The sequence below is a fragment of the Apium graveolens genome, chromosome 6 (assembly GCF_009905375.1).
Source record: "Apium graveolens cultivar Ventura chromosome 6, ASM990537v1, whole genome shotgun sequence".
NCBI classification, from domain to species: Eukaryota; Viridiplantae; Streptophyta; class Magnoliopsida; order Apiales; family Apiaceae; genus Apium; species Apium graveolens.
The window spans coordinates 81,869,602-81,941,690 of record NC_133652.1 but is presented as its reverse complement, the minus strand read 5'-3'; the positions used below and the strand labels follow the sequence as shown (position 1 = coordinate 81,941,690).

General features: G+C 35.2%; 4 protein-coding genes, 2 long non-coding RNA genes and 1 other non-coding gene across 8 annotated transcripts; 5 read left to right on the top strand and 2 right to left on the bottom strand.

The window, feature by feature from the left end:
- Positions 1–20,308: 20,308 nt before the first annotated feature.
- On the top strand, positions 20,309–20,415 carry LOC141669419 (small nucleolar RNA R71). The gene has a single exon (XR_012553705.1). It is a non-coding gene; the product is annotated as a small nucleolar RNA R71 (small nucleolar RNA).
- Positions 20,416–37,604: 17,189 nt separating this feature from the next.
- Positions 37,605–38,564, top strand: LOC141665269 (uncharacterized). Its single transcript, XM_074471251.1, has one exon. The coding sequence runs from the start codon at positions 37,605–37,607 to the stop codon at positions 38,562–38,564; it is 960 nt and encodes a 319-aa protein (XP_074327352.1).
- Positions 38,565–39,232: 668 nt separating this feature from the next.
- On the top strand, positions 39,233–41,777 carry LOC141665268 (uncharacterized). Its single transcript, XM_074471250.1, has 3 exons — positions 39,233–39,739; positions 39,851–40,282; positions 41,154–41,777. The coding sequence occupies exons 1-3, from the start codon at positions 39,233–39,235 to the stop codon at positions 41,775–41,777; spliced, it is 1,563 nt and encodes a 520-aa protein (XP_074327351.1).
- A 5,437-nt stretch (positions 41,778–47,214) lies between these two features.
- On the bottom strand, positions 47,215–48,075 carry LOC141665267 (zinc finger BED domain-containing protein RICESLEEPER 2-like). The gene has a single exon (XM_074471249.1). It carries the CDS (start codon positions 48,073–48,075, stop codon positions 47,215–47,217), a length of 861 nt encoding a protein of 286 aa, XP_074327350.1.
- Positions 48,076–51,642: 3,567 nt separating this feature from the next.
- LOC141668057 (uncharacterized) lies at positions 51,643–52,986 on the bottom strand. Its single transcript, XR_012552873.1, has 2 exons — positions 52,145–52,986; positions 51,643–51,962 (listed from the first exon to the last, which is right to left on the bottom strand). It is a non-coding gene; the product is annotated as an uncharacterized LOC141668057 (long non-coding RNA).
- Positions 52,987–53,427: 441 nt separating this feature from the next.
- LOC141668056 (protein TILLER ANGLE CONTROL 1-like) lies at positions 53,428–55,744 on the top strand. Of its 2 annotated transcripts, none has more exons than XM_074474743.1 (5): positions 53,428–53,579; positions 53,718–53,751; positions 53,873–54,558; positions 54,790–54,913; positions 55,100–55,438. In XM_074474743.1, the coding sequence occupies exons 1-4, from the start codon at positions 53,574–53,576 to the stop codon at positions 54,904–54,906; spliced, it is 843 nt and encodes a 280-aa protein (XP_074330844.1). In that variant the 5' UTR covers positions 53,428–53,573; the 3' UTR covers positions 54,907–54,913; positions 55,100–55,438. The 2 variants fall into 2 exon arrangements, with proteins under 2 accessions (XP_074330844.1, XP_074330843.1); XM_074474742.1 differs by lacking the exon at positions 55,100–55,438 and adding an exon at positions 55,587–55,744 and having other exon boundaries at positions 53,432–53,579.
- Positions 55,745–57,251: 1,507 nt separating this feature from the next.
- Positions 57,252–62,189, top strand: LOC141663747 (uncharacterized). The gene is made up of 3 exons (XR_012551622.1): positions 57,252–58,540; positions 61,066–61,616; positions 61,830–62,189. It is a non-coding gene; the product is annotated as an uncharacterized LOC141663747 (long non-coding RNA).
- Positions 62,190–72,089: the final 9,900 nt, after the last annotated feature.

Sequence of the window (72,089 nt, the reverse complement as noted above, 5' to 3'; positions counted from 1 at the left end):
TACTACTTTTAGTGGTAAAAGAGTGTTGGTTGGTTCTGTTTTTGTGTTTGTCTTTACAGTCTGGGATAGACGTTGTGGGTTTTCAACCTCATGACTGTCAATGAAAGAAAGTCATTGGAGACTGAACCTGTATCATAGAACATATGGTAATAGAGAGAAAATGATTTACAATAGTGATTTCAAAAGATTTACATGAAATAAGAAATCACTAATGTAGAAAGAAGTTTAATTTTTGTTTTTCAAAATGAATGAGTTTTTGATAAAACATTGATCACTTAGGGTAAAGTCTAAGTAATTCTCATTCATGTCAAAAGCTTACAAATATCTGCAACATAATGTTAACAACATATCATTGACCGATACTTGTCAAGTACTTTAGATACTAATTGTTATGTTGCATAAACAATATACCACTGCACATATAAAACAATATGATTGTGCTTAGTGATAAGATAGTTATAAATATGATGACTCTACTTATTCATATAAAACTGTAACTGCAGTTAGAGTGCCATACCATGTCCTTGACGATTGCTTGAGCAGTATACTAGTTCATACCAACCTGAAGTGAGATTGTGAAGAAGAGATTGCATAGTCCAATAGATCTGCAGCTGCAAAGTCCATGAACTGTGGTGCACTGACTTCCTCTTTTAACTCACCAATCAGGAGTACACTTGTACACATCTTACTAGAGTACAATTCCAAGTGTAATGTACAGCAGGTGCCTGATATGTCGTAATATTCTCAAGTCTCGTCACGGGTGCTATATGTTGGATACTGCTTCCTGATAATAACCTAGCACAATATACAAAATTACAATGATAACATTCCCAGCTTGCAAACAGCCATATCCCTCGGATACACCTTTGCTGTTATCTCCAAAGGTAATCAGGGGGCCAGCTTTCCCAATCCACATTTGATAGCAGGGCTCTATCTCCGGTCATATGTCTTGATGATCCACTGTCAAGAATCCACACTACCGGTTACACCTGTATACTGCCCTGCACTTCAAATGGATTAGACCTTCTTCGGAACCCAAACTTGGTTGGGCCCGGCATACTTGTAGAACTGTCCTTTGTCAGACAAAACAACATTTTTAATTTTAACGATCTCAACATTCTCAATGACTGAACATTTGACCTTGTAAACAGCCTTAACAAATTTCTGTTTAAGCTTAGGCACAAATGTCTCCTTTCTAGCCTTAGAAGGACTAGCAGTCTTAGACCTATCATGCTTCATGTTATTCACATGCTGACGAGGAGTAGTCTTATCATTAGACACATGCTTACCATTAAAATAAGCATACATCATATTAAAAGCACAAGACATACAATTAGCAACACTACATGCTTTATGAGAGTGATTAATAGCAGGCAATTTATGCATGGCAGACATGTCATTATTGTTATCCAACTCATGTGTGTTTGAGTTAGTCTCAGTTGCTTTCACAACTTTGACTGGAACTTTTGACTCACTTGACTTGGAAACAATCTTCTCATTAGCATGATCTTCAGCACGTATTTCTTCTTGAATAACAGAAGAGGTCGTATCAAATGGTTCAGCAATTGATGCTTTATAGAGGGGTTCATCAACACCCTTAAGCACATGTGGTACTTCCCTCCCTTTAGCACAGACATGGGGAGGGGAGTTTATGCCTAATTCTCCAATAGCAGCATTGTAATCATAACCTATTCCAGATGTTTGATTAACAGCTTGCTTACTGTAGAACTCTTTAGCCTTCGAACAAGAATTGAAGTAGGCTCTAACCTTAGTCTCAAGACCGGTGATCTTGTCTTTGAGAATAGTTTCGAGTTTTCTATAACAGTCAACTCTATTCTCTAGAAAAGATACCTGTTCTTTTAATTTGTCTTGATTAATGTGCACAAGTCTTAATTCATTGACCTCTTTCTCAAGGTCTGTGATCTGTAAACCTAACAGTTCATTATCACGATGTGCACAATCTAAGTTACCTCTTAGATGATAAACCATTTCAGCATCAGAAAGTTTTACCTCTATTCTTGACGATGAAGCTTTTCCATCAATAGCCATAAGAGCAAGATTTCCTTCATCTTCATCTTCACTGTCAGTATCATCCCAGCTTCTTCCCTTTGCCAGATAAGCCCTTTTAGAGTTCTTTCTTACTTGCTTTGGCTTCCTACATTCTATGGCAAAGTGTCCCAACTCATTGCAGTTATAGCATCTAATGGTGCTCCGATCAACCATCCCTGTTTTGTATCCACCACTGCTGGTGTTAGAGGATGAAGATCCACCTTTCTGGAATTTGTTGTAGTTGGACTTGTACTTAAGCTTGGGATTCCTCTTGAATCTGACATGGGAGAATCTCTTGACAATTTGGGCCATTGACTCGTCTTCCAATTGCTCCAGCTCTTCCAAGGAATAAAAATCATCACTTGATTGATTTGTAGTAGGAGGATCATATTCTGCTACTAACTCATTTTCCTCACCCTTGGAAAACTGTACCATTCTTTCTAACTGTTGAGATTGTTGTTGTTGTTGACCTTCAGCTACAAGTGCATTAGATGTGCTGACCATTCTATCCTTCCCGTAGACTTCCTTCTGTTGAATCTGCTCCAACTCATAGGTTTTTAACACTCCATAGAGCCTGTCCAAAGAAATCTCACTCAGATCTCTAGCTTCTCTAATGGCAGTGATTCTATGTTCAAGATGAGCTGGCAGTGTTAAAAGGAACTTTTTGTTGACCTCCCTGATTGAATAATACTTTCCATTGATGTTCAGGTTGTTGATCAACGCATTGTACCTCTCAAACACTTCAGTAATTCCTTCTCCTGGATTTGATTTAAAATGTTCATATTCAGAGGTTAGGATTTCCAACTTGTTCTCCCTAACTTCCTCTGTGCCTTCATTAATCACCTCAATAGTTTCCCACATGTGTTTGGAATTTTTACAGTTCATCACATGTCTGTTCATCAAGGGATCAAGGGAATCAATTAATATTAATTGAAGGCTGGCATCCAAGGAGGCTTCTTCCTTCTCAGCAGGAGTAAAATCTTCAGGCTCTTTTGGATAGGTTCTAGCTTCAGTAGTCACCACATCATCTATTATTACCTCCGGTTCAATAACCATCGGAGTTTTTATACCCTTCTTTAACAAGTTTGAATATTTGGGATTTGCAACTTGTAAAAATAATAGCATCTTCTTCTTCCACATGATATAATTTTCTTTATCAAATTGTGGAATTTTAACGGTTCCAACTTTATGTGAAGTCATTATGAATTTTTGAATAAATAAAAATTCAAGGAGTTGAAAAATCACAAAAGTCTAGGATCTTGATTTGTTCGTTAATCAGAAGGCTCTGATACCAATTGTTGGGTCCCAATGTGTTTGTAGAAGGGGGGGATGAATACAAACATTACCAAATAATCGAATAAAATGCGGAATAAAAAATGTGAAACAAAATTCAAGTTAAATAAAAATATTATTAAACTTGAAAGGTGTTACAACAACTGTATCGATTACAAGGTATTAATCTCAAATCAATTATCACAAATCTAGAATAAATTCGACATGAACTTTTTCTATTTTTGTAATAAAAAGATTCAAATGCTAAACGCAATTTGAGATTAAGTTCTAGGGATTTTGATCCGCTAGATTGTTACACAAGAACAAGAGAATGATTTCTAGTTGATTGGATTTAACTTTGCAATCTAGAAATTGATCTTGAATTAAGCAGATAAAAATTGAATGTTTCAGAGGCGGCTGCTTTTTCTTTCTGTTTGTTCTTGGCTTCTATTTTTCTGTGTGTTGGATGGATTTGGTCTTCTGCTTCTTTTTAATCAACAACCGAATAGAATTGAATTGGCATGACAATCCTATAGCTGGCAAGACTTTCGGTAGGACAATGGATTGAACTAGCAAGACAATCTGAATGAACTAGCATGACAATCAGAATGAACTAGCATGACAATCAGAATGAACTAGCAAGACAATCCTTCTCCTAGTATAACTTTCGGTGAGACTATAGAAAATGGCCTAGCATGACAATCGGTATGACAATCCTGATTGTCATGCTAGTTCATTTTCAATTGTCTTGTTGATTTAATGCAGATTTTAATCCAATTTAAATTTCTGAAAATTCCTAAAATTAATTCAGAATTAATTAATCAATTAATTCAATTAATAAATAAATTATTCTTCGCAGATATAATTTATTTTCTTAATTAAATTAGATGAATTAATTAATTAATAGAGAATTAATTCTAGTCTTGAGCAGCAACCATTCTTCTGACAATCTTCTGAAAATCACTGAAAATTATGAATCAATTCCACCACTTCAACGTTGACACTCGATGTACTGTCTGGTTCATGAGTGACTAACTTCCGTGACGTTTCTTCATGTCTTGACTCTGACACTTTGATTTTCTTCAGATTAAATCCTTGTAATTTATTGATACCCTGACGAGATCTCTGTCACTTGATTAAATCCACAATCTTGACTTGTATCACTGAGGCATGATCAAGTTCTTGAACTTCTTCCAGTGAATTAATTCCTCAAGTCTGTAGATGAACCTTGTCTCTGAATCCTTTGACAGATATTACTTTGCGAGATCTCTCTGACGGTCGATCCACTATTTACTTATTACATTCTTATTTGAGTTGAGTTGAATCCTCAAATATACAAATAGGTCTATGACATATGACTTACAGAGAAAGAACCTGAAACCATTCCAAGTTCATTTACCAATCTTATAAAAGTAGCTTCACATAGTGGTTTTGTGAAGATATCTGCTAGTTGTTGATCTGTTGGAACAAAATGCAATTCCACTGTACCTTCATCCACATGTTCCCTTATGAAATGGTACCTAATGCTGATGTGCTTTGTCATTGAGTGTTGAACTGGATTACATGTCATAGCAATAGCACTTTGATTATCACAGTAAATAGGAATTTTAGAAAATTCTAACCCATAATCCAGTAATTGATTCTTCATCCAAAAAATCTGTGCACAACAGCTTCTTGCAGCAATATATTCCGCTTCTGCAGTTGATGTGGAAATTGACTTTTGTTTCTTGTTAAACCAAGAAACCAATCTGCCTCCAAGAAATTGGAAGCTTCCACTAGTGCTTTTCCTGTCTATTTTGCATCCTGCAAAATCTGCATCTGAGTAACCAATTAGCTTAAAATCTGATTCCCTAGGATACCACAATCCTAGATCAGCTGTACCCTTAAGGTACTTGAAAATTCTTTTCACATCTAATAAGTGAGGTTCTCTTGGATCAGCCTGAAATCTTGCACAAAGACAGGTAGCATACATGATATCAGGTCTACTTGCAGTTAGATAGAGTAAGGAGCCAATCATACCTCTGTAGTTAGTAATATCTACTGATTTACCAGTATCCTTATCTAACTTGGTTGCAGTGGCCATGGGAGTGGATGTAGTTGAAAAATCTTGCATTCCAAATTTCTTCAGTAAATTTTTGATATACTTGGGTTGATAGATAAAAGTGCCTTCTGCAGTTTGCTTGACTTGAAGGCCCAGAAAATAGCTGAGTTCTCCCATCATACTCATTTGATATCTTGACTGCATTATATTTTCAAACTTCTCACACAGTTTGGCATTAGTAGAACCAAATATGATATCATCAACATATATATGTACCAAAAGTAAGTCCTTTCTATGGTTGAGGTAGAATAAAGTCTTATCAATTGTGCCTCTGTGAAATCCACTTTCCAGAAGGAATTGAGATAAAGTCTCATACCATGCTCTTGGAGCTTGCTTAAGGCCATAAAGTGCTTTGTCAAGCCTGTAGACATGATTGGGAAATCTAGGAAACAAAGCCTGGAGGTTGTTCAACATATACCTCTTCATCCAATTCTCCATTGAGAAAAGCACCTTTTACATCCATTTGAAAGACTTTAAATTTCTTATGAGCAGCATAAGCCAAAAAGATCCTTATGGCTTCTAATCTAGCAACTGGTGCAAATGTTTCATCATAATCAATACCCTCATGTTGAGAGTAGCCTTTAGCAACCAGTCTTGCTTTATTCCTTATAATTATGCCATCACTGTCAGTTTTGTTTCTGAACACCCATTTTGTACCAACAACTGATATGTTCTTTGGTCTTGGCTCTAGAGCCCAGACTTTATTTCTTTCAAATTCATTTAACTCTTCCTGTGTTGCTTGCACCCAATCAGCATCTTGAAGAGCTTCTTCCACTTTCTTTGGTTCAGTCTGAGATAGAAAAGAATGATAGAGACATTTATTTGAAGTTGCAATTCTAGTTTTGACACCTGCTTCAGGATCTCCAATGATTAAATCAGGTGTATGTTCTTTAGTCCACTTTCTTGCAGATGGAAGTTGATCTATAGAACTGGATCCTCCCTCATGATCCATGCTGTCTCCATCAACATTTTCTGATGCTCCCCCTGTAGTTATGCTCTCTGAGACTTCAGAAATTGAATTTGATTTTTCAGGAGTTGAAGAATCAGAGCTTCCAGAATTATCAGAATTTGGCTCATCAGAACTAGATGAATCAGAACTTGAAGAGCCAGTGACAAGTTCTGATGCTTCTCGAGAGTCTTGAGATGTGGTAGGTTCTTCAGCTTGCTCCCCCTGGACAGGTGCATTTTCCTTTGGAGTTATTACCACAGTTTCAACGACATCAGAACTTAATCCATCAGAACTTACATGATCAGGATTTAAGTCATTAGAATTTCCAGAATCGGAATTTAAATCTTCATTCTCAAATCTCAGCTGATCATGATCATCGAAATCTTCATGTCCAGTAATCTTTTTATCATCAAAAGAGACATTGATAGATTCCATGACAACTCTTGTTCTCAAATTGTAGACTCTGAAGGCTTTTGTGGAAAGTGGATATCCAACAAAAATTTCTTCATCAGTTTTCAGATCAAATTTTGACAGCTGTTCAGGATGAGTCTTAAGAACAAAACACTTGCAACCAAATACATGAAAGTATTTCAGATTTGGCTTCTTCTTCTTCACCATCTCATATGGTATTTTTCCATGCTTGTTTATAAGTGTAGCATTTTGTGTAAAATAAGCACTCTACACAGCTTCAGCCCAAAAATAGGTTGGTAGCTTTGCTTCATCATGCATTGTTCGTGCAGCTTCAATGAGAGTCATGTTCTTTCTTTCTACAACTCCATTTTGCTGTGGAGTTCCAGGTGCAGAAAATTCCTGTATGATTCCATGATCTTTGCAGAACTCTTCCATGACTGAATTCTTGAACTCAGTGCCATTATCACTCCTTATGATTTTAATAGAATCTTTGATCAATTTATCCAGTTGTCTGACATGATCAGTTAGGGTAGATGCAGTTTCAGTCTTCTTGTGCAAGAAGTACACCCAAGTGTACCTTGTGAACTCATCCACTATAACCATGGCATATTTCTTCTTTGCAATAGACATGACATTGACTGGACCAAATAGATCAACATGCAGTACTTGTTGAAAGTCTGGCTTCATAAATGTTACTATGCCTGTATTCTTTCAGAACCACTTTGCCTGTTGAATTACTTATAACATCATAGTGTTCTTCAAAGAAATCCACATGATAACCTCTGTCACAGATTTGACTTATACTCAACATATTGTGTTTAAGTCCTGAGACAAGAGCTACTTTTTCAATGATGACATTTCCAAGATTGATCTTGCCATATCCCAGAGTTTTTCCAATATTGCCATCTCCATAAGAAACTTCTGGGCCAGCTTTCTCCACAAAATCTGATAGCAGGGCTTTATTTCCAGTCATATGTCCTGAACATCCACTGTCTAGAACTAGGATGTTCTTCCTGTTGCCCTACAATCACAAAGACCACTAATTGTTAGTTTTAAGGACCCAGACTTGCTTGGATCCTTTGGCCTTTTTAAGTTTGTTAACATTTGCAGCGGATTTAACATCAAAGTTTATGCTAACAATTTTCTTATCAGTATTAACAGTATCAGACTTTGCATCATACTTTACACTAGAAGGAATTAAAGCAACTTTCTTCAAAGAAGGTTTTATCTGATAATAATCATAGTACAAACTATGATATTCCTTAAAAGTATAAATGGAATGCCATATACTACCACAATGAAAACAAGGATTTTGTGGCTTAAATTTAACAGACTGACTCTTAACTCCTGACTTAGAAGGTAAGGAGTTTATATTCTTATTCTTCCTGCAAAAAGAAGCCAGATGGTTAGAGTTTCCACAATTATAACATTTCTTTCTAGGAGCATTAGGAACAGGCATATAATTGTTACTTTTATTCACACCTTCCTTTCCATTCCTATTTTTCCTAGCTACCTTTACCATGTTTACACTGGTAATCTCTTTCAGCTTATGTTTAAGCTGCTTCTTTGTCATTAAGCCTATGTTAACTTCAGTTGGTTTATCCTGTTCTAATTTGTCAGAAGTTGACTCTGCTATCACTTTTGTCTCAATATCTTTCATCTTTTCAAAATCAGACTTTACATTTTTAGCTACAAATTTAACAGGATTTACCTTTGTCTTAGTAGTCTGTTTAACAATAATTGGCTTAACTTGTTCAGTTCCTTTTTCACTTTTCTCATCTCCATAACCTAAGCCCTCTTTCCAGTTTACACTACTTAGTATATCCTGAGTTGCTCTGCCAGAGTTAGTCCAAGTCCTGATAATCTCTCTCTCCTTTTCTAACTCAGTTTTTAGAGATTTATTCATTTTTAGCACTTCATCTCTAACATAGAAAGCATCATCTCTATCCTTCTGAGTTTGATGGAACATAACTAACTCTTTTTCTAAATAATCATTCCTCTTTTTAAATGTAAGATTTTTAGAAGTTAATCTTTCACATGTTAAAGTTTGATCTCTATAGCTAATAAACATGGTTTTAAGATATAATCTCAACTCAGTAATATCATCAGTATGAAAGGCATAAGTTGTTTGAGGTACCTTTAACTCAGCAACATCAGAACTGCTATCAGCATTTGTCATCAAGGCATAGTTCTCCTCATCTTCAGAATCTGAGATGTCTGTCCAGCTTTTCTTCTTTGTGACAAGAGCCTTGCATTTATCACTCTTTCCTCTCTTGCAGTTAGGAGATATGTGGCATTTCTCACCACAGTTGTAGCATTTGACATTTGAGTAATCTCCTCTGTCAGACTTTCCTCCTTTGCCTTCAGATTTTCTGAAGCCCTTCTTATCAGAACTTCTACCTTTCCTGGAAAACTTCTTTCCTCTTCTGAATTTCCTGTAGGCTATCTTTGTGATACCCTTCACCATAAGAGCACACAGCTTCATCATCTCTTCATCAGCATCTACTTCAGGTAGACTTTCAGTTTCCGAATCATCATCATCGGAACTTGATGATCCTGAATCAGACTTTATAATGAGAGCCTTTCCTTTTCCTTTCTTTGAGACAGCCACTTTGGGGGATTCCTCCTCAGCATTAAGAGGAACTATTCTTGACTTTCTCCCATGTCTCTTGCTTCTTTGATCCATCTCAAGTTCATAAGTCTTGAGCATTCCATAAATTTCATCAAGAGTAGTTTCATCAAGAACATAGTTAACTCTTATAATAGTAGCTTTCAAATCCCAACTTTCAGGAAGAGCTAAAAAGAATTTTAGATTTGAATCTTCAATGTCATATTCCTTGTCCACCAGTGACAGATCATTCAAGAGTTTGACAAACCTGTCATATAAGTCCGTTAATGACTCATCACTTTTTGAGTCAAAGTGCTCATACTCTTGAGTGAGTATAGTCCTCCTATTTTTCTTGATTGCATCAGTTCCCTGACACCTTGTTTCCAAAGCATCACATATCTCCTTTGCAGTCTTGCATTGAATTACCCTATTTGACATGATATTATCAATGGCACTATGCAGCAAATGTCTTAACTATGAAATATCTTCAGCTGTGTATTCATTTTTCTCCTTTGGTATGGTCTTTGCTGGCTGATCTGCAACTACAACAGAGAGCTTGGTTGGCTTATGCGGTCCTTCATAAATTCTGTCAAGGTATTCTGGATCTGTAGCTTCCAAAAACATAGTCATCTTCACTTTCCATATGGGATACTCAGAAGGTCTCAACATGGGAACCCTGATAGTCTCATATCGACTATGGGTTTGAGTCTTTGGAGTTTCTTCAGTTTTGGCGGGCTTGGTTGGATTTTCTGCTTCTTCATACATGATTGTTTTGGATCTTTACTGTATGTGTGTTAACAGAGAGGCTCTGATACCACTTGTTAGGTCACACAACACTGTAGAACGGGGTTGAATACAGTGTAGAATATAATCAAATCGATTTAAAACACATGTAACATAAAATATATGTATTCGATATAATAAACTCTGTTACAATGGAACTGTTCTCTCTCAGTGATGAACAAATATCACGAGAGCTGCTAGGTTACAATATATGATCTTCTCGATGATCGTGACTCTTATAGAGTAAACCTATGTCTGTGTTTATATAGACACACAGTTACAAGATAACTTCTAGTTGATATGGAATATAATTATGTCTCCTAAAATATATCAACCAGATATCTTATATAATTTTTCTAGTCCTCTAACTCTTTCCATGCATATCTTATTCTTATATTATTCTCGATCTTCTTTCCTGTGAATCAGCTTCCTTCCTTAACTGTAAGTCCTCCAGTACTTAAGTTCTGATATCCATCTTCTGATATTATCTTCTGATAATCTAAGTCCTGATATCCTTAAGTCCTGACTTCCAGTAAGTCCTGATTCCAGTAAGTACTGATATTTCCTGTTAGTTAAGATCTGAAAACTAAACATGAAACATATTAGACATGACATCTCAAATGTATCCAACAATGTTGCTGCGACTTCATGCGTGTGTCATTGTCTTTGGCTGAGAGGAATTTTAAATGAATTAGGGGTTATAAGTTATAGATGCATTGACATTATGTGTTATAACAGTTCAACAATCAAGTTATCTTAGAATCCAGTTATGCATCGAATGATAAAACACATCGATGTTAGATATCATTATCTCCGCAATTTGTCAAGTGAAGGTACTGTGAAGTTGGTCTTCTGTGGAACTAATGATCAAGTAGCAGACATCATGACTAAACCTATCAAGTTGGATCAGTTTGTGAAACTTAGAAGTTTGCTTGGTGTTCAACGACTCCATACATAAACTGATGCTGATAGCATGTTTGAGTTTAAGGGGAGGATTTGTTGGAGAATACTGTCTACCTAGTCTTTGTTGGTCAAGTTGAAGCATAATAATAGGTTAAAGTAGTGCTTCCACTACTAGAATAAGCTAGCTTTTAGGAGTTGAAATGTTCTAGTTTGTTAGGATTTATTTCCTAGTTTTTCTCGGCAGTTGTTTGTTAGGGCGAAATCACGCACTAATATTCACACAAGTATACGCGTTCGCAAGTAATATAGAATACTTTCTAGTTCATTCCCTCAGAGACTCAGACTAATTTATTGTCTAATTAAACTCACTCACCAATGTATGATTACTTCTCAATGTTAAGATAACACTTAAAATTGTTGATCAAATATTAACTATAATTAACTACTTAATTAACCACTTAACTAACACTTCAATTTATCAATAATAAAACACTCATGAGATCACAACTTCATTATTACTTCCTTCTATAGCCATAGTTATTACCTTTAGCATGTGACAGTGATGATATTAATCGAATAACACGAAACTGATAAAAGCCAACTTTCATTGTACTAATACCATTCTACCAAACATCCACAATTAAGATAGAAGTTGAATAGTCATCAATTATGTTGAGTTCCTATATGTCTACAGAAATTGACAACACAACGATTTAAGCACAAGTCATTCCTTTTGATTACATAGGGCAAATAAAACTGTTAGAGTTACCCACTAATCATGCACAACGTACATGAACCTATGCTAGCATGGCAAGTTCTAAATCTCAAGATCCACCGTCGCTTCACAAGAGATTAACATCCTATCTTATATGTTCGCGACGCACATAAGACGAATACGCACAACCAATACTAGATATCATGCAATCATCACACACTAAAGTATTAAACAATTAACTAGAGAATTTCATAATAAATCCGTTGCAACCCCATGATCACGATTAGCCCATAATAGAACTTATCGCCATCATGGGTTCATATGAAATCATGATAAACAAACACAAGAAAATATCAACTAAACTGATTATATTAAAACAGAGTACGTCACAAGAGTAAATAAGTCAAAGCAAGAAAACTAGCATCCAACGTTACAATGAAACAAGAATCACAAGAATATATGCTTCCTCTTCGTTGCTGTGTGCTAAATCGGTCTTCTTCCCTATCTCCTTCGCTTCTTGCAAAACACAATCTAAAACATAATCTCCTCTTAATACTCTGTGAAAAACGTCTCAAATCTACTTATATAATAGTCCCATAAAACTCAGATTACATAGAAGTTGGAAGCTAAACAGAAGTAGAAGTCTAAAATAATTCAACTTTTTCCCCGACCCTGCGCGGCCGCTCAGCATTTCTGCGCGGGCGCGCAAGGCTGTTGCGCGGCCGCTCAGCATTGCTGCGCGGGCGCGCAGGACCCTACTGGAAAATTTCCAGGTTTGCTCCGTTTCTTCGCCGTAATCTGCCCGTTCTTTTCCTCTCGCAATGGTGAACACATGTCAAGGCTTATTCTTGATGATTCCTTCTCCGAAATACAACGAATACCCTGAAATGCATAAACACTAGAAAAACGCATCAAATACACAAAATACTTGATTTCAAGACACCAATTTAAGCCATTTTAAGACGTTCTAAGTGGTATAAAATGCCACTTATCACACCCCCAAACTTAAATCGATGCTTGTCCTCAAGCGTCACAGACTCAAAAACAAATAAAAAATATGCATGAATGCAATCTATATGAAAATGCAACGATCCCCCTTACTACAATTAACCAACCAATTTGTCACGTCTCAACGAATGCAGTTAGGCATTAAAGATCAATAAACTCATGCAAACGGACATACAGCCAGAAACGTGGTGTGTGCAAATGCTTAACAGATATGCTTCGGAACTAGACCAATTACTATGACTAGACTATCCTCAAGGCAATCCTACGATTATACAAAGAATAAAAATTCTAGGCACAAAGTGATATACAACACTACAAGAACTTTGGAGCTTACTACGGAATCGTGCTTTTTATTTACAACTCAAATGCTTATTTGACAGTGCAATGAGTGAGGTCCACAAAAGACTTATACAATGGTACCCATGTAACGAGCGTTAGGTTAGCGGATCCCAGACTCTAAAAGCCTTAGGTCACTAGGCACAAAGTCCCCTAAGAACTTAATAACTCGAATACCAAAGAGCCCACTCTTGATCAATTATGCATAAATATTTTTTTTTAATAACTCTGAGCAAGTGCGTTTCGCTCCATCTTGCTCAACCCTAGACTACTCGCATAACATACGAGCCGGCTACTAGCCATTTGACGCCTAGCCACAACTAGCAACACAATTCCATTTTTACTCCATTTTTTTTCTTTTTCATGCCTTTACCACTAAGACCCTATTATTAAATTCTAAGCATAATAAATAGATTATCCTTGAAAATAATCAGATCATAACAACAATCTAGTCCTTAAACATTCTCTAAGACTTAGTGAAAATACAAGTGCTTCTAGAATGCATATCAACCTACACAACTTAATATCACTTTAATGCTATCACTACACTCGCCTCAATATCACAATTCAGTCGATAAATCATTGCAAAAGGGATCATGGTATATGCATGAGCTATATGATATGACAAACAAATAAATCTATATAAAAAAAACTATATGGCAAAAATTATGCAACTATATGAACTAACTATCATGAATATGCAGCTATATGACACACACAAAATATTCCTTAACTACCACCCCCAAACTTAAAGTCTTCACTGTCCCCAGTGAAGGTAGTAGAAAGGAACACAGGGTATACCTACTCGGAGTCATCATCATCATCACCCTCAGTGGGTGGAGTATCAGGCGGCGGGTATGCAGAGTCCTCACCAAAAACTGGCCACTGGATATCAGCTCCAAGGCCTCGAAAAGCAGTCCCTAACGCAAGGGTGAGCTCCTGAGCAAACCTGCTCTGCGTCTCATACATGGCATCCATCCGCCGTGAAAGCCTCCTATACTGGGCATCACCCATCCCAGCACCCTCCTGAGCTCTCGAAGAACTAGCCTCACCACGCCCTGGCCTGGCCATAGTAGCACCTCGTGCTGGACGCCCTCCTGGAAGATGATAACCCAGCCCATGCTCCTCAGGCTCACCACCGGTCCACTCCTGCATCCCATTCAGAGTGCCAGAATCTATAGGAGCTGCTGGCAACTGCAACTGCTCATGAGCCGGCCAGTTCACTCCTACTGTTCGGCATAGCTTCGTAACCGTGGATGCATAAGGGATGTTCATATGCTTTGCTCCCCTCAAAAACTTCAGAATTCCTTGGTAGATAAACTCACCAAGGTCCACATAGTATTCCTCATTCAGAATTCCCCACAACAACTGTGCTCTCTCAACTGTGACCTCATGTGCATGTGAAGAAGGCAAAATATTAGCACATATAAATGCATTCCATGCACGGGCATACCTGTTCATGGCGATCGCCGGAAAGTGACGATACTCATTATTGGCTGGACTGCGGTTCCAAACTGTGCCCGGTCGACAGAGAGTCGCACAAATCAAATCCAAGTCAAAGTCCTCAGCAGTCTTTTCATTCCAGTTCTCCTCCTCGGGCTTCCTCTCTCGCTGTCCAATCACACGGCGAATCGCCGCAGGATGATAATCAACCGTCAGCCCACGAACTACAGAAAACCCATTCTTTTCAGCCTTCGCGTTCGCGTAGAACTCGCGAACAACACTCATCGGTACTGCTTCGGGTGACTCACAAAAAGCTATCCACCCCTTCTCTGCAATCATGGGCAACAACTCACCATCCCTCCCTGATGGTAAAAACCCCCTCTCCTTCAGAATCGGCTTCCCCAACAGCCTAGTGTACTCCTCCTCCGCGGCTCTGTCAGTTAACCGAGGCCTTGCAGCAGTACCCCTTGATGAATCAGTAGTAGGAACTGTGCTGTTGCTGTCAATAGTGCGTGCTCTCTTGGGTGCCATTGATTTGTGAATAAAAGTGTGTAAGAACTGATTTTTGATGTTTATGAGAGGGTTTAAGTGTAGGAAGTTGTGGGAGATATGTAGGATAGGTGTATGTATATATAGGGTGTGGAGTAGGTTAAATTAGATTAGGAGTGGGGTTGAGGGATAAAATCATGGGGTAATGGGAAAAGAATTCGCGGGTTTATGGGCTGTAATGGGTTTTTGTGTTTTTTGTTTTTTTTTTTTTTTTCTGAACTGTAAAAAAAAAAATTTTCTGGAACTCGACCCCTGCGCGGCCGCTCAGCATTTCTGCGCGGGCGCGCAGAGGGTCTCTGGAATTTTTTTTTTCAGCCCCTGTTTTCTGATTTTTATGTGTTTTTGGATAGGTTATTAACTTCTAAGGGTTCCTGTAACAATAATTCATGGGTTGCCTCCCACGCAGCGCTTCTTTTTCGTCATTAGCTTGACGTTCCGTACCTTTCTCACGTAGTCAACAACATGGCACTAACCACCTCTCGGTTTGCCATGTCCCCATAGTAGTGCTTCAACCGCTGACCGTTAACCTTGAATGCTTGGTCCGAATCATTCTCAAAAATTTCCACCGCTCCATGTGGAAACACAGTTTTGACAATAAAAGGTCCAGACCACCTTGATTTCAACTTCCCAGGAAAAAGTCGGAGCCGAGAGTTGAATAACAGAACTTGTTGCCCTGGCACAAATAACTTAGGATGTAGCTTCCTATCGTGCCACCTCTTCACCTTTTCCTTATACATTTTGTTATTCTCGTACGCTTGAAGTCGAAATTCATCAAGTTCATTAAGCTGAAGCATTCTTTTCTTACCAGCTGCATCTAAATCCAGGTTCAATTTCTTCAATGCCCAGTAGGCCTTATGCTCAAGCTCCGCCGGTAGATGACATCCCTTACCGTACACCAACTGAAACGGTGACATCCCAAGTGGAGTTTTGTATGCTGTTCTGTAAGCCCAAACTGCTTCATCGAGCTTTAAAGACCAATCCTTCCTTGACGGACAAACAACCTTCTCTAGAATGCGCTTTATCTCTCTGTTAGACACTTCCGCTTGACCATTTGTTTGCGGATGATAGGCAGTAGCTACTCGATGATTCACATTATAACGCTGCATCATAGAAGTGAACTTACGGTTGCAAAAATGCGATCCTTCATCACTTATAATTACCCGAGGTGTTCCAAACCTTGTGAAAATTTGCTTATGAAGAAAATTTAGCACTGCCTTTGCATCATTTGTCGGTAAAGCTTTAACTTCGACCCATTTTGAGACATAATCGACTGCCAGCAAGACGTACTGATTATTGCAAGACGAGATAAAAGGCCCCATGAAATCGATTCCCCATACATCAAAGACCTCGACTTCAAGCATCACATTTAATGGCATCTCATCCTTCCTTGACAAATTTCCCACTCTTTGGCAACGATCACACCTTAAAACAAACTGATGAGCATCCTTGAACAAGGTGGGCCAGAAAAAACCTGCTTGCAGAATACGAGCTGCCGTCTTCTCACCTCCATAGTGTCCACCATAAACCGTGGAATGGCAGTCTCGTAATATCCCCTCCGTCTCACAGAACGGGATACATCTCCTGATGATCTGGTCAGCTCCATGTCTAAACAAATATGGTTCATCCCACATATACCACTTCACCTCATGCAGAAACTTCTTCTTTTGCGCGGATGTCAAATTAGGAGGCATTATATTGCTGACAAGATAGTTTACAATATCTGAAAACCATGGTTCTTCCTCCTGAATTGCAAACAACTGCTCATCCGGAAAAGATTCATTGATTAACGTCCTATCTTGTGAAGTAGAATCGGGATTCTCCAACCTAGAGAGATGGTCAGCTACTTGATTCTCAGTACCTTTTCTATCTTTGATCTCTAACTCAAATTCCTGAAGTAAAAGCACCCAACGAATGAGTCTCGGCTTCGAATCCTTCTTAGAAACCAGATAGCGAATAGCTGCATGATCAGTGAATACTGTTACTTTCGTACCAGGCAGATAAGATCGAAATTTCTCAAAGCCAAAGACTATAGCCAAAAGCTCCTTCTCAGTAGTGGTGTAGTTCAATTGGGCCCCATTTAAAGTCTTACTCGCATAGTAGACCACATGGAAGAGATTTTTCTTGCGCTCTCCCAGAACTGCACCTACCGCATAGTCACTCGCATCACACATCATCTCAAACGGTTCTGTCCAATCTGGTGCTGTAATAACTGGTGCCGTGATCAAACTCTCCTTGAGAGTTTCGAATGCTGCCAAACATTCATCATCAAATTTAAAAGGCACATCTTTCTCAAGTAAATTGCACAACGACTTAGATATCTTTGAAAAGTCCTTGATGAATCGCCGATAAAAACCCGCATGACCGAGAAAACTACGGATTCCTTTCACTGAATTAGGTGGGGGAAGATTTTTAATGACTCCCACCTTGGCCTTGTCCACCTCCAGACCTTTGCTAGAGACCTTATGCCCAAGGATAATGCCTTCACGCACCATAAAATGACATTTCTCCCAATTAAGCACCAAATTAGTTTCCACGCATCTTTTGAGTACGGCGCGCAGATTATTCAAGCATTCATCATATGAGTGTCCAAAGACGGAGAAGTCATCCATGAACACTTCGACGTTATTTCCAATCATGTCAGAGAATATAGCCATCATACATCTCTGAAAGGTGGCCGGGGCGCCACATAACCCAAACAAAACTCTTCGAAAAGCAAATGTGCCAAATGGACAAGTGAAGGTAGTCTTTTCCTGATCCTCTGGTGCAATACAAATCTGATTATACCCGGAATAACCATCCAGAAGACAAAAATACTCATGTCCCGCCAATCTGTCAAGCATTTGATCAATGAATGGGAGAGGGAAGTGATCCTTCCTTGTGGCTTTGTTCAATTTTCTATAATCCATGCATACTCTCCATCCTGTCACTGTTCGAGTAGGGATGAGCTCATTCTTTTCATTTGCGACCACAGTGATACCTCCTTTCTTAGGTACACATTGCACGGGACTCACCCACGAGCTGTCAGAAATAGGATAAATGATGCCTGCATCTAGCCATTTCAGAATTTCTTTCTTCACCACCTCCTTCATGATCGGGTTCAGTCTTCGCTGCTGTTCCACCGTTGGCTTACTACCTTCCTCTAACAGAATTTTATGCATACAATATGAAGGACTTATCCCCTTGATGTCTGCTATGGTCCATCCTATAGCCGATTTGAATTCTCGCAAAATCCTTAAGAGCTTGTCTTCCTCACTACCTGAAAGGTCAGCTGAAATAATAACAGGTAACGTAGATGAATCACCTAAAAAGGCATACCTCAAGTGTTCAGGTAATGGTTTAAGCTCCAAGGTAGGTGCTTCCTCTATTGATGGTTTGAGCTTCCCTTCAGCATTCTTAAGGTCAGAAGTACCAAGAGATTCAAATGGTATATCGAGCTTTCGCTTCCATGGAGAAGCGTTCAGATATTATAATTGTTCGTTGCTATCTTCATCATCGCTGTCAAAATCCCCCACTAAGGCCTTTTCCAATGCATCAGACATTAGCATGTGATCGAGTTCCGAAGTAACTGTGGAATCAATCACATCCACTTTTAAACACTCCTCATCTTCTATAGGGAATTTCATTGCCTTGAATACGTTGAAGGTCACATCCTGATCTTGGACCCGCATAGTAAGTTCCCCTTTTTGCACATCTATCAAGGTACGGCCAGTAGCCAAGAAAGGCCTCCCCAAGATTATGGGAATCTTTTTATCTTCCTCAAAATCCAGAATAACAAAATCAGCAGGAAAGAAGAGCTTATCCACCTTGACGAGCACATCCTCAACTATGCCCCTTGGGTACGTAATGGAACGGTCCGCCAATTGTAGCGACATGTATGTGGGTTTTGGATCAGGCAGATCCAGCTTTTTAAAGATCGACAACGGCATCAGATTAATGCTTGGTCCCAAATTACATAGGCACTTGTCAAAAGTTAGATTGCCAATGGTGCAAGGAATGGTGAAGCTTCCTGGATCTTTCAGTTTTGGTGGTAACTTTTGTTGCAGAACCGCGCTGCATTCTTCCGTGAGAGCAACGGTTTCAAGGTCATCCAGTTTCACCTTCCTTGAAAGAATAGTCTTCATAAACTTCGCATAACTAGGCATTTGTTCCAGAGCCTCAGCGAAAGGTATATTGATGTGAAGTTTCTTGAACACCTCCAGAAAGTTCCCGAACTGTCTATCCAGCTTTTGTTGCTGCAATCTCTTAGGAAAAGGTGGTGGATGATAGAGCTGTTTTTCCCCTGTATTATCCTCAGGCAGAGTGTGTTCAACAGTAGTCTTCCTTGGTTCCGCCGCTTTCTCCCTTTGCTTAGATTCTTCATCTCTAACTTCAGCTTCGACTTCTTTTGCCTTTTCAGCATCAGCTACTTTTCCAGACCTTAAGGTAATAGCCTTGACTTGCTCTTTGGCTTTCTTCCTGCCTGGTACTTCCGTGTCACTGGGAAGAGTGCCAGGTTGATGATTGAGCACTGCATTGGCTAATTGACCGATTTGATTTTCCAAGGTCTTGATAGAAACCGCCTGACTCTTGCACAACAGCTTAAGTTCCTCAAAATCAGCACTAGTAGGTGCAGCTGCACTTCCCTGTTGAGGATATGATTGCCTTGTAGCATACTGCTGTGGTTGCTGGAATCCAGGTGGGTTAAACTGTTTACTCACTCCTTGTTGATATGGTGGCTGAATAGCATTCTGATTATTTCCCCAGCTGAAATTTGGATGATTTCTGTTGTTAGGATGATAGGTCGCTGGCACAGGCTGCTGTTGTCGCCGATAATTATTCACATACTGAACAGATTCGTTGACAAGAGAACACTGATCCGTAGCATGAGAACCTGCATAAAGCTCACAAACCATAGCTATTTGATTAACTCCATACGTAGCCAAAGAATCAACCTTCATTGATAGCGCTTGGAGCTGGGCTGCAATAGCGGTGGCTGCATCAACTTCCAGAATACCTGCTACCTTGCCTGATGTCATCCTCTGAGTTGGGTTTTGATGCTCATTTGCAGCCATCGTCTCGATAAGATTATACGCCTCAGTATAGCTTTTAGCCCATAAGGCGCCTCCAGCTGCTGCATCGAGCATGGGCCGAGATTGGGCCCCCAAACCATTATAAAAACCAGTGATTACCATCCAATCCGGCATTCCATGATGTGGACATTTTCTCAACATTTCCTTGTAGCGTTCCCAAGCCTCGCACATAGATTCTGTAGGTTGCTGCGCAAACTGAGTAAGAGCACTCCTCATAGCAGCAGTCTTTGCCATTGGATAAAACTTCACCAGAAACTTTTGCGCAAGATCTTGCCACGTAGTGATGGACCCAGCTGGTTCAGAATGTAACCAGTCTTTAGCTTTATCCCTCAGTGAGAATGGGAAAAGCCTCAACTTGATAGCTTCATCAGTCACGCCATTATACTTAAAAGTGCTGCAGATCTCGACAAAATTGCTTATGTGCATGTTGGGGTCTTCAGTTGCCGCTCCTCCAAAAGAAACAGAATTCTGCACCATCTGAATAGTGCCCGGCTTGATTTCAAAGGTGTTAGCTTGAATAGCCGGGTGAAGGATGCTTGACTGAATGTCATCAATTTTAGGCCGAGAAAAATCCATAAGAGCTGGATCAGCTTGAACAATACGATCTCCCATGTTTACTGGTTCTTTCTGCTCAGTTCCTGAATCCGAATCCTCAAAATCTAACTTCTCCGGGGTATCAAGAACTTCGTCTTTCTCCTCAGCTGTATCTAAGGTCCTCTTGCGAGCACGAGAACGAGTTTGCATAAACGGTTGCTAAAGTACCTGAAACACAACCGAAAAGAGTAATTAACTACTACGTCCTAATCACTGAGTCCTAATGACCAATGATGGTAAGTACATAAACTAAACAAATACGCCGAGTCCCCGGCAACGGCGCCAAAAACTTGTTAGGGCGAAATCACGCACTAATATTCACGCAAGTATACACGTTCGCAAGTAATATAGAATACTTTCTAGTTCGTTCCCTCAGAGACTCAGACTAATTTATTGTCTAATTAAACTCACTCACCAATGTATGATTACTTCTCAATGTTAAGATAACACTTAAAATTGTTGATCAAATATTAACTATAATTAACTACTTAATTAACCACTTAACTAACACTTCAATTTATCAATAATAAAATACTCATGAGATCACAACTTCATTATTACTTCCTTCTATAGCCATAGTTATTACCTTTAGCATGTGATAGTGATGATATTAATCGAATAACACGAAACTGATAAAAGCCAACTTTCATTGTACTAATACCATTCTACCAAATATCCACAATTAAGATAGAAGTTGAATAGTCATCAATTATGTTGAGTTCCTATATGTCTACAGAAATTGACAACACAACGATTTAAGCACAAGTCATTCCTTTTGATTACATAGGGCAAATAAAACTGTTAGAGTTACCCACTAATCATGCACAACGTACATGAACCTATGCTAGCATGGCAAGTTCTAAATCTCAAGATCCACCGTCGCTTCACAAGAGATTAACATCCTATCTTATATGTTCGCGACGCACATAAGACGAATACGCACAACCAATACTAGATATCATGCAATCATCACACACTAAAGTATTAAACAATTAACTAGAGAATTTCATAATAAATCCGTTGCAACCCCATGATCACGATTAGCCCATAATAGAACTTATCGCCATCATGGGTTCATATGAAATCATGATAAACAAACACAAGAAAATATCAACTAAACTGATTATATTAAAACAGAGTACGTCACAAGAGTAAATAAGTCAAAGCAAGAAAACTAGCATCCAACGTTACAACGAAATAAGAATCACAAGAATATATGCTTCCTCTTCGTTGCTGTGTGCTAAATCGGTCTTCTTCCCTATCTCCTTCGCTTCTTGCAAAACACAATCTAAAACATAATCTCCTCTTAATACTCTGTGAAAAACGTCTCAAATCTACTTATATAATAGTCCCATAAAACTCAGATTATATAGAAGTTGGAAGCTAAACAGAAGTAGAAGTCTAAAATAATTCAGCTTTTTCCACGACCCTGCGCGGCCGCTCAGCATTTCTGCGCGGGCGCGCAAGGCTGCTGCGCGGCCGCTCAGCATTGCTGCGCGGGCGCGCAGGACCCTACTGGAAAATTTCCAGGTTTGATCCGTTTCTTCGCCGTAATCTGCCCGTTCTTTTCCTCTCGCAATGGTGAACACATGCCAAGGCTTATTCTTGATGATTCCTTCTCCGAAATGCAACGAATACCCTGAAATGCATAAACACTAGAAAAACGCATCAAATACACAAAATACTTGATTTCAAGACACCAATTTAAGCCATTTTAAGACGTTCTAAGTGGTATAAAATTCCACTTATCATTGTTCACGTTTGTATTTGTTAGGCTATATAGCCAGTACTTTGATATGAATAAATATTATTGAGTTCCAGGTTTCAATATCCAGTAGTAGTAAGTATTTACATAGGCCGTGTAATTTGTTGTTCCATCGTCTTTCATACCTGAGTAATTAACTATCTAATACATGTGTAGATATGCTTGATATATTGTAATGCACTCGCGAATAAGCATATAATAAACTGATAACTTAAAGTTGAAAAGTGACGTATAAATGATATGAAAATCGTTACTTATAAGTTAATAATGTGTTTGGTAAAGTATATATTATAGTGAGTTGATGTAAGTTGTGATATTATATAATCTTTAAAATGTGTTTGTTCAATATAATATTTTTACTAAATTCTTTTATTCATCAATATCATTGAATTTCACCCAAATAAAATATATAATATCATTAAAAGCTATTAAAAATGACTTTCACTTAAATTTCCAAATAGTCAATAAAAATTGAAATGATCATTTTGATGAATATGAGGGGATAAATCCCAACAGCCACTTAATCTCGTCCTAATTATCGTTAATATTTAATCATATATTTTATTGTTGTTGGTCTACATTTCAATCAACAGATAATAATATGAATTTGATACTCTTACGCTCGTAATCTTTGATGAGATTCAAATAATTTTAATATAAATATTTGTTATATATAATAGCCTATAACATGTGCGACGCACGGACTGATTATAATTTTTATTATTTTTTATTATATAAAATTATAGCAAATAATAAATTTGTTTTATTGAAATTCATGACAAAGTTAATGATTTATATATCGTGTTATTGAGAGATTTAAATTCTAAATAGTTAAAGTAATAAAATGTCCTCCGACCGTGGATGCTTGTCGGAGCAGTGTATGTTGTTGATTTGGTGTATGCGAATGATGTGATAATTTTTTTTAATGTGTTCTTGATTTATTAATAAATTGTTATTTTTAAATTTAAATTATTAAAATTAATTTTGGAAGTGTTTAATTACCTACGAAAAAATTGAAAAAGAAGTTGAGTACGATTAGAAATCAAGTAGGATTAACATTCAAAGAGTTTGTAATTATATCAAATACATGATTTAATTTATTTAAATAAAATATATTTATTTTAACTTTGTTTTGGAAAGTATTAATAGACATTTTAGGAAGGTGGTAACCAAGACCAAACGAAACTATGTTTCGCTTATAATAATATAGTATAGATTTGTATACACAAAATTTATTTGAATAATTATAAATATGTTATCAAAACTCACTATAACTTCCTAACGGAACTTTCCTCTATATAAATGTGTTTGCAAAAATCAAAATACTACTTAGATTCGGTTGAGAATTATGATACAATTTTTGTCTAATGAAATGTCGACGATATTTCAGTATTCCGTTTAATCCGGGAATACTGGAATTTAGTTATCAAATTAAATATCAAATATATCAAAAAGTTAATTTTTAAAACTAATTTATTAATATAAAAATATATAATATAAAAATTACATTTTACTTTAAAGATGAAATCAACTGAAATAATGTATATTACTCGTATTCTTATAATTATTGTATACATCTCCTCGATAACAGAAAAAATGTTAATTATAATTTACTAGGAGGTGAAAATTATTAGTTTTATATGATATCGGGCATATATAGATTGCGAGTAAGTAAATTGTGTAAGACTATTAAATAATTATATTGATTCAATATTTTTTTTACCATTTACTCATTTTTCAACTTTTTAAAGTCTAATCCTAATAGGGCCAATTTAACCCAAGCTAAACTTAAAAGCGGGTTTTAATCAAACTAATGAAAAATCAGCTCGTGAATATGTTCGAGAACGTGTACTCGGTCGATATCTTGGTTAAAATGATCGAGTTTTAGAATAATAATTTGGATTACTCGGGTAGTGAAACGGAAAAATGAAATATTAAAATTTGATTTAATATAAATAATGTATTAAATGTGGTGCATTTCATTATTTGTTATTAAGTATATTCTATTATAAGAAAATTATTGCTTAAAGATTTATTAAATTAGACAATAATTTATACCCTCATTTTGGCCAATTTAATTTTTATTATGAAACTTTTCTGAGTATACTTCATTTGTTATTATGTTCTACGAGAACATGTCATTTTATATTAATTTTAATATGTCTTACAATTTTATTAATTTACCCGTCATGTGTGTATATATAATAGGATTTAAAATATTATCATATTTTCAAAATAATCTTATTAAAAATAAAAAAAAAATTATTTTTAATTATTTTCCGAATCCTCGCACGAATTTCCGTTCGGGGCGGGATCAAAGAGGAAAAGAATTTCTGTTGGGAGTTCGGGGTGAGTTCGTGGATCGGGGGCGGAGATAGCACTTCCCGACCCCGAAATGATCCGATACATATCCCTATAAACAAACTTCAAAAAATTTTGTTTTAATAATATATTTTTGATTTTTTTACTAATTAGACTTGTATATTTTACGATAAATATCTAATCTCAAAATTTTTGGAATAGGTGAGAATCGACTGTATGATAAAAAGTAAGTAAACTCTCACCACTTAAGTTGTCTAATCTAACTTTAACGAAAAAAAAGAAGTAAGACAATTAAATAATAAACTTTATGACATCACATTTTCATTTATTTAAATTTTACGAGATGCGATCAAATTTATAAAATTTATTTTCATTATTAAATAATTGCTATATGAATATAAGATAAAATGAAAATAAACATTTTTACTATTCAAAAATTATTTTTATATAAATACAAGTTCATTCGAAATAATATTTCGATATATAGCACGGGCTTTTACGCCAGTATATATTATGTTGTGGCAGAAGTGTGTTCAATGAAAAAGATCAAATCTGATGCTGGTTAGAAATTCGTTTACTTAAAAAAGCAGGTGAAATGATTATATTAGAGTAGACTTGACTTGTTTCTTATATATAACATAAAATATTAGTTATTAGCAGTATTGTAAAAATTGGGAATTGAGGAAAAATCGTTCGAGCTATCAATTTATGATTGATTGAAAATTGGGATTGATCGGGGTAAAAATCGGATGTATTATAATATTAAATTATATTTAATATATTATTATAATTATATTAGTTATTTATTAACAAATATATATTTATTATATCATAATTTCTATAATTATTCTTATTTAAATTAATATAATATTTTAATTTTCATAAATAATTATATATACTCCAATAAAGAAAAATTCATAAGAATTAATCATATTTCAAAAATCGAATCGGTCGGGTATTTTGTAAGGGATTAATCGACGATTAATCGGTTGAATCGGGGATTTATCGGAAATATTTAAAATACTGGCTATTAGTATTTTGAGGTATAAATAAAAAATTATGTTTTCAACAATACTTTTCATTTGCATTTCTTATCTAATATTTTATTAGTAAAAATACAAAGTTTTCATCAAAGTTAAAGTGAAAAAAATAACGTGTTTCATATTATAATTAGAGCAATGGAATTTTGATGGATGATTTTATCTCAGTAAGTTAGTAATTTACTTTGAAAAAAAAGAAAAGAAAATACAAGACGGGTAGGCCTGATGTGCAGATTAAACACATTAAGATATAGAATCCCGAGGAGGTAAAAAGTACAAAAATTACAAAATGCATATATTCTATCTATTTAGGATAACTAAATAATTTAGGAACAAGTAATTTTTTTTAAAAAAATGTATAAATAGTAATTATTCTTTTTTTATAATATCATATATAATTCATAAATATTATTAGTTTAAAAATAACTTTGCAAAATAAAATGAGATTTAAGAATAATATTAATTTAAAAATCACTTTGCAAAATTAAACAGGATCAACTAAATTATTTTACAATTTTTAAAATTGGTGTAAAAGATTTACTATGATATATTTTGGTCATCTTTTTAAAGTATAATTAACATTTTTACTTTATAATTGTATTAAAAAGAAGTTGAAGAATGCTATTAATTCAGAAATTATTTAGTAAAATTTATGAATATGATTCAAATATATTATTTTACAAATTTTAAAAGAAAATGAAATTTTTTACATGTAATGTTATACATATAGAGCGACTAAAATAGAATATATGAAATTTGAAGATTTTAAATTTAAAAAATATAAAATTTCATGAAAATATCAAAAAAGAAATAATTAAAAAAACATATGTAAATATAATTTTACAATTATTTAAAATGAAATTTAGTACAAATAATATTCAATATAGAAAAAATTATAAATAATATGATAAATCTACCCGTGCACGTAAAAACTAGTTTATTATGAATTATTGATTAAGGAATTAATAACATCTTAATATATATAAAGGAAAATCCGCGGAACTCCAGAAACCTCTGAAAATTATTTATCTAATTTTCTGGAGCTCCTCTATTTTAATTCAATAAAATTAAATTTTTTTATACACATTCGAATTAATATTGAATGTAATAAATATTTAGTAGTGAATTTTATTTAGAATTTATTAACTCGAATTAACAGGGAAGGTAATAAATATTTAGAAGTCAATCATATTTAGAATTTATTTATTCGAATTAATAGAAAAGATAATAATTATTTTGAAGTCAAACCAATAACAAATTTTACATTTTTTTCTTAACTAACTTAAATCTTATCTTCGATATCTTTATTTATCTTTGTTATTATCTTCTTAATCTTAATATATATAAAGAAAAAGCCCCGGACCTCCAAAATCGTCTGAAAATTATTTATCTATATTTCTAGAGCTTGTCAATTTTAATTCAATAAAATTAAATTTCCTTTTATACATTCGAATTAATAGGGAGGATAATAAATATTTTGAAATCAATCCTATTTAGAATTTGTTTATTCGAATTATTTCGAAATAATAGAAAAGATAATAAATATTTAGAAGTCAATTCTATTTAAAATTTCTTTAGACAAATTTTTACCTTTTTCTCAAATAACTTAAATCGTAATTTCCTATTTAAACTTGAAGTTCACTAAAAAGTTAGAACTTCCTTATTTATGTCCTACATTTTAGAGAATAAAATCCAAGTACACGTAGAAGTAGAAATAAAATCCAAATTTATATACAGTATAAAATTTCCTTATTTAGGTTCTATATTATAGAAAATAACATTCAAGTTCATGTAGAAGTTGAAATAAAATTTAAGTTTATTTAGAAGTAGAATTTTATTAAAATTCTAATCAAAACTTATAATAATAAAACTTACTTTAACTTATTCAAAATAGAAAAGAAAATAAATTGCTACTAACATATTCAAAATGGAAATGACTTATAAGAATTAAAACTTATTTTAACTTATTTTAAATAGAAAGAAAAATAAATTACTACTAACATATTCGAAATATAAAGGAAAAAATAAATTACAACAATTATATATAAATGAAGATTCTTCAAAAATGTATGAGCAAACAACCGGAAGGACCCATGACCATGGAGCTAAAACAAGTCGATAGACCTTTTATATACAAATTTTTAATATTGTTTATCATAAGGTTCTTTTTTTTATTTAATTTTACAGGTCGTTTGCTCTCAAGTAAGTCCTAAATTTAAGGTAAGTCTATAATAGTTAAAAATTATTTTAGTTTAATCAAAATAAAAAAATTATAATGACCTACTGGAAAGAGAAAATAAAAATAAGTTGCTACTAACATATTCAAAATAGAAAAGAAAAATAAATTTAAACAACTATATATATATATTAATATTCTTTAAATACGTATGATATTTTAACAATTCTGTGCATGCAAAAAGAATAGGAAGGAGCATGCTCATGAGAGTTAAAAGGGGCCGATAGACCCTCGATATACAAATCTTTAAAATTATTTATCTTAACCCTCTTTTTTTATTTAATTTTGGAGGACGTGGGCTCTTCAGTGTATATAAAAAGATATCCAATACAATATTCTTTATTTGTAGAGATTTGCATATGTTTATTTCTTCAATATTTAAATATGATTTTTTTAAATTATAATAATTTTTTATTAGTATTGTATTTGACGGAAGGACGGCTCATACTAAATTTAATCTAAATTATAATATATTTTATTAGTAATGTGTTTGACAGGAGGACGGATTAAACTAAATCTTATCTAAATTTAATAATTTTTTCATTCGTATGGTATTTGACGGAAGGCGGCATATTCTAAATTTTAATAATTTTTTCAATTAGAATTGTATTTGACGGGATGACGGCTCAAATTAATTTCTATCCAAATCATAATAAATTTTTAATACAATTATGACAGGAGAGCGGCTCAAACTAATTTTTATCTAAATTATAATATTATTTTTTATTAGAATTCATCTAATTAATCTTTTTTATTACAACAGGTGTCGGCCTAACAAAATCTCATAATTAATACGATTATTATCGACTTATGAAGACGTGATATAAACCGGTATCATGATAAAAAAAATGTACGCCATTTTGTTAGGTTATGTATATTATAACATGTGTCGGCCTAACAAATCGTGATACAAAATGTGAAATAATTATGAATAATTAATATATTTTTTTAGTTCATATTTTCTTAAATAATCTTCCTAATAATTTTTAGGGCCGCTGCGTAGCGACTAGTTTATTAATAAACGAAACCCTTTTTAAGTGGTAAATAAGTATTAATTTTGGTTTCACCAATTTTTGGTACCACCAACTTTTGGTTTCAATTATTCATTCATATCTTATAATTCTACTTTTATAGATCTTTTAATTCTACTAAAACTTTTGGTTACAACATTTATTCTATACTTCTACGTATTTTATGATTCTATTAAATTAAGTTATATTTTTGTTATCTTACACTTCTATGTGTTATGTATCTATTAAATTTGATTTTATTTTTTTCCACCCTTTTGACTTTAATTTTTTATTCCAAATTCGCTTATGCATTTTTAATTCGATATATTATACGTAATATAGCAAACTTAAATATATTTTTAACCCTTTTGAATCATATACTTTTTTTAATATAACAATTAGATATCTAAACAACACCAACATCATCCGAATTCCATATGTTAATATACATATTGTAACAGACTCATGTTTGAAAATATATTATTTTTAGCCGTATTAATTTAGTATAATTATTAGAATTATATTTTAATTACATTTCTTGATTTCTAAGGACCACCTATGCATTCTTCTTTAATTTCAATATGACCTATAATATTATATGTATTATTTTACCCTTTTTAATTCTAATTATTATATTGATTTTAAATCAGTTATCCTATTTTTCATATGACTCAGTAGTATATTTTAATGAAATAATAAAAATTTTGAAATCGTATTATAATTATTTTTTTTTATCTTTTTTAATTAATAACCTTTATTAATAAGTGATACACTCTTTTATGGTACTTTGATTTCACCTATGTTTTTGGTTTCATCAACTTTTGTTATCACCCTTTTTTTAATTTTATTTTAACTCTAAATATATAATTTTTATTCTTTATTTAGTTTTATATGACTTAAAATATTATATGTTTTATTTTACACACTTTTAATTTTTAATTCTTATATTTATTTCAACTGAGTAATCATATTTCACATATGACTTAATATTATATTTTAATGAAATAATAAATTTTTTGAAATCATATAATAATTATAATCTTTTTATTATAATCATAACACATATATCGTACCTTTATTAATAAGAAAAATACCTTTTTTAAATGGTTCCAAATTTGATATCACCTTATCTTTATTCAACCCATATTTTAATTTCACTCGAATCATCATATTTCTGATACACCATCTATATTATTTTATTTTTAATGAAATAATTAAATTGTTTAAATAATATTGTAATTATTCATATTTTTATTTCAGCCTGATAATCCTATTTGTGATATGACTCTATATATAACTGTATAGTATTTTTAATGAAATCATAAAATTGTTAAAATTATATTATTATAATCTTTTTTATATAAATCTAATGCAAATAATGTATTTATCACATGTATATTACAATTTTTTTCTTTTCTTAAAATATTTGTAAATAAAAAATAAAATCAAGAATAACTTTAATTCCCGATTTGTTCTCAACTTTATAACACATCTAGATTTATATATTTTGTACAGTTTTAAATTATTTTTCATTAAATTAATATGAATATTAAAATTATATTGTAATTGTAATATTTTTAATAATAAATTATTTTGTAATAAATAATATATATAAATAGTAATGATGATTTATAATCAAAAAATACACTGAATATCAACTTTTAAAATCGGATACCCGAAAATATATATTAGCGTGAAATATTTGTTAAAATAACTAATATTTTATTTGAACTATACACATATTTCTTATACGTGCAGCTAAAATTTTATGTTTGCCTAATACCAATGTTCAACATGAAATAAAAAAAACATGCATGTTCAACATGTTTAGACCTATATATATACGAAACATACATTTTCGTGATATTTATTTTGTACACGTATTACCCACATGTTTAATGGGTATCTTGGGCAATCTTTCCCATCTGCATAATTTGGGTAGAGTTTCTTAAGTAAAAATTAAAATTTTTGACATATCACTTATACTATAATGATTTTTAAAAATTACTGAAATAAATTAATTTGGTCCGTGTTTCGCACTAGTTATAAACTAGTACTTAAAAAGAGAAAAATGTTAATTAAAAATAAAGAATGAGATAAAGATATTAGTAATTTAAGGAATAATTAGAAGATTGTTGTATACATATTTTTCACTCTTTGAAATTTATCTTAGCAGTTTGAATAGTTAAACTAAGGATAATTTATCTCTATCACATAATAAAGTGAGACACCATTCCTGCAGCCGCCACCGGTGGTAGGCTGTTTAGATTTGTTCAGCAGGTTGTTTTATATAAAGTTGGCACATATTTGTAATGGAAACTCCCTTTAATTGTTCTAGCATCAATAATAACATAAACGATGCTCCTAGGTTTAGTATAAGGGACCAGAAGGAGTGTCAATACAAATATTAATTAAATATAACATGATATATCCATGATTGGGCGGTTAGCAGAGCATATTTATCCTGGACACACATTTACAAGTGCGTGTTGTGCTTGCCATGCGGAAACAAATAAATACAAAGTATGAAAAATGCCCAGGATCATTCGTTCCTGTTTCATGTCTTAATCAAGCTTATCATCGAGAATCAAGAGCGATGGTTCCTGATCCTCAAGATTATGCACACGCACACACAAACTAAATGCAATCTAAAATTGGGTAATATTTGTGTCTGAAATTAAATAATCTCACACACACGTACAGCTTTATTTATCTGCCACATATATTAACACGATACAAATATACGAGAGAGACCGTCTGCAATGGACAGTTGTGGTTACGAATATTTATAAGTTGCACTACTGTCCATTTTCTCCCTATCCTTGATGGCAAAGTTGAGCATCTTAAGTTTGTTCTTTTGCTGGGGAGAGACTGCATTTTCAATGGATGTGGGGTTATTAGTACTATTACCAGGCATTGTGGACAAATTAGGGGTGCTTAAACTTTTTCTCAATATGAAATTCATATTTTTCTATTTTTTTCACATGAAGTTGATGTGTAATCACCTATAAACAAAAAAATAAATTATTTTTACAGTTGTTTTTCCGAGTTGAGGAGGATCTCATGCAAATTACACTACCCTCTCACCCGCTTCTCGTTCCGCCACTCCAATCAAGAGTTTGAACCATTCGAACTGCTCATGAACTACTCTGATAAATCTCATAAATCTCCAAAATTTTGATTTGAAAATCATCCAAATACTTCATGGAACCGAACTCGCATTTCAATTATTAATAAAATCGAGCTTATCTTATTTTAGTTTTTTTGTCAACATTCAGTAAATAATACGATTTTTGCATTGAAGTTGAACGTTTCCAATTTTTAATTACCCGAGTTTTGGTTTTGAAATTTATTTTAAGTTTGTATAACCTCACCAAGTTTAAACTCGGAAAAATAATTATGCAACCCCTGTAAATATGAGCTATAGTTTGAAAGTTGGCCATATCTTGAATTTCTGCATAAATCAACTAAATAAGAGAAAAAGTGTAGTTCTTGGTCACGTTTGTGTTGTAAGCTAGCGTTCCATGTTTGATTACTAGCTAAAATCTATTTTTGTCTCCTCCAACTCCAAATATATTATTCGACACAATTTAATCTGAATATTCTAAAGAATGGGAAGAGCACATTTTATTTCAAAAAACTAGATTCGGACTCGACAATACATTTAAGGTGATAAACGTTTCTGGCGTCTGGTGTTAAACATAAACGAGGGGACTTGTGTCAAGTACAATGACCAGAGCCAAGCCAGCTGGGCTATAAAAATATCAGCTCAATAAAAAAACTCAACATGTTACACAACCCCAATATAGGGTTGTCAATCTTATACCATATATACATTATTATATATATTAAATATATAACTAAATCACAAAATTATTATTAATTTTACATAAATATATAAAAATTAACAATTAAATTAGGAGAAGGGTTTGAGAAAATAAAGAGAGATTGAATTTAATCTCAAGTCTAAAAAACCGTCTCCTTGAAACAGTTTCGCCTCGCACCATCCGTGTTTAGCGACCTGCTTCCCTGGATAAAATGAGATACCAGTATAATTTATAAATCGAAAATACTCTCAGGAAACTTGAACTGAGCCCGAGAACTATCACCGGAATATTTAAAAAATTTAAAACTGAAGAGACCGAGAATTAAAGAGGCGACTCTTATTTTCTCGACTTAATAAAACTGATGCCCTAAAACTCTATTTTTACAAAGAGAGGCTTGAAAATGACTTGTTTTTCTTTTCGATATGGTCCATGGTATTTATAAAAAATATCAAGGAATATAGGTTTGTACTACTCTCGATGCGATACAAAACTCACTTTTCACATTAAAGGTCACACTTTAGAACATCAATTCTCATTCATTTTTTACTCATCTTAAGCGTGTAAATATGCGTTGGAATCCTCTCATAAAGGAAAATATATTCCAATAAATACACACCACTTATACATAATATGTCTCACTGATATAAAATCTCAAAATGATTCAACAGTTAATCTAAAATACTAATTTTGTCCAACCTCCAGTGGTATACATCATTGCACCATAGATTAAACTTATGTTTATAAAATAGGTATTATACTTTTGTATTAGTCAAGTATGCATTCTAAAAAGGAAAATGTTAGAGGTACAAAATGAGAGACTAAAATAGTTACAAATGTCATATCATAGTTGACTAAATATAAATGAACTCCTGCGATTACATTAATAACATCAGTTAAATTATTTCATTGTGTCACATCTCATGTCATTTTGTAACAATTTTTTATAATTTTTTTTCCCTCCAACATTACTTTTCTAAAAAATATATAAAAATTGTGCCAAGAATCAACTTCTTTTGAAACGTGCTAGTAGGTCGAACAAAATCTCGCTCATCTACCTGTAATCAGAATATAATGATATGTTTTTCGACCTTCCCAGCTCCGTCATGATTCCCTTAATTTTAGGTTGAATCTAGTGTAAACTGCGAGCGCCGTGATGAGAGAGTGACTGAAAGGCATGGACCTGGCCCGAATGATGAGCTCAACAGATCCGTATCATAACAACCTACACTTCTGCTTTAGACGTAGACATACACTTACATAGGTGTGTTCTGGATCCGGGACCGGCCAGGACGCAGGCCGAAGACCATTTTGAGCCCAAAATCCGGAGAACCCCAAATATAAATTAGACCTCGCAAATTATTTGTATCGTATACTTTCGTATTTCATATACTCGAATGTCAAACACAAAACCGATCCGTTTAGGGTTCGTATAATTTCGTGTTCATGTACATTTGTTTTGTGTCGGGTTATGTTTTGTTTTTCGTATAAAATTAATAAATAATTTAAAATTGATTAATTAGATAAAAGATTAAAAGTATAAGATTTTTGGTAAAAAAATTACAAAATATATGAAACATGTATATTTAGACCACACTTACAATATTATAAAAATCAAGTATTATTTTTCTAAAAAATATGCATATATATATTATAAACATACATATATATATTATAAAATATTAATATTTAAGTATAATATTAATTTATGTCGTATACTTCGTATCATGCCGTGTATCCAAAGATCAACACAAAACAAAACTAAATCTCGACCGTATATTTTCGTGTTAGTGTAATAAAAAAGAATATACAAATACTAAATGTTTATGTTGTTTCGTGTCGTATAAGTCATATCATGTACAAAATTGTTGGGTTTGATATAAATACATTTATTTCATATAAAAATCAAAAATATTTTAAGTGCGTCCTTATACTTGACTATTTGTGGGCTTTAGTACACGTTTTTTAAAATTAAGAAAGTAAGGTCCTTTTTAATTTTCTACTGACACATTTTTATAATGTTATAGGTAAAGTTTAAGATCGAGTAGAATAACTTTCTTTAAATTATTATTGTACTGTTTGTTTTAGAGTTACTGGTCGGTAACCCGTACGAAGTACGGGCCCGAGATCAAATATAATAACGAGTTATTATTTGTATATAATTAAATTTTATAATCCATGCCGAACACAGTTGAAATATAATAGATAAGTGATGTTAAAAAATGTAGTTAAAAAATTGAAGTCAAGTGTAATTATGAAATTTCATCAATTATACCGTATAATTTTAATTATATACCTAGTTATTTTACTTATTATATTAATCTAACATATTTCACTAATACAATTATTTAAAAGTAAATCGACATTTAGATGGATACTAACAAACAAAAATTAAAGTGAAAACAAAGTCTACGGAGAGCTGAACTCAATTCGTATTAATTAAGATTTAATCATATAAAATTTTATAATTTTATTTAATTTTGTGGTAAGTACCAAGATTTGGTATTTTTGTATTCTAATATAACATTGTCTCACGTACTTATTAGTTATTAGTGTTGACACAATATAGATGGTGTAATATATATGACACATTATTTGGCATAAGAAAAATTATCCGTTTTTAGAAAAGTTAGCTAAAATTATGCATTGAAAATATGGTTATTTTAGCACCAAAAAGATCTGAAATATAATTTTAGCCGCAACTAAAATAGCACATCCCTTGAAAATGCAGCAGCTAGCTGAGGTGATTCCACCTTGTCCCTGTCCTCTTTTTTCATTAATTTGCGAATTGTGATTGTTAATATATCTGGCATAAAGCATGCATTTTCATTGACAAGAAATTCTGCTGCCTACTTGTCTATCCAATGGGCAAATTTTGACAAATGTTGGATCTATTGAGACGTGCCCAAAAAAATATAGGAAAATAATAATGTAACTCTTATTAATAGGCCCAAGAAGCCCATATTGTAAATAAAAGCCCACTTGGAACTATCTATAAATATAAGGGTTCAACCCCATTTGAGGAGGTTGGCTAATTGATTAAGGAAATGTTCCTCCCAAAAAGATTAGTCTTAAATATTAAACAATATATAATATACAAAGGCTTATCATTTGGCGCGAGAAGAAGGGCCCTTTTTTCTAAGAATCCAACCAAGAAATGATTGTAGAAGAGATTGATCCGGAAACCGCTGGACCAACTCAGGTGAAGGAGCAAATGGCAGGGATCGCCACCGACCTTAAAGATCGCGATGACCAAGAGCAGCCCAAACAATCGACTTTGAAGCCGAAATGTTTGTTTCCTCCCCCAGAAGAAGCTTCACAAGATCAGCCGTTAAACTTAACGAACTCAGATCGCCAGGATAAGAAGAGAAAATTCAAATCTGACCAGCGATTGAGAATTCAAACAACCAAGGGCAAAAAGGTGCTCTCAAGGGACATGCGTCTCCACCTCGAGAAGATCGAAAGATTGAAAGCCCAAAACGATGAAGGTCCAGAAGATTTATCTCCCTCTGATGAAGAACTCGAGCTTCTCAAGCGCGAGACTGCCATGCTCCAAGCTAAACTCGAACGACAGAGGGAAATCCATCGCCTTCGCCGAGAACTTCACCAAGCGTCGATTAGAAATCAAGAGCAAGATGATGAACTCTATGATGAAGATGATGATGTCGAGTACGAATACGAGCCATCAGCGGAATCGACATACTCACAACCGCGCGAACGTCGACAGCGCACGGTATCGACGACTGATGTTTCCCAACGAACTGAGTCCACGGAGTCTATTTCCCATGAAGAGTTCACCAAAATGCAAGAGGAAATTGCCCAGATGCGCACCATAATGAGAAATCAGTCGGGATTTCAAACCGTCTCCGAGAGCCTCATGTCGTTGGTCCTCGAGAAAGCACGCATCGACAGGACGTTGAAAACTCCCGCCCTCAATCATTTTGACGGATCCTCGGACCCGTTAGCATTTCTCAACACCTTTGACGGGCGCATGGCCTTCTTCGGCCACTCAGAAATCGCCCGGTGTCAGTTTTTCTCCACTTGCCTCCAAGGCACAGCCCTTCGATGGTACAACAATTTGCCCCCTCGATCAATCGACTCATGGACAACCTAAAGCGCAAGTTTCAAGCTCGATTCTCCAGTAACTACAAAGGAATAAAGGTCACAGCTTCCCTAATGACAATGCACCAGCGTTCAGGAGAAACTCTCTGAAGCTTCCTGACCCGATTCAGAGAAGAAATAGCAGAGATTCCAGATCTAATTGAACAAATGGCAGTCAACTTCCTGACAACAGTTATTGATAAATCCCGCCATGGATTGCTCTTAGAAGAAATCTTTGAGAAAAGAACAAAAACCTTGCAAGCAGCATTTCAAATCATAGAACACTGCATGATGCTCCAAGAGGCGGTGAGCTGCATCCAGTCTCCTAAGCGCTCCTCTAGATACGAACGACGCCGCAGCTACAGTCCACGATCTCCCGCGCGTGACAGACGTCAAGAGCGTCGCCGATCGCCACCTGGTCGTACAGTCGACCATCCCCCAAGGGATAGAAGAGAGAGAGATTGGCAACCCCGCAATCGACCAGAGAAATAGTTCACCAAGCTTAACACTGAAAAAATGACCATTTTAGCGGTCCTGAAGACAGAGCCGGACTATCGTCCACCGAGACCCATGAAACCGAGTCGTCCTCCGAGCTCTAGATACTGTGATTACCGCGAAGATACAGGTCACACAACTGAACAATGCTTTCAACTCAGTAACCTCATCGAGGGGAAGATTCTCCGAGGGCATCTTGTGCATTATGTACAACGAGAGGATTCTCCTAGATGTTATAGACGAGATGAAGAAGATCGGGTAATTGACGTTATCTTTGGTGACATAGCTGCTGGAGGGCTTTCTCACAACTCCCGAAAAATCTATGCCCGAGAAGTTTTTAATGTCAACCCATCAACAGCTAAACGCCCTCGAGCAAACCCTTCTCCTGTCATTTCCTTCTCAGATGAAGACTACCGCTCTGGTCTCATCGAGGGCCATCAAGACGCCCTTGTCATCACCACTCGAGTAGGAAACAACACAGTTAAAAAAATGTTGGTCGATAATGACAGCTCCATTGACGTATTATATCACCATGCGTTCTCTCGAATGGACCTCGGCGATCGACGCCTTGAAAATTCTCGAACCCCGTTATATGGGTTTACTGAAAATGAAGTACACGTGGTAGGAACTGTCGACATACCGGTCCTTTTCGGCTCTCCCCCGTGCCAAATTTGGAAGATGGTCAAATTTCATCTGATCAGCGCATCCTCTAGTTTCAACGCCATATTGGGTCGAACGACGATCACCGCCCTACGAGCTATAACTTCCATCTCCCATTTGAAAATGAAGTTCCCTACAGACTTTGGTATAGGAGAAATGGTAGGTAATCAAGAAACAGCGAGACAATGCTATTTAACCACTGTCTCTCTAAGAAAAAAGAGAGACGAGGATCTAGAGTTCAACCAAGTGCTTGATATCGACCCAAGGGAACTAGTCGATACACCCACGAACAACTCATGCTCTTCTAGTCGAAGAAACTGAGGATATAGAAGTATTCAAAGGAAATTATGATAAAACTACAAGAATTGGCAAAAACCTTCCTGAAGTAATCAAGATGGAGATTACGAATCTCATCCGAAAGTTCTCTGACATTTTCGCTTGGAACCCAAGAGATATGCCCGGAATCCCAGAGGTCGTGGCACGACATTCACTCCACATCAGTAAAAGCATCAGACCCGTACGACAGAAGCACCGAATTTTCTTTGCCGAGAAAAGAGCCGCCATCGATTGACCAAGAGGTCGATAGGCTCCTCGAGGCCGGTTTCATTGAACCAGTGCAATTCCCCACATGGATATCGAACGTGGTCATGGTTAAGAAAAGCAACGGAAAGTGGAAAATGTGCATTGATTACTCGGATGTCAATAGGGCGTGCCCCAAGGACTTTTATCCTTTGCCGAATATCGACCAACTCATCGATACCACTGCAGGAAATGATCTCCTATCTTTTATGGACGCCTTTTTAGGATATAATCAAATTAAGATGGACTCCCAAGATTGGCAACAAACTGCATTCATCACGCACCGGGGAGTCTTTTGGTACAGGGTAATGTCTTTTGGCTTAATCAATGCGGGTGCCACATTTCAATAGATGATGGATAAAATATCCTCCTCGCAAATAGGAAGGAACATATTGATATATGTTGACGACATGATTACAAAATCTAAGATTTCCTCAGACCATGTGTCAGACCTTCGTAAAATATTTGAAAATGCAAGAGCTAACAACATGCGATTGAACCCAGCAAAGTGTTCGTTCGGTCTTACGGCGGGTAAATTCTTAGGATTCCTGGTCACCCAAAAAGGTATCGAGGCGGACCCAGCTCAGAAAAAAGCAATTTTGGAAATGGAAAACCCAAGATCTGTCAAGGACCTACAAAAACTTACCGGATGTATAGCTACGCTCCGAAGGTTCATTCCTCAATCCTCAAAAAGATGCCTTCCCTTTTTCTCTGCAATGAAAAAAGCTTCCAAATCCCCGTATTTTGAGTGGAACGATGATTGTGAAAAGAATTTTGCGGAGTTAAAAACATTTTTGGCAAATCCTTCAATACTCACTCGGCCCTTAGTTGGCGAGCCGTTACGAGTATATCTCTCTGCCTCCGATGAAACGGTTGCGGCCGTGTTGGTCCGTGTCGATGAAGGAAAAGATGTCCCTGTATACTATATCAGTCATTCACTTCGGGACGCAGAAACAAGGTATCCACAAGTCAAAAAGCTTGTATATGCTCTTGTGGTTGCGAGTCGAAAGCTGCGGCACTACTTTTAGGAGAGGGAAATCCATGTTCTCACTAATCAACCTCTGAAAAGAATCTTACACAAGCCCGACATAACGGGCAGACTTGCAACTTGGACAATCGAGTTAAGTCAATTCTACATCGAGCACAAACCTCGAACAACGATTAAGGCCCAGGTTCTCTCAGATTTTATCGCCGGGTGCCAGTTTAAGTCCAGGGCACAAAAGACGGGTGACGATCAGTCACGCCCGTGGCTGTTATTCGTAGATGGATCCTCGACATCCAACTCCGGAGGAGCAGGGATAATATTAATCAGTCCAGAGGGATTCAAAATCCAACAAGCACTCAAATTCGGGTTCTCCGCCATAAACAACGTAGCCGAATACGAGGCCCTCATCGCAGGGTTAAAGCTCGCATCCGGACTTGAGGCGGAGGTCATTGACATATTTGGAGATTCTCAGTTGGTCTCTAAATAAATAAGCGGAGATTTTAAGACGCATAATGAAAAGATGGCCCAATACCTAACAAGAACACAAGAGTTACTTAAGAAATTCTCTTCATGGAGAATGTCGAATGTCGACAGAGAGGAAAATTAGTGGGTCGACTCCCTGGCCAAGCTGGCATCATCAAGCCTACCCATTAACCCCAGCCCGATATATGTTGATGTCTTAGCGGCTCCCTCTATCGACGAAGCATCTATCAATCAGATCCAGACTAACCTCGACTGGAGCCAGCCTCTTCTGGACTATATCATCGACAATAAGCTCCCTGAACATAAAACTGAGGCTCGCGCACTCATGTTCAAGGCCAGGAAACTATTGCATTGTAGGCTCCTCATTATATCGACGCGCCCTCTCTGAACCACTATTTCGTTGCTTGTCTCCAGAGGAAGCTCTTCAAGCAATTATTGAAGTGCACACTGGAATTTGTGGTGAACATCTTGGGGGGAAGAACTTAGCTCTTAAGGTGATCAAACAAGGACTATACTGGCCCACAGTTCGAAAGGATTGTGAAGATTATGTCAAAAAGTGCCAAGCATGTCAACTGCACGGGAGTGTAAGCCGTCGACCCACGACCAAGCTAAACTTGATACTTAGTCCATGTCCCTTTTTTCCAGTGGGGAATAGATATTGTGGGCCCCTTCCCAAATTCCCGAAATCCATGCCAGTACATCGTGATCGTTGTTGATTACGCAACCAAGTGGGTGAGGAAAAGCCCCTCTCCAAGATCCGAGAAAAGAAAATGATAGAATTCTTTATGAAATATATTGTCTTTCGCTTCGGGGCTCCCAGAATCCTAGTTTTTGATAACGGCACACAATTTGTTGGGGAACAGTTCGAGAAGGCGCTACTTGACTTAAAAGTTCAATATGTCAAGGCATCCGTAGCATACCCCCAAGCTAATGGGCTCGCAGAAGTAACAAACAGAACCATCCTGCAAGGTCTGAAGAAAAGAAATGAAGAGATACCCCGTTGTTGGGTCGATGAGCTCCCAAATGTGCTATGGTCGTATAGAACAACCTCCCGAAACGCAATAGGTGAAACTCCTTTCTGCCTCGCATACGGCGTTGATGCTGTCCTACCCGTTGAGGTAAGTTTAACCTCCCCACGGGTCGAGGTGTTCGATCCTATCCTCTCGCTCAAGGGTTTATGCATTCACAATGACTTATTAGAAGAAACATGGGAAGAAGCCCGAATGCGGATGGTCGCCCAGCAAGAGAAAACAACAAGATACTTCAACAAAAAGGTCAAGCCCAAGGGCCTCAAGGTCGACGACCTTGTTCTTAGGGATTCCGCGACATCACAGCCCACCATTTCAGGAAAATTCAAACCAACGCGGGAAGGGCCTTATCGGGTCTCGAAGGTGATAAGTACGGGGACCTGTGTACTTTCTCATCTCGACGGCAGGCCTATCAAAAATGCTTGGAATGGGATTCATCTCAAAAAGTTCTTTCAGTAGTTTAATTTCATCCGTAGTTCGATATCTTGAGGCAATTTATGCCGTACCAAAGACAAACCCTCGATGCAATGAGGGTCGTTATGAGACCCCCATCGAGGGGTGTTTAAATTATGACAAATGAATGCTATTAACTTATTTCGAAAATCAAGAAGTACAAATATCTAATTACTTTATCTCCTTCAGAAACGGAATAAACAAAAAGCTACTTCATGCAGATCTATATCAAAATAGATAAAGAAAATCCTTTTCGTTTAAATATATATATATATATACTCAATATTCAACATGATTAAAATGGAAGAACAATATTCACTTCAAAATATTGTAGTATTCAACATGGTTAAACACTCAGCAAGTTCGATAAATCAAATTGAAAGTTTTCATTTAACGAAAAAAACATGCAAATACGGTAAAGTTTTAGCCGAATTTAGAGCATAATTCAAATCCATCATCCAGAGATATCAATGAAATACTCAAGTTCACACAAACCCAAAAACAAGATAGAAAATACTTGGTATGATTACAAAAGTCAACGGGGCATACCCCGCCTTCATGAATCATTACCCTTCGATGCAAGGTCTTGCAGGTAATCCTCGAAGGCATGTCCCTCAACACTGTAACCGGCCTCCTCCATCATGCGGACACACCTGCCATAGCCATCACCCAAAGCATCGGCAATCTCCTCCACACCCTTCTGCACCTCCAGCTTCAGTTTTTCATTCTCCTCCACTATCAATTTATACGAACTGTCCATCCCTTCAACTTGTCGATCCAAGCCCTGACGCTTGGTCCTCTCCTCATCACGTTCTTTCTCGACTTCATGAATTCGACCCTCGAGCTCCTGAACCCTATCACTTAATGTCTTCTCAGCAACTTCCATCTCCCCAACTTTCCTCGACAGCGCAGTATTGGCTTTAGCCAAGTCACCCGCCCTCTTCTCGAGTTCTGCGAAACTAGCCCCGGCTTTCTTCCTTTCCCCCTTCAGAGCAGTAATCTCAGCCTCCAACTGTGCACGAACTTCACCACCGACATCAGCTCTGTAGTCCTCCACAATATGCATAAAATCGGAAAGGAACTACACAAAAAAATAATAATGTATGTGTCAAGTGGTGTATAGCATGCAAATAATAAGAAGCAACAAAAAAGAGGGGGTAGGGGGAAAGAAATACGCATACCTGTCCAGCTCGACTTTTACATCGATCAGCAAGGTCCTCGCGGCGTCGACCCTCGTACGCCACCGAATCCTGAGGCAGGTTAAAAATATTAAGTGCCCTCAAGGGCACGGTGGATCCACCTGTCCATCGTTCGGTGGGCTGAATCTCGACCTTCACCGCCTCCTTTTTAGACCGAGGGTCGACTATATTCCCCATAAGAACACTATTTCCCACAACCGTCAAGGTCTTGTTTACACCCTCATCAATAACTTCCTAATCACCAACCAAACCCCCGTCTTCTTCCCGTCGAATGTGCTTACGAGGGTTAGCCTCAACACGAACAGTGTCTGGCACAACCCTTTCATGATCCTCGACCACTTTATTTCCTTGATCGTCGAGCAGTTCTATAGAAACCTAATGATGGGCTCCCGAAGGCCCAGATCTAGCCGCATCAGAAGACTTCCTTGTAGCACGTTACAACAAAAGCATCATAGCATTGTCCATCTCTTCTCGAACCCCGCTGTCTAAAACTTTTTTCAAAGAAGCTCCTGCCACTGAAACACAAAATAAGAAAAAGCGGGTCAAAGATACTATATATATATAGTTTAAAAAAGGGAGAAAAGAACAAATAAACAAGAGCATATAGTAGTAACAACATAAATAAAACAAACAAGATAGACAAGATAAGGGCAACAACAAACAGACATCCCCCTTACAATTGTGCATTTCCAGAAAGACAGAATCCTTCAAGTCTAAGTGTGTATATAATGATCTCGACCCATGAAATTCATCGAGATAAGCGGTATCATGCTTCTCCAAGTTGTTCAGATAGTCGATCGTACCCTGATTAATATTCCCACTAGGTTTCACAAATTCCAAATCAGGACCCCCAACATACAACCATTGGGCGTGATAACTGGAGTTCGATGACCAAACACTAACAATCTTCATCCTCTTATGTCGAGAGTCGAAGTACACTTGCCCACCATGGTAACGCACACCGTAAATAGAGAAAAACAACTTCAGAGTCGGCAGTCGACCCTTATCACAACATAATGCCACGAATCCACTAAGCTGAGCGATAGAGTTCGGCGTCAACTGTCAAAGGCCACACTTGATGGCCTCATACATCGTCAGGAAGAAGGGATGCATCGGCAGTCGAAGGCCAAATTGAAATATAATCATCGTAACCCCATGCATTCCGAACTCTGGAATCATCCAAACTCTCTCATCAGCTGTCGGCACCCGGTACCTATAACCATTAGATATGTCGATATAACTTTTCAACTTTCTCACAGGAGGGTCGGTGGTGATGTAATAACTAATATAATTCAAGATGGGCTTACCCTCAAACTCGACCCTACCCAATTGAAGGCTCTCCTCGACTACCCTATTCCTGAAATCTAGGGTATGAGGACTTAGGGGAGGAGAAGGAAGAGGACTATCGGGCATACCTTTTAAAAAATCATCACCCTCTAGAAAATCAAAAGATCCGCACTGACCTAAATCCGGAATTTCCAGGTTATCCAAATTCAAAATAGATTCTTCATCGCCCTCCTCTAATGGTCTCTTTCCAGGGTCCCGATTAGAAGCACTACGCGAAGACGACGATGAAGAAAAATCGGCCATCTTAAATTCATAAACTACGGATAACACGACAGACACACACAGGTAGGAAGGAAAAAGAAAAAGAAGTGATATTACGTGAGGAGAAAGAAGATGACTTACATGGAGGTTGTGAATGGAGAGTGTGCAACAACGGTTAATCCCGTTTTAGATGGCCTTGGAGGAAGCCGAATAGTCCAGTCCGCCAATCTGCAAAGAAACTCGAAAAAATAAATTTAAAAAACACACGAACGACTATATATATGTCCTAAAAAGCATTCTTTTTTTAGTACACACATTTCACTTCTATTTTAAGTTTGCAGTTGCTTTTGTTTTCTTGCTTATTTTTTCTTATCGTCTTTTCCATTTTATACTCCTATCTGATCACTAACTTCATTTAGGTACCGAAGCAAAATCTCAAGATTCAAAGGGCAAAAGTGTAGAAGTGGAAAAACACAAATCTAAAGATATTGCGCAAACTGGGAGGGGTACAAATGTTGGACCTATAGAGACGGGCACAAGAAGACATAGGAAACTAATAATATAACTCTTATTAATAGGCCCAAGAAGCCCATATTGTAAATAAAAGCCCACTTGAGACTATCTATAAATATAAGGGTTCAACCCTATTAGAAGAGGTTGACTAATTGATTAAAGAAAGGTTCCTTCTAAAAAAATTAGTCTTAGATATTAAACAATATACAATATACAAAGGATTATCACAAGTACAGTCCATGTAGGGGTGAAATCGAGTCGAACACCTTAGAATATAAAACTGGTCAGATTCTACTCGAATTTTCAACTACTCGGTTATATTCGGCTCGGATTCGAAAGAATTTCAAATACTTTGATCATATTCGACTCGAGTTCGATTAATAATATTCGTTTATGATTTGATTTGATTCAAAAAGGTATCGAACTATTCGAACTACTCGCTCGGATCCGATCACTTTTGATCGTTTTGATACTAGCTTGATTCCCAAACAATAAATTACAAAATTTAAAAAGCTTACATAATGTTAAATTATATTTGAATAAATTTCAGTTTTAAATTTACATTTACATGGTTATAAATCCTACACAAAAATTGGTTGATGAAAATTAAAATCAAATGGTAGCATCTCCAGGCTAGAGACTTGTGTTCTTGTAATTCTTTTAACTTGTAGTCTGAAGAATGCAACCATCAGATCTTCCCCGATTTTAAATCCCATAGACTATCACCTGAAAAAGAATAATTACATTAGATTTTTATTTTTAGAAAAAAAGATCAACTAAAAGATAAAACATAATCACTTTTAATGGTGAAGAAGCATACTCACAATGTCCTCTCGCTTTTCCTTAAACTGTGCAACAAGCTATTTAGCCAGAATGTAGTTAACTTGTACCTAAAAAAGTTATAAACCTAATATTACTTTACATGGGACATTGATAAGAATTACAAGAAGGACAATAAAAGTAAGAAGAGTACTTATCTGAGTCAATCAACGAAGCTGTAATCTGTTTTGTTGAAGCTGTGTGACCTTTACTACTTCACTGGTACAGAAAGCTAATATGTTGGGGCCGACAACTTAAACACACATAACTCTAACTCATCTTACTATATTACATACATTGAAAATTCAAATTCTAACAATACAAAAATTAAAGTACAATAACAGAGCTATCCAAAACTACACACATTAACAAAATAAAATACCACCAAAATTATCAGTACCAAAAAATAACATAAAATCCAATCATCATAAATAATGTGCAGGTCTTAAATAAGAACATAAAAACCAGGTCTTAAATAAAGTACCATAAAACCATCAGTATACCAAACCAAATATGAAAGTAGGTCTCAAATAAGAACATAAAAACTAGGGTCTGAAAATTAATATAAATCAAAGTTTGAAATTCAAATTTCCTGACTCCTGCATTCTTCGATTTTAATCCAACAACGAGGAGCTGGAGTAGCCGGATGAATCAGTTAGGTCACCTTCTTCATCATACTGCGATAAACACACCAATATAATATAATGCATTAGTAAGTATATATGTATATGAGTTAGAGATTGCTCAATGTGCAGATATCATACCATTGTACTAGGAGCAGAATTTGAGATTTTGTATTCAGCTCTAAGCCAATCAGAAGTGCAAATCAAGGCCTCAACAATATTAGGTTTCAAAGAACTCCTGTATTGATCCAGTACGCGACCACCTGCACTAAATATAGATTCAGATGCGACAGTAGTGATAGGAACAGAAAGAATGTCTTTAGCCATCTCCGACAACACTCTAAATTTTAGAGTATTACTCTTCCACCATTGCAGAGCATCAAATGACTGCCCTGCAGAGCATATATATCTTCCCTCCTCAAGATACACATCCATATCAGATTTTAAGGGAGATACATGATCAATTCCTTGAGCCCATGAGTTAAATTCTGCAATACTTTTAGTCATGTTCAGACCTCCAGTCAGCTGCACCGCAGAAGCAACGCAACTCGTTGCTGGAAGAGAACCACTATACTGCCCTTTACAATGATTTACAGCATAGTGAGTATACAATTCATGCAAGGTCTTGACAACTAAATCAGCATTTCTTTTTGCTTCTGCATCAATCAAATATATTTTAGGGAAACAGAAATGAATCAAATACATCTTGTATCGCGGATCAAGCACAGATGCAATAACCATTTATAAATTACATTCTGACCAGTACTTGTCAAACTTGACCTTCATTTTCATAGCCATATTTCTCATAAATTCAGAATCATCAACACAAGTTGAGAGTAACAACTCTTTGATTTTCCAAATCTCTGGAAGAAAAATGTTTGAGGTAGGATACTCATAACCTGAAAAAATAGTGGTTGCCTCATGAAAGACTTCTAAAAAATGAATCACTTTCACTGTTTTTTCCCAATCATCTTCAGAAGGCATAGAACGAAATAAAGGATCCATGTCATGATACCTTGGAAACACATCTTTATATAACAAAGCTGAATCGAGCATTGCATATGTTGAATTCCATCTTGTCGGGACATCTAATGTAAGCTTCTTAACAATAGACAATTGGCACTGCCTAGCTATTTCATAAAACCTGTGCAACCTACTCGGAGAACCTTTTAAATACTTCACACTATCTCTGACATTAGAAATTACATCCCCTATCATGCCTAATCCATCCTGTACCATCAAATTAAGTACGTGCGCACAACATCTAACATGAAAAATCTTTCCACCAAAATACAAATTACCTTTCAACGAAAACGAATCTTTCAAATGTCTAACTGCAGAATCATTACTAGATGCATTATCCAAAGTAATAGTTGATATTTTATTTTCAATCCCCCAAGCATTTAGGCATGAAAAAATTGCATCGCTGATCATAAGACCGGTATGAGGAGGTGGAATATGACAAAAGTTAATTACCCTTTTCTGTAGTTTCCAATCAGGATCAACATAATGAGCAGTGATTGTCATGTAGCCTACGGTTTGGTTTGAAGTCCACAAATCAGATGTAAGGCTAATTGTTCTTATACCAGTAAAAAAAGCCATTAATTTCTTTTTTTCAAGTGCATATATTTTTAGACAATCGGCCCTAATTGTAACTCTTGACATAGGTTAAAACCTAGGGTTCAAACTCTTTGAATACATAACAAAGAAAGGGTGCTCAACAATTTTAAACGGGTACTCATGCACAATTATCATTTTTACCAAAATTCCCCTAACTTTTTCTTTGTCATATTTAAAAGAAGTCATACTATTCAACTTGCCCTCTGGATCAACACTAGGAAAAGACAACACCTTCTGATTTGTCCCAGAAATTTTAGCCAATCTTATCATGCAAACATTTAAATGTCTAGCTAGGTGACTAGTTGAACCACTGGGTTGATGTGCCATATTCGTACTGCAATGATTGCACTCAATTTTCACTTCACCATATTCTAGTACAGTTTTGGTAAAATCAAGCCATACCTTTGAGGTTGACCTCTTTTTTATAACTTTTTTTGCAACATCTTGAACAGCAAGAGATGCCGATCCAGTGGATTGATCGATGTCCCTTTTCCGAATTGCTTCATTGGCTATTGGAGCTTCCTGAGTGTGAAAATCAGAATGATTCTGGTTTTGGTTACCAGTACCTACATATAAACATTAAAATACATAAATCAGAAATGCAATCGCCATAAACAAACTAATACGAACTACTAACATTAGAAAAATAAACTATAAAATAAACAATAATTACCATTTTCAATCGGAGATGATACAAAATCACTACTCATGTTAAACATGGATGATTAGGTAAGCTTTTGAAATATCTTAATGGTTGTGTATAACTGAAGAGCAAACTAAAATGTATTGATAAACTAGGATTATAATCTTTATATAGGCATGTAATATTGAATGAAAAAATAAATTAACAACTCGTACCTTTGGATTGATTCGATTGAACAATAGACTGCCTTGATTCTTATATTTGAGCTCATTTTTTAAGCTAATTGATTAATCTGATGGAAAGTATCAGTGGCGGTGATGAGATATGGCATATGGGTGATTTGTATCCCTCTAATTTTGATTAAGATTGAGTCAATTAAAAAGATTGTTGAGATAATTGATATTTGTATATTAATAATCGATTTTTTTAAAATCAAAATCCCTTGATTGACTATCTATTAACAGCTAGGTGAATAAATGAATATTATCTATTATATATTATATACATACATATATTCGAATCCGGTCGAACGAACCTGAACCGGGTATCCGAATTTAGACCGGGTCTTCGAATAAAAATCCGAACAAATAGTGATATGGTAATATTCGACTCGAAATGTATTCGAATAGTCAAACATGACTCGAACTCGTTCGAATTTTATACAAATACGGGTAAGATTCGGTTTTTGACGAGTCGGATCCGGTTCGAATCCAGATTACTCGGATTCGTTTTCAGCCCTAAGTCCATGAATGCAGCTTTAGTGAAACAAACGTAAGCAGAGACAAAATGCAGATCAATGGATACCAAAATTGATAAAAGACGGCAGTTTTCTGGACATTTGATAACAAAATGATATTTCTACTATTTTGTATTGCCTTGTTATGGATGATAAAGTTCTTACACCGTGGGTTTTGTTTTGTACTAAACTAGTTATAGTTTTATTGATAAAGGGCAAATCCCAAACTTTATGCAAAACATAAAGTAAAAGGATAGACAAAGCTATCAAGTTCAATGGTCATAGAGCTAGAGCTTAATTACAACTGAATAAGTTTGCTTTGGAATAACCGAATAAGTTTGCATAAAATAAATTAGATCAGATTATATGAATCTATGAAGTGACCACCATTCCTTCATATGTACACCGTGCACATTCTTCTACTTTGGAACGTCCCTTCCTCCTGTGCTTACTCTTGCTCCAGGCTTCTGTTGAGCGTCACCTGCATCAGTGGACTGCATAAAAGCGACCTTCCCTGCAATGCCTTGATTATCTGCACTCTACACATAGAGAGACAAGGTATCCAATCTCTTGATTATCGACATAGTACAGATGTGCTATTTGGCTTAGTCTTCCACTGCCATGCCATTTCCAAGGCCAACACAACCTTTTTTAGCACTGGTCAATACAAAGGCGGTCTCCAATTTTTGTTGATGCCGGTGTGACCGTGGACCATTTGCTTTTTCTAAAACCAGGAGCACAAAATATTGATTTAATGCTCTTATAAGGATAAACACTTCAATGCTGGTTTTATTCCTTTTGCATCCCGAGTCCGTATCTGATCATGGAGGAGTCAAACACCTGGTTATGAACAGGAAAGCTAATCCTAGTCCCTCGTCTTTTTGCAGGGGAAGTTAAACTATGACTTCCATTTACCAGTAACATGTTAAGCACCATATTACTTGCGTGTATAATTAGAATACTAATATAAGATCCTGGTATGGGGACTTCCTCTAACACCTTAAGGACCTAGTCACTCTAAAACCTTAAGGTGTTAGAGATATGCCTTTACCAGGATCTTATATTAATATTCTAACAATAGTAACTTATAATTGATCCTTTGCAAGCTCTTTATGTACTCAAATTATGCTCATTCTTTAATTCATGTGATGGTTTGCTTTTGTAGGTGACTTAGTTGCCTCGTGCTTTTGTAGAAGAGCAATAACAGTGTTCTTCGCCTGTGCCTATGCAAAAAGGGTACTAAACAGTTAGAGTTCTTCACTTTCAATAAGTGCAATAAATGTTTCACCCTTATATGGTAGATCCCCACAGGACATGATTCCTTCTTTTTCTGATTAGCTTTCAGTGATTTACAGATTGAGTTCTTTTCATTGCATCTGTTGTTTATAATATATTATGACATCAAATTCATAAGGAAGAGGCCTTGTCATGCACATGCGGCTGTTATCAGTATGGTGAATGAGAAAAGTGAAAAAATAGTTGGCACTGTTGTGAAAAAATGTTTGCACCGGTAGTAGTCTATGTTATAGAAGTTTAAGACTCGTGGTTTCTGTCTTTCTTTCCGAGTACATTGGACCATTTACTCTTGAACATGAGTTTTTTTTTTACTGAAATGCAAGGCTTTGTTAGAATTATTGTGTTCTAAACAGTAATGTCACTAACACTGAATTCGCAAAAAATTAAAAAATTGTTAAAAACATTGTTCTAATACATACTCAACTGTTTTTCCTGTTCTTCCAGGATTTTTTGCTCGAAATTTCTTAGTTAACAAAACAAAAAACTTATTCTCACTTGTAACCTAAAAGGTCTCGTGTTATCATGAGAATTGCTGGTTTGTAATGATTGTTTTTTACCCAATTAAGTAAATCGGCTTACTTTTAGATTACTCTACTGATGACCTAGGTTCTGTCCAAATTGTATCCAGATAGTTTAGCACCAAATAGAATACTATACTTAAATGAACCATTTCAATGCATCACTCATTTCAGCTTCCATGGAGTTACTGGCACGACAGAGCCAGGATTCTGCTAAAACTATTTGTCGGAGTTGCTACGGATATCAAAGGTGACAGTGCACATGACATGGTTAGACCTGTGGCGGGATCAAAAATATCTAAACTGGCAGATGTTTTAGGAGGATGCACAACAAGATGGAATTCCGGTGGATCGGAGTGCAACTTATTTATGTTGATTCTCAATTTAAGTTTAAAAAAGCAAGTCACGACTAGAAGAGAGAATATTTTTTCAACAATGTTTTTGTTTAACTAAAAAAGACTACGCTTTAGGCAATACAGCTCAAAATTCCATCAACTGCAGATAATTGGATCCTTGAAGTGACCTATGAAGGACCAAAGTGTCTGTAACTTTTGTATGGCTGAGCCCAGCTGAGAGTTGATGTTAATCGTCTGATAGTTACAATAATCACAAGAACAGTTGAACATCTATAGTACAGCGTGTCATGGATCGATTGCTCTGTGAGTTGCATATATTGCTGCAAAGCAAGCAAGCAATTCATTAGCATGTTTTATAAATAACTAAATATGAAGAGTACACTCACACAAGTGGTGTATGTGGGTTATTGTGATCGTGGAGTGGTGCCTTACACCAATTGTGCAATCTTAAAGTTCGCAAGTGGTGTGTGTGGGTTATTGTGGTGGTGCAGTGGTGCCTTACACCAACTGTGCAGTCATAAAACTCGAGATATCTATAACAAACATGAATGGTGTATTCCTAATTCCAGGTTAGTTGCAGTAAGTAGCTCCGCCACTGTGTGCGCATGTGTACACATGCCCACTTTTCCTCCAATATCCAGTATTATCAGAAGCTTTTCTATGAGAATAATATGTTGGACAGCATCAGCATTTGTGCTCTAATATTTGTAAATCTTGTCGCGATCCTCTAAGTTGCTTAATGTTTGTAACAACGACACAAAGTTTGTTAGGATAAACTGTCTGCAGCTAATTAATTACTTTAAGCTAAAGATTTCCAACCACAGAAGAAGATAAAAGATGCTACCAACTTTAATACAACAGCCATAGACAGAATACTTTGTAGTGGGGCAAAATGTTAAGTTGTGGTCAAGAGGGGCCAGAGATGGCAAAGGCCTACCTGATGATAACATAATACTACACCTTGCAAACATCCAGAGTTTTTTGATCAAAGTATAAACACTTACAGAACAGAATCCAATGCAAATATGTGTAGGAACATAAACTTAATGATTCATGTGTAAAGTATCAAATGTCATGTGCGCATGTCCTTGCATGATCCATAGTGCGAATAAGACCCATTGAGAGAGGGCCTAAAGCTCCGGCTTCTAAAAATTTAATTGAGCGAGGGGTCATTTTAATGGCGACTTGATGAAGTTTGTTCCTTTTAATGACCTCCTGATTGCTGATTACAGCTATTTTTTCATACTTCATAGACGCTCGCACTTGTTTTTCTGCTTGTTAGACTAATCCTCCTTGCTCCAACACAGTACTTTACTCTGTAATACGTAAAAATCTGAAATAGAAACTGACTAAGCATGGAGAGATGAGATCAGAGTTAGCCCGTACTTAGCTTATAAAGAGAACTCTAAAACGCGACATCATAACAAGCCAATTTGATGTCAGTCTGCCCTCATACTACAGATAAAATAGTTTTATCTATGTATATGCTTTTGACATAATGATTTGGAGCACTTTCTTAATTCTAATGATTACTGACTCCAAATCACTTCAGAGTTTGTTGTTATACTCTGTTCCATATATTCTCCCATAAAACCGACTAATTCTTTCCTTGGGATTTTCTTTGCACACTTAAACAATTGAATAAACCACTAAACCATCGGATTCAAATACTTAAAAGCTTAAGTGTGCTCAACTCTAAACAAAGTACTTTGGTTAAGTAAGCAATAATCCAGTCATTGCCAATTTTATCTAATGCACAGACAATAATGTGTCCAGTCTGGAAATCTGAGGGACCTATATCGATTGTGGTTCTACTACTATATAAGTCTCAAAATAAGTGTCCATGATTCATATTTTGCTCTATACTCTCAGTATAATTAACATAAAAGTCCTCCATTCATTACTTCCCTGACCACTTTGGCGAGAAATAAATGAAGGCATGTACCTTAACTTGCCTTGATACTTCTGTTATCTTTCTGCATAGTTTCATTTATTTATTTGACAGTTTGTTTCTTAATTATCCCTGTGTGCCTAATGATTAACTTGATAATTTGTTGTTGTTGATTGATTAGCAGATCTTCAATTGGGTACACTGCAAATTTCATAAAGGTACGACATGTATATTATATAAAGAGTTAGTAGCTGAGTCTTAAAGAGTAGTGAAAGAGCCGCAAAGGTGATGTATATTATTGTTTGCGCATGTTTAGTGTATTTTATCAAATGATTGCAGATGGCTGGAGTAATGGACAAGTAAAGAAGAAGGCAGAAAGTGATGCAGTAGATGATCAACACGTCCCTCTCGCGGATGCGATTGCTAGTTGGAGACATGGAATTCTCACTATTGGTACCTTAGGTTTTGATCCCCTCAAACATTTTAATCAACTTAATGAAATTCAGTTAGTCTCTAATGAGCAGGATGAAAACGAAGACAATACCGATGAATATGAACAGGATACTTCTGGCGAAAAATGCATTGAGGAAGAAAATGGAGATCAGGAACCTTTAATTCAACATGCAGCTAAACCTGAATTTAATAGTTGTAGGAGACATGACAATAACGGGTTGCCACATTTTAACTTTCATGATCAGGAACCTAATATTGTGTATACTAGTGTTGATTATGTTGATGCTGATAAGTCAAACAATTACAACTTTGGAACTGATAAGAAGAGGGAAATGGAAGGAGAGAGAGTGACACTAGCGGATTTGTTTTTAGCTGATTGTGAGGAGTTCATTGGTGTAAAGCCTCATATGCATGATGATAACACTACAGTTGTCATGATCCAGACAGAAGATAACAATTATCATATGATCAAGAAAGCTGAGGAGGCTATCATATCACCCGCTGCCAAGATGCCAGTTCCTAAAACCAAAGAGGACTGGCACTCTCCGCGCCCAATTAAGAAAATTAACCGTGTGAGTAAAAAAAACTATCTATGTGAATTAAATAGCTCCAAGAATCCTAATCACCACTGTATAGTTTTCAGAACTGTTTCAGATATATAAATAGTAGGTCATGAAACAGAAACTAAGAACACAACCAAAGGCCATGCCTAGGATATCTACATATATACAGATGTGATGATCATCATGTTTTATTTACTGAATTAATTAATGCCAAGTAATAATATACATTTTCATATATAGCTGATGACCAAGATGCTGAAGAGGAAGATCCATCCAGAAGGAAAAAGTGAAAAGAAGGGAAATCAGATGAAACATAGCTGTGAAAGTGGAGCCAGTGAACGGGTTTTACTTCTTTAAACTCAAGGTGTAAATACACACTATATGCTTCTTCAATTGAATGTTTAGTTACTACGTACTCCTATTCATATCGTGCACATATTGATCACAATTACATTAGCTGGACAGTTCAACTCTTTAATACATATAACTCATTTGTATGATCTTACTGTGAATGTTTCCCATGCCAAGTTTGTGTTTCGTATATCTGCAGGTATGTGCGTGCGTTTGTGCTGTGTGCCAGTGTGTGAATGTCAATATTGGTCTAGCTAGTCATAACAAGCATGCCAAAAGTTGAACATGTGGTAGTTTAATAAAGGAAGCACTAAAAAGTAAGTGGAAAGAACAAAGTAAAAGCCAGAGAAATGTTTGTAAAAATCATGTGTGGATATATGGTTTTAAGTGCCTGGCTTCTTCACAGAGATGTGGGAGAAGCACTAATTATTCTGCCATCATTCTCCATGACAATGTGATGTCAAGGATAGTGTCCATATGTTTGCAAAAGGCAAATAGAATGGTTTTAACAACAAAATACTGTCATTTTAATTCTTTAGCGAAGTTCTGTTAAATATCTGTCATTAAGTGGTAATGATGCATAATTAAGCGATTAATAATTTATAGTCTCCTGGTGATAACTGAGTTGCAGAATTTGTTTGCCGAAGTGATACTAATATTGCCTTGTCTCGTACTTTCTTTTTCAGATTTAATGCCTTCACCTGATCAGCGGCTAGCACTAGTCATCAGCCTTTCATCTTTCATTAGATTCCTCATGTATTGTACTTTCAATAGTATTATTATATGGTCGTGTGTACTAATGGCCGAGTTATGTCAATGAATGTTAATGGATGCTTATATGTTACAGTCATCTAAATGTAGAAAATCAGGTTGCAGATCGAATAACATTCGTATAATCATCCTTATTGTTATGATGAGAATGTTGCCACTAGTAATTAGAGTTAACACGTAGTTATTGTAAGTCGGATAAAAATTAAGATGATTCCCCCGTCGCACCAAGAGAGGCAGGGGAATTAAAATTACACAACACTCAGTTAACTCAAAGTTGTATAACCAAAAATGAGAACCATTTAGTGATGTTTACACCATGTAAGCCAAATACTATGAACTGATCTTGCAGGCATCTTTACAAATGTTTCTGAATTATAAGATGGATTTGAATACTTATGAGCACGCATTAAATACCAATTTTCATAAATTTAGAGTATTTTTATTTGGTGTTCATCAATATTTATAATTAAAATATCAATCAGAATTTGACATGTAACTTCTTATCATGTGCCCATAGACACGTCACTGATTTTTTACAAAAACCTGCAAAGCTGTCAATCTTGTTTATAAAAATTCTTGTCTATAAATATCTCAGGAACCCTCTACATCAAGTACTATAATCAGACTAATGTTCGTGTAGTATACTTTCATGTCGTATAACTTTTCGGGTTGTATACTCAAATATAAGGTCGGCGAAAATTTTAAGTAAATAATTATTTTTATCGTGATTAAAAAGTAAGTCTGTAGATTAAATTAGTTGTAATGCAAATTCTAAAAGCCCGTATCGATTAATTGATAGCGTCTTTATATATTAAATGCCGCAGAAAAATATATCGATAAAATAATGATAGTTTTTATCTTCTTTTTTTATCAAGATGGTTATTATCTTTTAAATACATTTACTTTTAATGTGTATACCTTTGAAAATCTAAAATGAGAGTATTATTAAGTAGTACACAATATTCAGACATTATTTAAATTTTAACCAATTATACTAATATTATTTTGAGACGAAAATATTATTTCTGTAAGTTGGTTCACTGCTACACAATGGTTTATTGAAAATAATATAATGATTTATTGAAAATATTGTAAAGTTGTTCGATCAATGCCTATACTATTTCGAAAATTATTATTTAAATATTTGGGCCTGAACTAATATCACAATTATTTCATTTAAATATTTATACGTTAATATGGCGTTAGATGTATTCCCCGGTGTTAATCATATGTTTTCATCAATTTTTTTTTTATTATTATTGAAATACTTTCGAATAAATATTATTTGGTTTAATTATTATTATTTAATTTGATAAATATTGTATTTATTCTATTCGAATTATTATTATTATTAGGGATTTTTGTATAAATATCTAAGTTGTAGAATATATTTGCAAAAATACGGATCAACCACATATGCAACTTGCGTCTGTATTTTTACAAATATTTTTAAAAAAGTGATATCTTTGATAAATTTTCTTTATTATTATTATTAATGTTATATTTAAAATAAAAAATAATAATAATAAAAAAGAGCATTATCAAAAGCGATTATTCTAATTCCGTTTCCACAAATGTCTGGTCTATGAACCATCTGTCTACATATTTGAGTTATATAATCAGGGGTTAGGGATTGCGTGAATGATATTATAACGATGGAAGAAGAGATGAAACAATTTGTATCACTGTGTTTGTCATCGAAAACAACATCCGCAGAAGTTGTAATTTCAAACTATGATCTGTTGTCTGAAATCTTATCTTATGTTCCGGTAAGAAGATTAATTTGCTTTAAATCAGTTTCAAAACAATGGCTTTCTCTTATTTCAAGTGCCAGATTTGCTATGCTTCATTACCGCCAATGTCGATGTACTAGTCGTACCTCAGCTGTGTTTTTAGAATCCGAGGTTTTACTTAATAAGATGGATAAACACATGGTGTTGATAAATTTAAATGGTGAAAGTGATCAATCCCACAAGAATCCTTTTAGATACACCTCCTTTTCGCATGACACTTTTGATCCTAACAAAGTGCTTATGTTGCAGTCTTGCCATGGCTTACTGTTGTGTCGTACGGGGATTGTTGTTACCCATGTACCTCGTCCTCTGTTTCATTATTATGTTTATAATCCTACTACCAATCAACTAGCTACTATTCCTATAAATTGGAGTAACCGTGTAACCATTCATGCTTCAGTTTTAGTTTTTGATCCTTCAAAGTCCCCTCACTATACAAATTGTTTTTTGTATTCATTCACCACATATGTGTCGACACAGCAGGCGCTTCGTGATTTATCACTCCCAAACTAAGACTTGGAAGACTTCAAAGGCTCCATTTACTGGTTAACCACTTCAAAAGTTGAGAAGCTAGTCTTGTCTTACAATGTGGATGAGGACACTTTAGCAACATTGCCAAGACCTCCGGAAAAGGTCTCCAGCATTATTAGAAGGAGTTTTTATTTTGGGGAGTCTGCTGGTCATTTGCATATTGTCGAGGTTTTTGCTTGTGCTGCCTCTTCATTGGATGTGTACCAACTTAACCCTGATCACTCAGGATGGTTTCTCAAGTTCAAGCTTGATCTTTATCAACTTTCAAAAGACCTTCCACAGATGAGACACAATATGCATACATATGTTGATGAATACGCGTTCTCCGTTCTCTCTCTGGTCAGAAGTAGAGAAGACTTTGACGAGGATTCTGTCTTGGTACTGGAAGTTCCGGGAAAGGTCATAGTCTACAATCTTGTTGATCAAAGTTGGAAAGAGGTACACAACTTCCGCCGAGCTGATAATGGTCGGCATTGGATATGGGAAATTAATAGTGCCATTGACTACAATGAATCTCTGGCCTGTGTAAACACTGCCTCTTTCTGGTAAAAGAAATCTTAACTTTTTTATTACTTTTATGTTTAAAGTTCAGTTTGGTGGCATTATTGATGTGTTTTTGCATAACAGACATAGTTTATTTGTTTTTAATTAATTAGTAACAACTGTGTGTATGGACTTGACATAAGTTTATTGTTAAAAAAAAAATTTGCTATACCTGCACCTTAAGAATGCATGATTTGAAATTCTGGTTGGGGAAACAAGTTTTCCTAATTACCAAGATCAGCTAAGATACGACTAAACCAAGGACAAGTAGGAATACATATAAGGTTAACTATGATGGGTGTGCTTGTAGGTGCTGGACCTATGAACATATTATAACTTACAAGCTTACCTACAATTTGTTCTTATCTATTTATAATTTTTTAGTCTTCTTTGATGTACTCTTTGCTCCTGATGGATACTTGTATGTTTACTGTTTAGTCTATGGAGGGCTGTGGAGTTTAAATGTCCCAAGCAGATTATTTACAATGCTCTTCAATTTCTTTTTTCATGATTGCTGAAATATATTTCTTGATATAAGCGTCTGATGTAGGACAATGGTGAGATCTCGGCTGAATATTGGCACAGCAAATATCACAGATCCATTTTAATATATTTTTCTAATCATATTTAGCCTGACTAATTATGTTGCTTACAATTGTTTAAAGTCTGATACCTAATAGAACTAGGTATTTTTTCTACCATAATAAATAGAAGGTAAACATTTTGCTTTTATGTGCAATAAATTTGTAAGTACCCACTCCTTTCCATCAATTTAAATACTCACACCTTTATTTTCCTCCACGAAGACATATGTTTGGTCCTCTGCCAATGGGGAACGCAGGAACTTTCCTGGATTTTTAAAGTCTTCCATAACAGGTCAATAGTATCCCAGCTCTAGTATTTTTTTTGTCTGTTTGTTCAGTATCTCCCATATACAATAGTAACAATGTTAGGGATTTTAAGATCAACAAATTTTTTTGCTTTAACTGAAAATGGTTCTCTCGTGTATTGTATTTTGATTATTTGTGTTTCAACCATTTTTGTATTGCCCATATTTATGTATTGCTATATTCGATGCATCCAGTAAAAGTGTACAGAGGTCTTCGATATTCCGTCTATATTCTTTCTAGATCTTGAAAACTAGGATATATGTTTCTAGCTAATTGCTGCTCTTTGATTGCCGCTTGAAAAACCAACAATTTGTTGGTCACACTTTGATTTTCTGAAGAGGTGATGGCCTATTTAACCCTTTTTAAAACGAAGTTGCTCAAAATACCCCATAAAATAAGGCCCGATATGCCCGCTAAATAGACTTAATCGTGCTCCGTGTTAACATATTACGTTATCCCACTCTCCCCGTCACCAGGATACGTGACACCTTCTTCCGAATCAGATTGATACAATACACAGTATTCCATATTAGTAGCTAATAAACAGCACCGCAGCAGGGTGTTGAACATTAAGTGGCGGGTAAAAACAAATACAAGTAAGAATTCATCGTGGTGTCTTCTTTCCTTGGTGTTTTCCACTTTCCTTCTTTCCTGCACTTCTGTTGCCACCCACCACTGTCCATCATTGTTAGTTCCCCCATATATCCAATATCATCGTACATCCCAACAAAATCCACCCACATACTGTTATATACATAGAATTTTGTACCTTCATAGAAATTTCTAAATGAGCTCATCTTGTTCGACTTTTTGTATACCTACAATCTAATTTTCCTATTTGAGATACGGAACGGGGGTAGAAAGGGCCACACATCTTAAATAGGGCCACATGATCTCATAATCGGGTATTTGGGGCATTTTCTCTTTCTGAAGTCATGTCTCCATAATTTTTTTGGGACACATAACTCCTGTAATATTTTTTTTATTAAATTTAAAAGTTTCTTTCGTGTTTTAGTATTAGGGTTAGAGCAAGTCCAACAGCTTTCTTAAACATGCTCTTAAGTCCAAATATAAGGAATGTGACATAAATTTGCACTCCAACAGTGCCCTAGTGGTTCCTTATATCACTAAGACACTTCTCTCATACCTTATCTTTAAGGAACCACAACTCATCCCTTATATCATTTTTATCAATAAAAAATTGATTTCTCTCTCTCTTTTTTAGTTCTTTTCTCTCTCTTCCTTTCACATCTCATTCAAATTTATTATTATTATAATAATAAGGAACGAAGATAAAGAACATTGTTAGAGTTGAAATTCAAAATCATGTCTTAAATTACTAAGAGTTAATATTTTATAATATTTATAAGGAACTTGTTAGAACACTGTTAGACTTGCTCTTATATATGTATTGGTTTTCTAAATTCAGGGTTTGAATTTGGCATTATATACATTTTACCCTTCCCAACCCCGCTCTAAGCGGGTTGTACTGGCTATGTTTGGTTTATACATGTATGAATCAATTTAAAGTTTTTTATTCAAGTAAATTCAATAAGTTATTTAAAGTTTTTTTTTATTTATGTATCTCAATATCTAGATCTCAAATCTTGCACTCAATTTTATTTGTTTTTTGCTAGATTGGTTTCTTCTGAGGACGGAACAAAGAGAGCATTTTGAAATCACCGGATGATCCTTTTGGAAAGGTTGTTGTAATTGGAAGCGGAAAGGGTTTAAGCGAGTTTCAGGGGAGGGAATTGTAAGGGAGCAAATACCAAGGGCACGGATGAGTAGATAGCTGAGAGCCTATTTGTTTTTTCCTTTCTGTATTTTCTTCATGGTTACAGAATTTCAATTTAGTCTTAAGCTGCACTGATTATTAGATTTATCTATGGCTTTGGAAATTATAGATGTTTTCTCTTTTTGACCTTGTGATTAGAACTGTAGTCAAACCATAATATTATGAAGTTTGCATTAAATCAGAATATTGTGAAGTTTGTATTTTGTCTTAGATCTATGCATAAAAGGTGTTTGATTAAAGTTTTCCATAATTACCTTAATTTGATTTTTATGAGAATTGGTGAGAGCTGAGACAGGAAATATATGTATTTGTGTTGGGGATTTGTTTTGTAGGTGCAACTGTGATGAGTGTGAAGATTAATGGACTTCACGGCCTCGTGTTTTTCATTTGGTAAGTAAAGTTTAGATATATTTGGATAAATAGAGATTGGGTGTTTTTTGGATATGGGATAAATTTTAGATTTGGAGTTTTTTCTGTATATTTTAATATTAGTGATATTTATATGTTAAAATATGCCGTATCTCCTGAAATGCTATATCTCCTACACCCTGATCCCTATATTATCATACCTTTTAAAATCTGCATCTGATATTATTCCACCAGTTTGAGGAGTGCATTAAAGATCGTGAAAAAGCTGTTGAAAGAGGAAGAGAACTCAGATCATATTTCAAGATGGTTGCAAAGGGTTTGACAAGGAAAGGAACTGTTTTGGTGAAAATGGCTAAATGCTCCAAGGACTGTAAACCTGCTATTGAGATATTTCAGACAGCTTTGGTAGAGCATCCTAACCGGGATACACTAAAGAAGCTCAATTTTTGTGTCGTGTACCGAAATGTAACGCCCGCGAAAATTGTAAGTAATTATTTTTATTGCGATTAAGAAGTGAGTCTGTAGATTAAATTAGTTGTAATGCAAATTCTAAAAGCGCGTGTCGATTAGTTGATAGCATCTTTATATATTAAGTGCCACAGTAAAATATATCGATAAAATAATGATAGTTATTATTTTTTAAATACATTTACTTTCAATGTATATACCTTTGAAAATCTAAAGTAAGAGTATTATTAAGTAGTACACAATATTCGGACATTATTTATATTTTACCCAATTACACTAATATTATCTTGAAACGAAATATTATTTTTGTAAGTTGGTTCACTGCTATACAATGGTTTATTTAAAATATTGTAAAGTTGTTCTATCAATGCTTCAACTATTTCGGAAATTATTATTTATATATTTGTGCCTTGACTAATATCGCAATTATTTCATTTCAATATTTATATGTTAGTTTGGCGTTAGATGTATTTACCGTTGTTAATCATATGTTTTCATCGAAATAATATTTTATTATTATTATTGAAAAAATTTCGAATAAATATTATATGGTTTTAATTATTATTATTTTATTAGAATAAATATTGTAAATTATTATATCCGAATTATTATTATTATTAATGTTATATTTAAAATAAAAAATAATAATAATCAAAAAGAGCATTATCAAGAGTCATTATTTGTTTTGAAATTTTTATTGAATTGATTAGAAAGGGAGTGGCTAATAAATATTAAGTTACTCATGATGCTACATTTATTAAATAAGTATATATTTATTATTTTATTAAGTAAGCTAGATAAATCTAGAGAAAGCTAGAAGCTTCTAATTATTTTTATTTTTATTAATTAACTATAGTTAGAAGACTAGTTAGCTTGTTTTACCTCTATATAATTCCTAAATTCATCCCCAATTTATTCCCCTAAGTTTCATAAACACAAAAAAAATCTTATAAGACTATTTTTTTTTTGACAAATGCAGAAAGTTCTCATAAATTGAATATAGTACAGTCGGGACAAACCCCCAACTATCGATACAACCAGGTGATGAAACAAAAAACATACTAAAAATAATTAGATGATTTGTTTTCTGATTGTTTAACACATAGAATTTAAAAATTCTTGAAATTAAAAACGAAATCAAAGACATCCCAAGCGATCCAAATTGCAGCAGCATATCTGAAAATAGCAACATCGCATTGATCATATCACATAAAAACTATGGTTAGCCCAGTGTTCAGAAACACCAATTGCATAAAATGAGATTGGAGAAGCGGCACCCCAGCTATCTACATGCCGGACACTAGCTATAGACATGTCGAAGGCACCCCAGCTATCTACATGCCGGATACCAGCTATAGACATGCCGAAAGTATAAACCCATGGAAGATGAACAATCTTTAGTTGTGAAAGGTGAGCTCTTGCAATAATCACCACCGTCCCAGATCCGATACAGGCTTTGCAGATCACCAAAAATATCAATAAATTCGTCCTCAACAGATCCATCACCAGATAAACCCAAGCATGACTAAATAAAAACATAACAAACACTCCAAAAGGAGAGACAAAACACACACTCCAAGAGGAGAGACACACAAACACCCAAAAAAATTGGGTTTTATTGAAAGGAAATAAACGAGAATAACAGAGAATGAAAGGGTTGGGGCTTTCCACCGGAGAAAACCAGTGGAAGCCCCTCGATTTACTTGAAAATAGACAAACCCTAACAGAGAGGATGAAAGAAGGGAGGCGGCTGAGAGGGATGTGTTTTATAAAAGAGGTTTTTTATAACTTATAAGACTATTAAGAGTGAGAGAAATCAAATTAGTGAGATAAGGAGCAACTAGGGAATTTGTGTACAAAAATATTATCAATTGCAAGATTTATTAGGTGGATTAAAAGAGGATTAAAGATGTATATTTAATCATCATCTCAAGATTCTTTTTTTTATGCTAGTTCACAATTGTGATTGACTTTTGGTGATTAATTAGTAGTCCATAATTAATGTGATACGAGTACTATATCAGTTTCTTTTTAATCAATTAATTACGATATAAATTATCATTATTATTAGTAAATAACAACTAAATTTTCTCTTGGGCTTTAACATTTTATTGGGCCATAAAATTGGGTTGACCCAATACACCAAAATTAGGGTTAGAGTGAAATTTGTGGATTTGATTGATTGTTTGATTTTTGAAGAAATTGATGATGTGAAATTGATTAGGAGGGGGATAAATAGTATAATAGGGGTTGATCTTTGTGATTGGTGGCAAGGGGAAAAGAAACCACCGTAACAGAGGCGGCGGCGGCGCTGGTTTGCCGGAAAAACGAAGGGGAGGGGGGAGTGTGTTCTTGGGTTTTTATGTGCTGTTTGCGTGTGTGTGTTTTCGAGTGTCGTGTGTGCTGTTTGCGTGTGTGTTTTTGAGTGTTGTGTGTGTTGTGTTTGTGTGTGTTGCAGGGAGGCGAAGCCACCACCGTCAGTGGCGGTAGACTGGTGGCTGTGTGGTGACGGGAGAGAGAGGGGAGAGGTCGTCGGAAAATTTTGGTTGGCCGGAAAATTGATTCGAGGTTGAATTTAGAAAAAGTACCTTAGAAAAACAGTAGATCGGGAAGTTTTAAGTTAGAATTAGGAGGATGAGAAAAAATGTTAAAAATAACAATCTTTTGGTGCAAATGGTTGAAAATACCCATTTTGAAAGTAGATGGCTGAAAATACCGTTTTGGATACGGATTTGCCATTTGGGTATCCTATTTTGTACTAGATACGCATTTGTCAAATGGGTATCCAATTTATTTTTTTTATTTTTTTTAAGATACGCACTTGGCAAATGCGTATCCCAATGGTAATACCCAAACTACAAATGCGTATCTTTAGTAATTTTCTTGGATACCCAATTCTCAAATACGTATTACACTTACCCAATTACAAAATACGTAACCAAAACGGTATTTTCAGCCATGTATTTTAAAAATGGGTATTTTCAGCCATTACACCCAAAAAATGGGTATTTTTAAACATCACCCGGAGGATGATGGGGGGTGGGTGAGTGGAGTGTAATTGTGGAATATAATAATAATAATAATAATAATGTGTTGAAATTATTTTTGAAAAAAATTTGTAATTGAATTTATTGGGATGTATTTAAATATATAAAAGTAGTGTTTCAAAGGGGTAATTCAGTAATCTAATTAATAATAAGTTGTTTTGTTAATAAAGAGGAAGTGGTTAAATAAATAAAATATTTAAATAGGAGTATAAATAAATAAGAAATTGGAATTAGAAATTTTGGTGGAATTGAGTATTCTTAAGTTATATTTATGCGATAATATTGAATTGGTAAAATCATTCGAGTAAATAATTTATCTTGGAACGAGCATAATTAAATAAGTATGATAATATATAATAGAATTTTTATCCGAACTTGGGTAATTTAGTGGAACTAGAAATAGTAATTATCGAATAATTGATAAATAAAAAATTAATCACTAAAATATATTTTTGATGAAGGTTTATCTTTAAATAATTGACTTGGAAAGTTTCTTATTTCAGAAAGGCGTTCTTTTACGAGTCCTGCGTGAAATTTTTGGATCGTTAAATAAATAATTTAGACACACGATGTAGTAGTGTATTAAATCAGAAATTTGTATAAAGCTAATAAAATCATATAATTTGGGGTATTGTTTTTACTTAAAAAGAAAATTATTTCTATTAGACCGTTTAAATAATTAATGGAGTCACTCCCATGCGCCGAATAAATTCTCCGATAGTTAATAAAAACTTTGATCGGAGTTTATTATTTTAAGAAAATAGTTAGTCCAAAAATATTGTATGGATGATTATTTTTAGAAGTAATTGATGTTGGAAATAATTAATCCGGGAAGATGAAACTTTCTCTGCTAGAGCGCTGTCATCGAAAACAAGGCAAGTTTTTCTCTGCTTTCTTCCTATTTTTGACTTATATATATTTTGCTTATTGATGGTAAAAATTATGACTTTAAATTTTGGAGACCTCATTGGTGATCATTTTCTTTAAAATTTCCTAACTTAGACCATTTGTCGAATCCTTTAATTATAATAAAATAATAACTCGTATTTACTTTCATGTCTGCTCCTATCATTCAGGGCAGTTACCCCTGTTCCCTTCAGACGAATGTAAATTTCTATGTTCGTTTAAATTAACCTTGAACTTACCTCAATTAATCTATCAGATCGATTATTGAATTTCTTTTAAAATTGAGTTTATCTTTTATCAATTCATTGAACCCTTCCAAATTCATAATTGATAAATTGATTATCTATTCTTTCTTTCTATTCTTACATAAATACCTTCGAGGCTATTATATTTCAGATACATTCGATATTTTCGTTTGACACGGTTATTCTCATTATTCGAGATAATCCCTATGCATGAACCTTATCGATACATCGTTCATCGATTGGAATAATATACTTACTAAAAAGATACTGGTTTATTGTTCGAATCAGAATATGTGATGGGATGTTGAAACATTGTGATGTGATGAGATTTGAGAATCAAGATGTGTACATCTATACTGGTCAACGTGGAATTTAAACCACGGTATTTATTGTGACAGTCTGATATGTGGACATGATATTCGGCTCGAGTGAAGCCGAGGGTTAAGACGTTAACCTATCTTTTATGCTAGCAAGTGTGTGTTTGGCGTTCTTACGACGAGCCGTGATCAGGTGAGTGTAAGATTCGCAGGAGGACGGTACACTGTGATAGTTGATCGCATCATTGATGTACCAGAGATGGAAAACGACCAGTTAATTTTGAATCAAGTGGCAATGTGCCAGATAAGAGCTTCTTTATTACATTTGTGATGTGTTGTAGGATATTCCTATTGGAATTTAAAATATTGTTGCTCTTGGCACCTATTTCCATTATTTTAATCTAATAGTCAATCATACTTGTTGAGCACTCGATTGCTCACTCTTGCTATTCTTGCATTCTCCAAAGCAGTGAAGAATGAGGTTGACAGACTATCCGATCAATCAAGGCAGATGAAGGGAAAGGAACATGTTCATGGCGACAACATCTAGTGGATCGCTATATATCTGCTTTAATCTGTAATAAAGTAAAGCTACTTGCCAGACTTGTAGTAGATTTTTATGGCATATGTAATAAACAGGTTGTGAGAGAGACTCGATCCTGAGATCTGTGTAGTGGTGTCCACAATAAATTATATAGTTGGTTATGGTTTGTAATAATAATACAAGTGTGCGAAACTTAATATCGTGGCGACTCGAATCTACAAAAGGCTGGATTTGGGGCGTCACAGAGTTGGTATCAGAGCAGTAGTTATATTTACTAGGAACGCGAACCCTATAAATATAACCGTATGCGAGAGAGTATAGTTAAGAGTATTTTTTTTATAATTACTAGAGTATATTAGATAAGATAGGGATCAGCGAGAAAATGACCCTTGATTTAGAAGTTCTTATTAAAGAATACTATATTAAAGGTACCTATTTATTCTATTCTTATGATTCAGATGTCAGACTACAGAGCAGCTGGAGATAGGTCACCTACTCCTTTTCCAGGAGAGAGTGTTGGTTCCAGTTCAGATACAGACCCTTCTGAGGCCTATATAGTTATATCTAGTGATAGCGAGGATTTGTCTGTCCAGGAGATTCCAGCACCCCTAGAGCCCCACCTACTGTTATTGACTGGACAGATTCCCCATCCCGTGATGAGGCTATTGTTTCTCCTATTACTTTGGAGGATCCAGTGATCCAGCTTGCTGATGTCACTCCTGTTTTCACTTGTCAACCTGACTTGACTCCGATTCCTTCACCTGTGATTCCAGCTACAGAGGAGATACCTGTTGTCATGACTCCTCGTGAGGAGGATCATTTGTTTGTTGACTTAGAGACTCATTTTCACCCAGAGCTACCAGAGATCACACCTTTGAGTGTGGGTACACCAGTTATGCCTACCGCTGATTTGTACCATTTCGAGACCATGGTTACTGCTGATCTTGAGCATATTTCTACATAGACTATGGCACCTACAGGACTTCCTGATTCTGAGCCCCTAGTATGGATGTGGATCCATATTCTCCGGTGTTAGCACCCTTTCCTTCTGATTTTCCAGTGAGTGATACTGTACCCACTGCTCCTACCATTCCTGTTGCCCCTGCCACTGCAGACTTAGGGGGATTTACTGAGGGTTTTCTGTCACTGACTGCTGGTATAGGAGGTTATCCAGTAGCTACTGTCCCTACCTTTCTTTATGAGGAGCTTAGACAAATGTATGATGAGGTATATGCTAGATATCGGGAGGCGTTTGCTACCCGAGATGCCTTGATGAGACTGATTACTGGGAGACCATATGTGCTTTCACTTGAGGCAGATTCTATTAGGAGGAGTTTTGCTCGAGAGATTATGCGTCAGACTGCCACCGTTGTTATCGCGAGTATGCATACAGATATTGTTGAAATGCCATCTATGAGTTCAGGAGATGTGGATAGGTCTACTGTTACCAGGATGATTGATCAAACCAGAGAGGAGTTTCTACATCGGGTGGATGAGCTGTTCGGTCCATATTGATATGACCCCGTATATATGATTTTTGCTTTTAAGGATTGGCATATATTATCACTTGCGCATTCCTGTCTCTTTTGTTGACCCAATACATATTTTGATGTTTCCGACTCGAAAACAGTATAGTCGATGACTTTGAGATGATGATGGGATTGCACCCTTTTTTCTATACTGCAGTTCTGAGTTTCTGGATATATATTGACTTTTGACTTCTAGATCATTTGTATAGTAGGGACTTAGTATGTATTATGCTTTTCACGACCATTATACTGCTGATGTTCGAACTTATGGGTCAAACTTGATATTATATATTGATGTATCAAACTCATGATGATTATGGGATATATTTATGATGATGCTACACTTCCCTGGGGATATTACTGTTTACCCCTTAGAATGACATTATTACTGTTAATTTTTTTTATTTGAGCATATCTTAAAGAATTTGTCAAATTAAAAGACCGATCAAAATGTTCTCTAACACCACCACATAAAATGTTTTCTTTAAACCCCACTACATAAAATATTTTCTAAAAAAAAATCCCTAATGTTTTCATTTAAAAAATATTCCTAAAAATAATTTTAACCCAAATTAAATCATTTCTTTACAAATTCTTTTGGAAACAACCCAAAATTTGTTTTATATGAACAAGGTTTTCATAAAATTTCGATTTCTTAGATTAGTTTTGCACCTCAACTACACAACCCTTAAAACGATTTAATTTAGTTAAACAAATGTTTTCACTATACCGATTCTACAGGTGGAATAGTTTATCTCTTTGTTTTCAAATGATGAATGACAACCTTTTAAAATCTGCTTTTTACATTCAAACCAAGTGTGTTTTCGAAATAACGACGATTTCAACTCTTACCTCTTCTCTACCAGTGGTTTTAAAAGAAGCCTGATGAAACAAGTATTGTTCATACATATTCGCGAAAGGACCTGACAAGTTCAATAAAATTCATTGAAATTTAATTGGTTTATATATATTACAACAGCACTACAGTTCATAACTGCTATTAAACACTATTCGATCAATTTGATTAAACTTGATATTTTTTTCTTATTAGTGGAAAGATGCCGCCTAGGAAAAGAAGGGGAAGACCCTCAAAGAACCCAAGACAAAACCATAAGGGGGAAGAGAGTGGAAACACTCAGCCTCAACCAGAAGAGGAACAAGGTCAAAATCTAGACCGAGAACAGAATCAAAACCAGAATCCACCCCCAATCAATAATGACCTTGTTGTTCTTCTTCTCGCATTCCTATAACAATAAACTCAGAATCCACCCCCTGACCCTAGGAGGCCACGAGTAGAACAGACTCAGTCTACTGTAACTTTCAAATCTTTCAAATCTTTGAAATCTCCTGAGTTCAAAGGGACAACTGATCCCATAGAAGCTAGAATTTGGTTCAGAGAAATTGAGAAAACCTTTGAATTTGTAGGAGTGGAAGAAAACAAGAAACCCATCTTTGCTGCCTTTATGGTGAAAGGCGAAGCTAATTATTGGTGGGAAGCTAAGAAAGCCATTGAAGGAACCCAGATGTTAGGAGCAATTGATGATATCAAACAGAAACTATCAGAAGCATCGACAGATGATAATTACTAACATCGACGGATGATAGTTACAAGCATCGACGGATGATTACAAACATCGATGAATGACGATGATTGCATTGATGGATAATGATGATTGCATCGATGGGTTATGATGACATCGACAGATGTTAATATTCGATGGATAACAATATCAACAGATGATGATGTCAACGGATGATGAAATCAGTATTTGTCACATCAGTTGATCTTTGAGGATGAAAAGGAAACAAAAACTCAAGTCGGTGAAGGACTTTATCTCAGAAGCAATTGTATAGATTTCCTTGTTGTTAATAGAATATGATTCCTTATACATTGGTAGATGTGCTCTATATAAAGCACATATTTGGTTCATGCTATAAGCATTGCGACATTGTTATATCTTTCGCATAATCTAGCAGATCTCAAGGATATTTGTTCATCCTTTCGAGAGAGTACATGTGTAATAAATTTTTATCAAATAATATAAACTGTTGATTCTGTAGAAGTTTTGTCGAATTGACTATATTAACTGTATTCGCCCCCCCTCTACAGTTGATTAAGGGCCTAACAATTGGTATCAGAGCTTGTTGTTAATGTACAAACAGTTTAAGATCTGATGATTAATCAACCATGTCAGACAAAGGAGAAGAATGAACATAGAATCTGGATCCGAAGCCACAACCCCCAGCCACATCACAGATAAGCAGCAACATGGGTAGGTATGAAGCAATCAAGGTGCCCATCCTGAAAGTGCATGAATATCCAATCTGGAAAGTCAGGATGGCCATGTGCTTGGAAGCCACAGATCCTGAATATCTGAACTGTTGGGAACCACGGAATTAGGGTGTTACTACGTTTTACGATAAAGATTACGAAAAGAGGATTACCTTGTTAATGGTTGATTCCACGCTCTTCTATTGTATTCCCAAATTCCCTTGAGCGAAGTGTGGCCTCCGTCTTCTCAAGTTATCCTCTCTTCTTGCTCCTTGGTGGCTACAATATGTTTTCACACAATTTCCAAGCAAGAAGAGAATAAGAATATATATAGGCTACAATAGGGACCATGGATAATTAGGTTGGGCCTTCTAATTACATCTTGAGCCTAGCCCAATGTAATTAAATTAATTCAATCCACTAAAGAATTAATATTTGCACTACCTTTCCTAATACCGTAATTTAATTAATTCGGTTCCAATATTATTTGCTTATTAAATTCCCCATGTTTAAAATATCATATGTCCATTAATTAAATAAATTACTGATAATTTATTTAGTTAATATCTTTTATCCTTGATCATCCACTCAACCTTTATTTAATTATGCCAGAATAAATTCTAACTACAGGGTTTCACATAATTAAATCTTTTTGAGCTTTCAAGGGGACATCATTAACCCGAATATTATCAGGACATGGATTCCTTCAATAAATAATATCCACCATGTATATAATTCCATCACCCAAAATATAATGATATAATTCAAAAGAATTATTTCATATATAAATCAAAGCATGTAAATAATATACACGTGTCAATTACTATTTCCGGATTAAGAACCTAAGCATTAATAATAACATAGAATCTTAGTTCTCCTTCTTAATCAGTATTAAGGGAACAATTCTAAATTTGATCCCGTTCAATATACACAAAGTATACTAGCATTATTTATTAGTCAATATAAACTAATCTAAATAATACTACAGCCATACCAGTGGATTGTCCAACACCACCTGTGCTGTGAACCTTATTATATTATATAACCGTATTTAACAATCTAATATTCTGTATTCCATTTGATACTAGATTGTTCACAATATATAATATTAGACAACATGTAAACATTTAAATGATTCTCAATTAAACTGGCCAGAAATAAATGTA

Excerpts from the sequence above, each read along its gene's own strand:
- LOC141665269 (XM_074471251.1), top strand. The coding sequence starts at position 37,605 with ATGACCATTTTAGCGGTCCTGAAGACAGAGCCGGACTATCGTCCACCG.
- LOC141665268 (XM_074471250.1), top strand. The coding sequence starts at position 39,233 with ATGATTACAAAATCTAAGATTTCCTCAGACCATGTGTCAGACCTTCGT. Across the intron at positions 39,740-39,850 it reads ATGAAGGAAAAGATGTCCCT|GAGAGGGAAATCCATGTTCT; the intron begins GTATACTATATC and ends CACTACTTTTAG. Across the intron at positions 40,283-41,153 it reads TATTTGGAGATTCTCAGTTG|TTCGAGAAGGCGCTACTTGA; the intron begins GTCTCTAAATAA and ends GTTGGGGAACAG.
- LOC141665267 (XM_074471249.1), bottom strand. The coding sequence starts at position 48,075 with ATGGCTTTTTTTACTGGTATAAGAACAATTAGCCTTACATCTGATTTG.
- LOC141668056 (XM_074474742.1), top strand. Across the intron at positions 53,752-53,872 it reads ACACTGCAAATTTCATAAAG|ATGGCTGGAGTAATGGACAA; the intron begins GTACGACATGTA and ends AAATGATTGCAG. Across the intron at positions 54,559-54,789 it reads CAATTAAGAAAATTAACCGT|CTGATGACCAAGATGCTGAA; the intron begins GTGAGTAAAAAA and ends TTTCATATATAG.